We start from the raw sequence: 72089 nt of genomic DNA, 5'->3' as shown, positions 1-72089 counted from the left end.
TGAGCAGCCAATTAGTTACATGGCCAGGTTTAGAAGCCAAGTTCATCCATCCATCCATCCATCCATCCATCCATCCATCCATCCATTCAATCAATAGATATTTATTGAGTGCCTACTGCCCAGGCAATTGCTTGATGCTTAGGATACAATGGTAAACAAAACCAGACATGATTTCTGTTCTCATGAAAGAGACAAACACTAATCAAATGATTGTCCTATCTAATAAAGAGGGAATATGCTAATTGACCCTCATGGCGTCGCAAAGATGGCAGTGCCCACAGCTAATAAGGAGGGGATATGCTAGTTAACTGCCCTGCCCTCAAATATGGCAGCACTCACAGTCACAAGATGGTGGCACCCAGTCCCCTCAGCCCCCCAGCCGCCCAGGGCTGGCCCGAGGCACAGACAAGCATCAGATGTTGGCTGTCCAGCCACTCAGGGCTGGCCCAAGGCTCACATAACCAGGGCCGGCCGAGGCTTGCGCTGCTGGCAGTGGCAGCAGCAGAAGTGTGATGGGGCGTCACCTTCCCCTGATCACCAGGTTGCCTCCCACCCCTGAGGGCTCCCGGACTGTGAGAGGGGGCAGGCCGGGCTTAGGGACCCTCCCCCTCAAATGCATGAATGTTCATGTGCCGGGCCTCTAGTATTAATATATTGCCACAAAGGAGAATTACATTATGTAGTGAGAGCATATAACTGGGGCTGGCCTTCTCTGTTAGGCAGGGGTGGTAAGGAAGTTTACTTTAGGTTATAAAGTTTAAGCTAGGAACTAAAGTTTGAGCATTAACCAGGCAAAGAGGAGGAAGAATGCAGTATGGAAACCCATGTGCTGTGATAGACGTAAGAATAGCATATTTGATGAACATGAAATAGGCCAGTGGAGCTGGAGTGCAAAGAGCAAGTGAGAATATGATTCAAAATGGGGCTGAAATATAGGCAGAATCTATAGGAATAAACCATCTCTCATCCAAGCAAGTTGGTGTGAGGATGTGAGGTTTAGACTTGAGCTTCTCTTTCGCTATAATATGGGGCAAGCCAAGGGATTAATGTGAAATCCCTGAGGATGTTGCCAACACAATGGAAGGCTGAGAAGAAACTAATGAGAAACCAGGTCATTAATGGCACTGCATGGGCTGCAGGGTCAAGATTCACCTGAATGAAGAAATAATGTGGGTCCAGCTGGTGTGGCTCAGCAGTTGAATATCAACCCAGGAATCAAGAGGTCACCTCACTGGTTCGATTCCCAGTCAGGCCACATGCCCAGGTTGTGAGCTCGATCCCCAGTAGGGAGCATGCAGGAGGCAGCCAGCCAATTGATGTTTCTCTTTCATCTCATGGATGTTTCTATCTCTCCCTCCTCCTTCCCCTTTCTCTAAAAATCAATAAAAACATTTTTTAAAAGAAAGGGGAAAAAAAGAAATAATGTAGCATCCCTTAGTTGTGTTTTTTATGATTTGAGTGAGTTTAAATTGGATTTTTTTGTCACTTGTAACCAAAAACATCACCCTCAAATACAGACTCAGCCAAATAAAAATGGCAACTACGTTGTAGGTGATGTGATGTTTGTCATTTTTTAAGTAATTCATGAATAGTTGCTGAATTGAATGCTCATATTCATCACTGTGTGGATTTGTGGAATGTTTTCTATGTCTGTTTAAATCCTCCTCATCTTCAAAGCTCAGTTTAACCTCCCTTTCCGGAGGCTGAACAATTACCTTCATTCTCTTTTCAACTGCTCTGCCCTTTCTGTTGGTCCACTAATAGTGTGACTCAATCTACATGATCTTGGATTTTACTTTATTTTTAAACTAAGAACTACATCCTCTGACCCATTTTTAAAAGAATGCTCTTGTATTTTAATGACAGTGCTTCACCTGTATTTTTTTCTTTGTAACTTTTCAAATATTAGTCCTCAAATTTGGGGACACATCAGAATCACCTGTGGGCTTGTTAAAAGGTCAGATTCTCTCCTATATCATAGGCACACATGTGGAGAAACACTGTACATTAAATATTACATAACATAGGTGCTCAGTGCATAATTCAGGAGTGGAATTGAATTAAAAGTGCAGAAGGGGTTTGATTTTGAGATTATCAGAAAGGTTTCTCCTCTAAGGCTCTAAAAATGAGCCCCTCCTTCAACTTGTACCCAATGGTTTCATAACTATGCTGAATATCAAGGTCGAGATACTGCATACTTAAAAGGCAGCCACAATTTTTTATGAGCTTAGCTAAAGCTGATGAGAGAAACCAAACCTCATCCCTCAAATTCTGCATGAATGAGAGTCACAGTGGCAGGATTTCTTGACAAATAATGGGTATTTCTCCAGCCCTTCATTCAGTTTTCATTTCTGTCCAAGCGCCCTTACTTCTTTCACCTTTGAGCACTAGTCTATTTCCACTGATTTTTAGATTTTGTTTCAATGGGAAGCACCCTGATTTAATGGGAAGAAATGATGCTTCTCTCTGGGCCATAGCTTTGTCTCAGCAACAACTTGTTCATTTCTTCCTTTCTCCCTCTGGCCTGAGCTGAGCCCTGACTTATCCATCTCCACCTATCCTATACACATTAACCTCCTCAACAACCTTAACAGGCAGATATTATAATTGCTCTGTTTTTCAGATAAGGAAACTGAGGCATAGAAAAAACATGGCTAAAGTTAGTCAGTATTCCAACCCAGACAGCTTGGTGCCAATTTTTAGAACATTACAGGGGAAACATTTCTGAGAATTCCAAAGTCTCTTCCAGCTCTTCATTTTATGCTTTTACTTTGGTTCAATTCATGAAATATGCATTAATCACAATACTGTGTATAATAGTTCTCTTGAGGGAGTGTTTCACTGAAGGGACTGAGTTACATGGCATCCGTTTCCACTGGAGGCTTTGATGTTGAAAGATTCTTGGTCCCATTTTGTCCAACACTTAAAACTATATAATTAACTATGCATACTTTGTTGAATTTTGTCTCAACTGTCTGATGAGTTTGTTTTTAAATCATCCATGTGAATTACCTGCTCATAAAATATGTCTTTTAGATAAATGGTGATGGAAGGAGACTTGAGTTAGGGCAGTGGACACACAATACAATATGCAGATGATGTATTATAGAATTATACACCTGAAACTATATATAACTATAATAAAATATAATTTTATTAACCAAGTTCATCCCAATAAGTTCAATAAAAAGATAAATAAAATAAATATATCTTTTTATTTTATTTTATCTTTGTTATTGAAAGTATTATAGATGTCCCCTCCTTTTTCCCCTTTGAACCCCTTCTTCCAGCTCCTGTCCCCTCCCCAGGCTTTCACTGCACTATTGTCTGTGTCCATGGGTTATGCAAATATGCATATAAGTTCTTTGGTTAACTGTGACAATGGCTCTTCACTTAAGTCAGTAATCAATGAATCTCATGGGTAAGAACATTATTTCAGCTACCAGCCTTATACCTTTTTATCCTCAGGCAAATAGCTTGAAAGAGAGAGGCAGATGACTACAGATATTTCTGGATAAGACTGGACAGTTAGCCTTCCCGTGTTTTTGGTGCAAAAGGAAAATGGATATGAACCATGGGTTCTCTGTGAAGGAGGAAGATCCATATTTCTAGGACTTTACCCTTTTGTTTAAAAAAATTGAATCGGCTTCCATCAGCTGCATTCTCTGGGGAAAAGGAAGATTGCTAGGTAGGTTAAGATTGAGCCATAAATTTTCTAAATTTTTATTTTGTTTTTAAAATAGAGAATACATTACATAGTTTAAGATTCAAAAGGGTATTATAATAAAAGTCTCCCTCCCTCATCCTGCAGGTCCCAAGTTCCCTTTCCCAAAGGCAACCAATATTGTCAGTTTTTTGGTTATTTTTTTCAGATATGTTTTATGAATATTCAAGGCGGGTCCATATAAATATTTTCTAAGATCTTTGAAAATTCAGTGTTGAGAGTAGAAGTTGGAAAACCCATTATTAGTTTCCTAGGGCTGCTCTAACAAATTACCAGAAACTGGGTCGCTTAAAGCAACAGAAAATTATTCTTTCACAATTCTGGAGGACAGACGTCCAAAATCAAGCTGTTCATGCTTTCTTTCAAGGCCTTAGGAAAGAATCTTCCTCTTCTATTTCCTAGCTCTGGTAGTTGTCATTAGTCCTAGGTGTTCCTTGGCTTGTAGACTCATCACTCCAATATCTGCCTTTGTCATCACATAGCATTTTCCCTGTGTGTCTCTGTGTCCAAATTTCCCTCTTCTTATAAGGACACCAGCCACTGGATCAGGGTGGACCCTAATCAAGTATGACCTCCTTTTAACTTGATTATGTCCATGAAGACCTTATTGCCAAATAAAGTTACTTTCACAGGTACTGGGAGTTAGGACTTGAGCATATCTCTTTAGGGGAAATAATTCTATCCAGTTCAACCCATAATGTTATACTTTCAAAGCTTTAAGCAGGCCTTGTAGAGAACTAGAGTTCAACTCACCTTTGGGATGTGGAATGGAGTTGAGAGTTTGGCTGTTTGGGGAAAAACAAATACCCAAATAGATCTTTCTATTTTGTAAGCATGAAGCAAAGACCCACAACAGTAAATGGAGATTTCTAAACCTCCAGTGACATCAAGAAATCAAGCTGTTCTGGATGAAAATGGAGAGGTTATTTGTGTAGTGAAAAGTGTTTAAATTGGTGAGGGTTTTATTCAATATTTTTGACATACGTATTAAGAAATACGTATTTTTGAAATACATATTAATAAACACATCATGACTCTGAACATGCAAATGCTTGAATATACATATATGAATAGATGTAACAGAAACAAAGACTTATTCCATGGGACGATATGTACATTTTTAAAAATGCATTTTGATTTTTTTCTAGTCTACCCTTTTTTATTAATTTTTTTCTCAGGACCATCTGCAGTATGAATACCACTTCTTGGTATTCTTCCCTAAGTAGAGGTTTATAGATTTCAATGCCTTCATGTTATTATTATTTTCTTATTACTGCAAGCTGCTGCTTTGCATTTCACTTTGGAAATTAAGATAGGCTATCAGGGCCATGCTTTAGACAAAATGATACAAGGGAGTGATGCAGGAATACAGGGGAAATGAACCATGGAAGTGTACAGTGACTAGCAGCACGGTCATCATTGGCCTCAAGGATGGAGGGAAGGAGTGCTTCAATCCATGAGGGGACTAAGAAAGTAGCAACTGATCAAGGCAAACTCCTAGAAGGAGTAATCCTTCCCTTTGATTTGTGGAGAGGAGTCAAATAAAGATTGGACTTCTGACAATTGAGATAGAACCTAAGTTGTTATAATTTAGGGACTAGGAGAAAATTGATCTCATCTTATCTGCAAAAGCTGTTGGCATGTTAGTTTCCAACTTCTGCTCTAACAAATTACTACAAGCTAGTGACTTAATACAATTTTTTTCTTACAGTTATGAAAATCAGAAGTCCAAAATGAGTTTTCAGGACTCCATTCTTTCTAGATGCTCTAGTTGAAAATCTATTTCCTTGCCTTTTCCAGCTTGTACAGACTGGCTGCATTCCTTGGCTCATTGCTTCTTCCTCCATCTTCAAAACCAGCAGTCTAGCATCTTTTAATCTCTCTTTCTGTTCCTCTGCTTCTGTTATCATCTCTTTCCACACTCCCTCTCTATCTCTACCTCTCTCTCTCCCCCTCATGCCCCTTTTATAAGAACTCTTGTGAATACATTGGGCACACCCAGATAATTCAGAATAATCACCTCATCTCAAGATCCTTAATTTTTTAATTAACAAGGACAAAGCATTCTTTTTTTAAAAAAACTACAGTGGGAAGGCCAAGGAGGGTTGGGGGGAGGGGAGGGTAAGAGATCAACCGAAGGACTTGTATGCATGCATGTAAGCATAACCAATGGACACAAGACACTGGGGGGTATGGGAGGCTAGGGGAAAGTCAAGGGGAGAAAAAAAAGGAGACATATATAATACTCTTTGTAATACTTTAAGCAATAAAACAATTAAAATATGTTTTTATTTATTTTAGAGAGAGAAGAAGGGATAGAGAAAGAGAAACATTTATGTGAGAGAGAAACATCAATTGGTTGCCTATCAGGGACTGAACCCACAACCTGGGTATGTGCCCTGAGCAGAAATGGAACTGGTGACATATTGATACATGGTATTACGCTCATCCAATTGAAACACACCAGCCAGGGCATACCCAAATAGATCTTTAATAACATCTACAAAATCTCTTTTGCTATATAAAGTAACATATTCATAGGTTCTCGGTATTAGGTCATGGACATCTTTGGGGAGGGGCATTATTCAGCCTACCACAATAGGAGAGACTTGGACACAAAAGTTATATATGCCTTTCGACATTTGCTTCATGTTCACTGCTGAGTTCAATTTATTTTGTTCAAAGCTGTTGAATACATGTATTCAGTACATGCATTCAATGCATGTTCAATGCTGAGTTCAATCGATGTTGCTGAGTTAACTCACTCTTTTAACAGAAGAGTTAGTGTCTGTCAGGTCTTAGAGCTGGACCATTGCCTCCAGTCCCCATCAGTGGGGCCAAGGTGCCTGTGTCACACAGGACCAGAGAGTACAGGGGCTATGTGCTACAGCTGTGCCTACACCTGAACAGGGCTTTTTCCCGGGATGGTTTTATAAGGGAATCATGAGTGGTATCTCATGCTACTAGGGCTGTCAACACCAACTTTTTGACTATATCTTTTGGGGACTCACCAAAGTAAAAAAAAAAAAAAAAAGGAAAGGATGGCATGGTTATTCTTTGGCCATTAAGAGTGTCTATGTATATTTGACTGACAATTTACAGCCATTAAGGAAGCAAAGAGATTTAGAAAAAAAAATCACCATCAGTCCCACTCCAGCCTCACTCTCAATCTCTCTTCCCTAATTTATCAGGTATTATACCTTTTTATAATCTTTTAAACATCAAAATCAAGTTCAAGGCTACAGGCATAGTCTGTTGCCCATGCAAATGAATCCCAGCACTACTATTTAATAAGATGCTAAGAAATGGTGGCATATGCTTTCTTTCTCCATTAAATGAAAAGTCCTTTGTGGACAGTAACTGATGATTAGTGCCAGTCAAGGGAGGACTGGTGTCAGAGGGTGCTGCCATTTGATATCAGTAATTTTTATTTTGCATTCTTCAAATTACTGCCAAAGGTCATTGAAAGTGACGTTATCTAGGCATTATTTTGCCCAATAAAATTATCTGACTGAAAAAATTCCTGTTTTCTGTTCTTGCATTGCTGTCCTGATATGAAAGAAATAATTCCACCCCTCAGCAAGGGGTTCATGGTGTCTTCCACCTCTCATACCTTGATTTCATGATTTTGCGTCTTCCTTTTCATTAATCTCCCTTGTCTTCTCTTCTTCTCCCTCTATCCTGTTCAGGGTTTTCATCCACTATATTGCTTAAGGTCTTTATTCTACTGTTTACCTGAGCAGGAGCCTGATTATCATATGGATAGTTTGGTAAGAGCTAAAGCTAGAAAACTAGGATATTCTATTTTTAAGATATCTCAAAAAATCATCTGTGAAGGCCTTGCCATCTAATTTATAAAATCCAACAGCTATTTTCTCAGAATATTGGTTTGAGCCACATGCTGTTTATGACAATTCATTATTCCTAATATAGTGCAGAAAAAAGATATTGACTGAAGGTCACAATCATGCACATTGCCTAGTCACTTTTCACAATTCAAGATGTGGAACCATGAACTTGATGAATTCTGGGTATCATTGACATGCTTCAGGAAACCAAGTGGCTGCTTCATGGATAATTCTTCAGTCTTTAATCTTTATTGCTAGCTGACTGTGACATTTTGTACAGGGCAAGACTATTTTTTTCTTAATATTTTTCTTTCAATTCCCAAGAAAACAAATGAGTTGATGATCAGTGTTATGAAGCATACAGGATATCATATCACTCTAATATGTTTCTGAGGTTTTGAACTGTTTATTTTTCCAGCTGAATGTTTTATCAGTGTCAGGAAGAAGTCTAGCTAGATTGTAAACCATATGATATTCTTCACTTGGATATTGCTATAGAGAGGACAGAATAGAATTCAACCTGCAACCAACTTGTCAAGTCATAACAAAAAATAAAAACTTTTTCTTTTACTTCAACAAAGAACAATAATGTGCTGTTAAGGTAAATAAGCAATATTATTTTAAAATTTGACAAAGGCATGTGACAAGCATTTAAAAAGGTGTTAGGCAGAGGATTTTATGAGAAAATTAAATTGATTAAACTTTTATTTCGGACAGTAGTATGTATGAGACAAATAGATAACCCTTTCTCCACTGAGAGCCATTGGCCTAAGGGAAACATTTTTATTGACAACCTACAAATAAAAATGCAATGTTATTTATTTCCTTTTAAAAAAGATAGTAAGTATATTAGTCAATGTTTTTTTTAGATTTTAAACATTTTATTATTAAAATTTCAAGCGTGCACATAATTAGTGAAAATGGTATAATAAATTTCCATCACTCAGCATCAACAAAAATCATTTTGCCAATCTTTCAACTTCTTTCAAAATTAAGAAATACTTGAGTCATATAGTTTAGATGTACTATTCAATTTCTTGCCTAGTCATTTATGTTCCTTATGGACCTTAAGACATTTCATCTTAATTTCAATTTGAGAGCTGCCATTTTTCCTTCTCTCCACTTCAAATGCCTGGTCTGTCTCAGAATTCTGCTCTATTTCTTCCATACTCTCCTTTTATTCCTCTTGTTGCAGAAAAATAGTTTCTCCTTATGAAATTAAACCTCTACCTGAGTATTTCGTCAGAGAGATGCAAATTAAAATGACAACGAAGCATCACCTCACACCTGCCTTAATGGCTACCATCAATAAATCAACAAACAACAAGTGCTGGACAGGATGTGGAGAAAAAGGAACCCTAGTACACTGCTGGTGGGAATGTGGACTGGTGCAGACACTGTGAAAAACAGTGTGGAGTTTCCTCAAAAAATTAAAAATGGAACTGCCATTTGACCCAGTGATCCCACTGCTAGGAATATATGCTAAGAATCCCAGAACACCAATCAGAAAGAATATATGTACCCCTATGTTCATAGCAGCATTATTCACAATAGCTAAGATCTGGAAATAGCCTAAGTGCCCATCAGTAGATGAGTGGATTAAAAAACTGTGGTACATTTACACAATGGAATACTATGCAGCTTTAAAAAAGAAGGATCTCTTACCCTTTGAGATAGCATGGAGGGACCTGAAGAGTATCATGCTAAGCGATATAAGCCACTCAGGAAAAGACAAGTATCACATGATCTCACTCATATGTGGAATCTAATAAACAAAATAAACTGACAAACAAAATAGATCCAGAGACATGGAAGCATGCAACAGATGAAGCATTTTCAGAAGGAAGCAGGGGGGAGGGAAGAGATCAACCAAATAACTTATATGCATAGCACATGGACAAACAATAGTGCAGGGAAGGCCTGGAGCAGGGTGGAGGGGGGTCAATGGGATAAAAAAGGGGACATTTGTAGTATTTTCAACAATAAAGTTTTTTAAAAAGAAATTGATCACCGTTTAACTGGCTGATTTTGACTAGCCTCCCAATTTTTCTGCCCTATCTTCCATTCTGACCTTACGTAGGACTTCAGTTTTCAAAAGGAAGTGTAGGCTTAAATAGTTCCTACTTCTTCTATACCCTCTGATCTGTGTCTTAAGCAAATGGGGGTTCATTGTATTGGTTCTCCGGCAATAGATCTCAGAAATAATTAGTAATCAAAGAAAGCCTTTGAAGAATCCTTCAAGCACTGGGGTGAATTTTCTTAATATAAAAATGTTATAGCATTCATTTTTCAACATCAATCAAATTTGGCACTCAAGTGCATAGCAGTGACATTATTCATAATGGCATATACAGCCAATTGTTTTTGTCCTTTAATGACTAGTAATAGGTATGTTTTCCATGGAAATGGTTAATTACATTTGAAGTTGTTATTTCAGAACTCAAGAGGTCTGATCCTCATTTCTGTATTTGATGATGCACTCTCAATGTTTTTGAAGAATAATAAGGCTGCAAAAGGGAAGTGAATATTTTCTCCTTACATCAGTGTAGCTCATAATTAATTGATCATCATCTCCTATTAGTGTAATATCTTTGATCCTGCTAATTGAAAATGAAACTGTTTTCCTAACCACAGAAAGAAAAGGCAATATTAAACTGTTTAGTCTTTGTTCGCTTAAGGGCCAAACTATTAGCCAAGTCAGTTTATAGGAACAGTTAATCAAAAAGTTTAAACAACTGATTTTTTAAATGATTTTCTGCCCACACTGGTTGAGAAAACTTATTACTTAGCAGAGTATGTTTGGCTTTCCCAATAGCAGAGAAGTGATTTTAGTGAGGTTGAGAGAGTATAAGGTAAGGGGAACACAAGATAGAGTAAAATATATTGTCATTATCATAACACAAGCATGATGCTTTCACATAGTTATTACTACTTCATAGAGGTCCTGTGAGGTGTAATTTTCATTACCATGTTACAGATAAGGACATCAAGTCTACACGATGTTAGGAAATTCATTTAGTGTAAGTGGTATAGCCACTATTTAAATGCAAACTTTTGGACTCTACATCTTAATGTGGGTCCAGCACTCTTTTGCTATGTCATTTGGCCTCACAATTTGATTAATGATAAAAGAAAATATGAGCAATGCTAAAATATGAAAAAGTGAGTAGACATATGCCAAGAATCAGTATAACTTGCCATTACAATTCTGGATATGATTGTTACACTTATACTTATATTGCAAAGACAATATAACTTGTAGAATTGATAGATAAATATTCTTTGAGTGACTGGATATTGTGATACTTAGTGAATAGTTATTGTTTTGGACTCTACAAATTTCCTCTAAGAGTGGAATACAAAGTACACAGGTATTTTTAAATCTTTATTGTCGAGAGTATTACAGATGTCCCCTTCTTCCCCCGCCCCTCGATTGCTCCCCTCTACCCAGGTCTTGCCCTGCCCTGCCCCAGGCCTTCACCACTCTATCATCTGTGTCCATAGGTAATGCATATGTGCATATAAGATCTTTGGTTAATCACTTCCCACCCACCCCCCCTTCCCCTTGAGATTCACCAGACTGTTCCATGTTTGCATGCTTTTGGTTCTATTTTATTCATCACTTTATTTTGTTCATTAGATTCTTTGTTCATTTATTTTGATTTTTATATACAATTATTGATAGATATGTATTTATTGACATTTTCTTCTTCTCCTTTTCCTTCTTTTTCTCCCCCCCTCCCCCTTATTAAAGAATATCCTTCAACATTTCATCAATACTGGTTTGGTGGCAACAAACTCCTTTAGCTTTTTCTTGTCTGTGAAGCTTTTTATCTGACCTTCAATTCTAGATGATAGCCTTGATGGGTAGAGTAATCTTGGTTGAAGGTCCTTGCTATTCATCACTTGGAATATTTTCTTGCCACTCCTTTCTGGCCTGCAAAGTTTCTATTGAGAAATCAGCTGACAGTAGTATGGGTGCTCCCTTGTAGGTGACTAACTGCTTTTCTCTTGTTGCTTTTAATATTCTCTCTTTGTCTTTAACCCTTGGCATTTTAACTATGATGTATCTTGGTGTGGGCATCTTAAGGTTCCTCTTGTTTGGGACTCTCTGTGCTTCCTGGACTTGTAAGTCTATTTCTTTCACCAGGTAGGGGAAGTTTTCTGTCGTTATTTCTTCAAATAGGTTTTCAATATCTTGCTCTCTCTCTTCTCCTTCTGGCACCCCCATAATGGGAATGTTGGTACACTTGAAGTTGTCCCAAAGGCTTCTTACACTATTTTCATATTTTTAAATTCTTTTTTCTATTGCCTTCTGATTGGGTGTTTTTTGCTTCCTCATATTCCAAATCATTGATTTGATTCTTGGAATCCTCTACTCTACTGTTGAATCCCTGTAAATTATTCTTCATTTCAGTTAGTGTATCCTTCTTTTCTGAATAGGCCTTTTTCAATTCTTGGAAATTCTCACTAAGATCCTTGAGAGAGTCACTAAGTCCCTTGAAGCACTTAATAAGATCCTTGAGCAACCTTATAACCATTGTTTGCTTGCTGTCCTCCATTTCATTTAGGTATTTTTCTGGAGATTTCTTCTGTTCTTTCATTTACAACATATTTCTTTGTCTCTGCATTTTAGCTGCTTCCCTGTGTTTGCTTCTATGTATTAGGCAGAGCTTCTATGTCTCCTGGAATTGGTAAAGTGGCCTTGTATAGTAGGTATCCTGTAGGATCCAGTGACTCAGCCTCCCCAGTCACCTGAGCTGGATACTCTAGGTGCACCATTTTGTGGGCTGTGTTCACAGTCTTGTTGTAGTTGAGCCATGATTGCTGTTAGCGTCTCTGGGAAGAATTGACCTCCAGGCCAATTGGATGCGAGGACCAGCTGCAACTACAATAGAAGAGCTGGTGTGCAGGAGACACTCCTATGGAGCAGCACTTGCTTCAGTGGGGCTTTGGTGTTCACTGAGTCTGGCCCTTGAGTGTATCGCCTATGGATGTGTAGAATTGTAATCTGGTATGGTCTGAAGCTATCCAAAGTAGACAGTTTTAGAAACAAGGAATGCACTGTTTTCCTCCGATTATTTCTACTACAATGCTACATTCCTACTGCAATGCTACATGTCTATTCTGTTTAACAACAGCAAAAAGTATTATGCAAGAGCACATTTGTTATGATGTCAGAGAGATACGATCTAGTGTGTAAAGGATACTTCTGGGCCTTGTCTTTTAAAAAACTTACAGTCTAGACTTCAACATACAGGCAAGAGAATGAAAACTCCTAAAGTATGGGTTGACAAGCTTTTTCTATAAAGGGTCAGATAGTAAATATTTTAGGCTTTGCAAGTCATATGGTCTTTTTTGCAGCTTCTCAACACTGCAGTTATAGGGCTAAAGTAGTCATAGACAATACAGAAACAAATGAACATGGCTGTGTTCCAATAAAACTTTATTTATGGACATAAGAATTCAAATTTATGCTCATTTTTATGTTTCATGAAATATTATTCTTCTTTTGAATTTTTTTCATTAAAAATGTAAGAAAAAAATTCTTCACTCACAGGTTGTACAAAAACATGCAGCAGGCTGGATTTGGCCTGTGGGTCACAATTGGCAGTCTTGGAGTGATTAGTACAGAATGGCTATAAAGGATGAAGGAGATAAGGGTGTGATTGGGAACGGGGAGAGGACATTAGGATGAAAACGTATCTGAATTCAGGTTTAAAAGAGGACAGAGGAGAAAGCTCTTATTCAGAGTAGACAGGCACCTCTTCCCTACTACAGTGATGATAGATGTCTGCTGCCTTGAGGAATTGTTCTGAACAGATTCACTCAAAATGACTCATTGGTTTGAACAAAGCTGGAGAAGATTTTCTGTCTTTTATTCCAAGGAAGTAATTGGCCCACCTGCTTCTCTTAAATTAAAATTTCCAGAGCTCAGGCCTTTAAGCCTCTTAACATGATTTACTTCTTATACCTTTTATCAGCATAGAATAGCTGCTTTTCTCATCTTTTCTTGTAAAACCCTGTCCCAAATGTACAAGGTACTTTATCCACATGATGTTTCATGGCTATTTCCAGGCCTATGATCACGGAAACACAATAAGCTATAGAAAATTTAAATGGCGCCTTGTTAAGTGTTGTGGGAAGCATTTGACAAGACATAGATAATCTGGAGATTCAGAGATGTGATTTGAATATCTTGTCTTCCTTCTTCCCTGCCTTTAAATATTTTTTTACCAAGGAATAAATTATACATAGAAAAACTCATTGTTTTTGGTATATAGGTCTATGGAATCTGACAAATGCATGTAACCACCATGAGGTATTACATCTAATAGTTACGTAACTCCATGACACACAAGGTATAGAACATTCCCATTAACCCAGAAAGTTTCCTGCTGCCCTTTTGTAATTATACTGCCCCCTAAGCTCAGCCCGTGGTAAACACTGATCTATTTTCTGTCCCTATAGTTTTGCCTTTTCCAGAATGTCATGTCAATGGAATCATACAGGATGTAGCCTTTTGAGTCTGTCTTCTTTCAGCTAACATAATGCATTTGATATTCATCTATGTTGTTGCATGTGTTAGTAGTTTGTTCCATATTACTGCTAAGTAGATTTCATTGTATGAGTATACCAGCTTGTTTATATATTCTCAGTGAAGGACATTTGGGTTGTTTCCAGTTTTTAGTGATTATGATAAGGCCACTCTAAACATTCATGTAAGATTTTTGTATGAACATAAGCTTGTATTGCTCTTGGGAAAATTCCTAGAAGTGGAATTGCTGAATTATGTGTTAAGTACTGTATATGTTTAACTTTATGAGAAACTTCCGAATTGTTTTTCATGCCATTTTACATCCCTTCCAGCAGAGTATGAGAGTTCTAGTTGCTTTGCGTTCTTGCAGTGCTTGATACTATCAGTTTTTGTCTTTTAATCCTGGCCGGTTAATAGTTGATAGGTGTGTAGTAGTATCTCATTGCGGCTTAATTTGTATGTTCAAATGATTAACAATGTTGAGAATCTTTTCATATGCTTATTTGCCAGCCATGTATCTTCTTTGGTGAAGTATCTGTTCAAATTATTTGTGTTGTAAATGTTTCCCTCCATATCCTGCGTGGTTCAGGGTTCGGGATCTGGAAGAGGAGCCACACACAAATGAAAGAGAAAAGACACGAGATAATTTGGGAATATTGGGGGCCAGGCGGGTAAGTCCAACTCAGGAGGAAGGACTTCCACCAGTGCTCAGGCCTACCAACCTTTTATAGTCAGAGGTAAACAGGGCAGTGGTCACCATAGTTACACAGTTCTTGTGAGTTTCACTTGTTTTGACCATAGTTGCACTTCCTGCACTTCCCTCAGCCCATTAGCTTCCCAGATAAGATCTAGGGAGTGTTATAAGGTCAAACCTAATTATGCTAAGAGGACTGTGCCCTCTAAGCTGGGACTTGTTTGTGACTTTGCCACCAGGTCAGTCTGAGGCTTAACCCTATATCAGTTCCCCACATATTTGCCCATTTTTATTTGGATCGGTTTCTTTCTTACTATTGAGTTTTTTTCAATACTCTGGGAACAAATCCTTTAACAGGTATGTGTTTTAGAAATATTTCTTCCCAATCTGTAGCATGTCTTTTCATGTGTGTGAGCGAGAATTTTAGAAATTGAAATATAATTGACATACAACATTATATTATATTAATTCTGGTACACAGAATAATGGTTTGACATTTGTATACTTCACAAAATGATCACCACAATTAGTCTAGTTACCATCAGCCCCTACTCAAAGTTACAAAGTTTTTGTTGTTGTTAAAAACTTTGAAGATTTACTTGTTTGGCAAATTAAAAATTTGCAATATATTAGTATAGTCACCATGCTGTACATTGCATTCTCTTAACTTATTTATTTTCTATCTGGAAGTTTATATCTCTTGATCCCCTTCTCCTCCTTACTCATCCCCTCAACACTCCTCCCCTCTAGCAACAGCCAATCTGTTCTCTATATATATGAATTTTGTTTTGTTTTGTTTTTAGATTCCATATATAAATGAAATCATATGGTACTTGCCTTTCTTTGTCTCACTTATTTCATTTAGCATAATAACCTCTAGATCCATCTATGTTGTCACTAATGGTGAGCAGTATTCCATTGTATATATATGCCACAACTTCTTTGTCCATTCACCCATCAATGGACATTTAGGTTGTGATCATATATTGGCTACTGTAAATAATGCTGCAGTGAACATCATTTTTTTGAATTAGTGTTTTGAATTTTTTTTTGAATTCGTGTTTCTGTTTCCGTTGGACAACACCCAGAAGTTGGATCGTATGGTAGTTCTATTCTTAACTTTTGAGGAAACTCCATACTGTTTTCCATAGTGGCTGCACCAATTTACATTCCCACTAATGGTGCATGAGAGTCCTTTTTCTTCACATCCTCACAGCACTTGTTATTTCTTGTCCTTTTTGATAATAGCCATTCTGACAGGTGTGAGGTGGTATCTCACTGGTTTTGAATTGCATTTCTCTGATTATTAATGATGTTGAGCATCTTTTCCTATGCCTGTTGGCCATCTGTATGTCTTCTTTTGTTAAATGTCTGTTCATATCCTATGCCCATTTTTAAATTAGATTGTATTCTTGTTACTGAGCTGTAGGAGATTTTTATATATTTTGGATATTAAATCCTTATTAGATATATGATTTGCAAATATATTCTCCCATTCAATAGATTGGCTTTTTATTTTATTGATGGTTTCTTTTGCAGTGCAGAAGCTTTTTAGTTGATGTAGTCCCAATTATTTACTTTCACTTTTGTTGCCATTGCCATTGGAGTCAGATAAAAAAATATATATATCGCCAAGAGTGATGTCAAGAAGCTTACTGCCTATGTTTTGCTCTAGGAGTTTTATGGATTCTGGTATTATAATCAAGTCATTAATCAATTTTGAGTTAATTTTTGTGTATGGTGTAAGATAATGATCTAGTTTCATTCTTTTGCTGGTGGCTGTCAAGTTCTCTCAACACCATTTATTGAAGAGACTGTTCTTTCCCCATTGTATATTCTTGCCTCCTTTGTTGTAAATTAATTGACCATATATGTGTGGGTTTATTTCTGGGTTTTCTTTTCTGTTTCTTTTATCTATGTGTCTGTTTTTATGTCAATACCATACTGTTTTGATTACTGTAGCTTTGTAATAAGTTTGAACCCAGTGAGTATGATGCCACCAGCTTTGCTCTTCTTTCTCAAGATTGCTTGGGCTATTCGGGATCTTTTTATGATTCCATACAAATTTTAGGATTGTTTGTTCTGTTTCTGTGAAAAATGCCACTGGAAATTTGATAGAGATTTCATTAGTCTGTAGATTGCTTTGGGTAACATGGACATTTTTACAATATTAATTTTTCTAATTCATGAGCATGGGATATCTTTTCATTTATTTGTGTGTTTTTCTCTCTTTTATCAATATCTTATAGTTTCCAGAGTATAGGTTTTTCACTTCCTTGGTTAAATTTATTCCTGGGTATTTTATTCTTTTTTATGTAATTATAAATAGGCTTGTTTTCTTCATTTCTTTTTCTAATAGTTTGTTGTTAGTGTATAAAATACAACAGATTTTTGTATAGTGATTTTGGACCCTGCAACTTTACTGAATGTGTTTATTAGTGCTAACAGTTTTGTGTGTGTTTTTGGTAAAGTCTTTAGTGTTTTCTATATATAAAAGCATGTTGCTCATAAATAGTAACAGTTTTACTTCTTAGTTTCTAATTTGGATGCCTTTTTTCTCTAATGGCTAAGACTTCCAATACTATGTTGAATAGAAGTGGCAACACTGGGCATCCTTGTCTTGCTCCTGATCTTAAGAGAAAAGATTTCAGCTTTCACCACTGAATATGATATTAGCTGTGGGCTTGTTATATATGGCCTTCATTATTTTGAGGTATGTTCTGTCTATGGCCATTTTTTTTTAAAACAAAAATGGATATTGAATTTTGTAAAATGTTTTTCTGCATCTATTGAGATAATCGCATGATTTTTACCTTTCATTTTGTTAATGTGGTGTATGATTTTTTCAATTTCTTAACAGTATCTTTCACAGAGCAAAAGAATTAATTTTGATGGAGTTCAATGACACCACAGTAGCAAGGATCATACATAATGTACAAACCTTGGTTTTAAAATACCATTGTCCAATAAAAGGAACCAGGAACCATCAGAAAAATAACTGATTCCAGGATTGAGGCAGGGAAAATACAGGAAAGACTAAAACATCTTGTGGTGTCAGAATTAAAAATGCTAAAAATAACCATGGGGATTTGTTGAAAGGACATAGGAGTCAACTTGAAGGAGCTATTAATGGTCAAATTTGGTAAAATATAAGCAATAAAACAAATAATGATAATAATGGATTATAACTAAACAATAAGGTAAATATCCATGAATCCATACTGGTATAGGTACATAATTGAGTAAAATAATAATTGTAGGAGAAGGAAAAGTTATTTTTTTGATAGCCCTTCAATAATAAATACAGAAAGAATGATGGAAATAAAAGTCATCATTTGGCAAATGCTACACAAATAATTTTTAGGCAAGAATTATTAATGGATCGTAAAAGTAGTGGATGAAAATCTAAGAAGAAATAACATATTTGCATAGCTTAAAGGTATCATCCACCAAACATTTAGTAATTACCAAGGGAAAAATAGTAACTTTACAGTGAAGAAATCTAGAAGATACCACCTAGACCAGGTTAATCTCATTGGTAAAGTTAATTGACATTCTGTGCCTCCTGATATGATGAGCTGAGAAGGTCACACCATCACTTCAATGGTTTTCTTACCAAAAATGCATAACCTAAATTTACCTATGAAGAAACATCTCTCAAACTCAAATTAAGGAACATTATGTGACTGGCCAGTCCTTTTCAAAGGTGTTAATATCATAAGAGACAAAGATAAACAAACCATCTCAGATTGAAGAACACTAAGGAGTCCTGACAACTAAATATAATGCAAGATCCTGGATGGGATCCTGGCCCAGAGAAAGGATAGTGGTGGGAAAACAACAATATAGTGAAATCTGTATTTCAGTTAATAGTATTTTAGTTAAAAGTATTGTACCAATGTTGATGTCTTATTTTTGACAAGTCTACCATTGTTAAGTAAGATGTAACATTAGGGAAAGCTTAATGAAAGATATACAGGAACTCTCTGTATTATTATTGCAATTTTATGTAAATCTGTAATTATTTTAAAATAAAAAGTAAAAATGGGAGAAAAGTAAGTTTTCACTCCCCGTGGGTTGGTGTAGACAAAACCTCTTCCCAATAGCAGATAAAATGATGGTGACAACAAAGCTTCTGCCTCAAATTTTAAAAATAGCCAGACATAAAGAAAGGAGGAATCCAGGTAAAGGATATAGAGATAGAATTTGGGCTTTTTGACATACCATGCTTTGCAGATTTTACTTTGGAATCATGTAGATACTTTACATAACTCTAAACAAAATTAAATTTTAAAAACAATTTCCTAAAAATAAAAGACACAATAAAACAAACAAATCTAAAGTTATAGTTAATGGCAAAAATACAGACAGAAGAAATACTTAAAATAATTTTAAACCACAGTAATTTGACTATATGCTTTGGACAAAAAAATGCTAAAAAAAATTCAATTGTATCTTATAGGCCAGATCTGAGCATATAGCAACCCAAAACTGCCAGGGAATATGGGAAAACATTTAACTTTCCACTCTCTGTAGAGTGAGACAGCAAGGGATAATGGGGTTGGAAATGGTTCTGGGACAGCCAATCAACTGGGCCAGTCATTGGTATCTACTGGGGACACCTCTTCTCAGTTTCTACTCCCCTTGGATTGGCATAGACAAAACTTTTTCCCAATATATAAAATGATGGTGACAGCAAAGCTTCTGCCTCAAATATTCTGCCAACTTACTGAGGTTAGGGTTGCTGCCATGACAGAGTTGGGCACCAAATCTGGAACCATCTCTTTTCTGATTAATGGAGGAGAGATTCCAAGTTTGTTATCAGTGGTTACTATCTCTCATCTCCAGGCTAGCAGTTGAACTTTCTGTGTGCTAAAGCAAATGGTAATTATGCTTAGAGACTCTTAGATTTCATAACAAGACTTGTGCTTAAAAACTCCAAGAGTAATGGAAACCTAAAATCTGGAAAGATGCATCATGTGTAAATCCAGTCATCATTATGCAAATACATATGCACATAATAAATGTAGACATGGCTGAGTATATTTTAGAAATATTATAGGCCAATTGTTTTGACATCCTACAGGAGGTAGATAAATTGTGATGTATGCGTTATAGTATACTGAGTAGCTTGTTAACATGAAGTCTTTTGCTGGAAAATATTTTAGCAGAAAAACCATCTATCAGCACATTTGCTGCTTTGTTCTCCTCCTTTGACTTCACAGGCACGTTTAGTAGCACACACACAAAAATTCTTATTTGATACTTATAATAGTGAACTACTGGGACCATAGCTCATTTTTCCATTTTATAGATTAGCAAACTGAGGCTCTTAAAATTTCAATAATTTGCTTAAGATCAGCTTGGAGGCAAATCTGAATTAGAACCATATATCTGATTAGTATCTTTTGCACTGTGACACTTTTGCCCTTCTTTCACTCTCTTCACTTTTCAGATTGAGATTACTTGAGATAATTTGGCACCCTCAGATGAGTGACCAGGCCATAGATGTCTTCCTAGACATATGGGCCTCATCTGCAGAGTTTAAAGACTGACAAGAGAATTCTCAACTCCCATTAGCAATTGCAGAGTGTAGAAAAGCTGAATTGATGAAGGTAATAGCCTTGCTGGGAATTTTAAATGATGCACTTAGTGCTTTCTCCTTTGGCCTCTTAGAAATATCATGGGTGGTTTTATAAGAGCAAGGAATGACATGGTGAAATCTGTTATCTAAGGACACAGCTGGGTGTGGATAGGACAACAATACTCTGGCAGACATGGTAGCCTGATGGCAGTGGTTCTAAATTCTGGCCACATATAAGAACCACTTGGGGGACTTCTAAAGACTATTTGTAATTGAGTTTTGAAACAAACAAATAAATAAATAAATACAGGCAGAGAACAAAAACCTTAAGTGTACAACATATCGAATTTTTCCAAATGTTTCCACTTCTGTTACCATTACCCAGGTCAAGATTTAGAAATTCCCAGAACCTCAGAAGAACATCTCCCATTCAGCACCTTCTTCCAAGGGTTACCATTCTTCTGTCTTCTATCACTATAGATGAGTCCTGACTGTTTTTGAACTTTTCAACATATGAGAATCATCCACGCTGTTGTATGTATCAAAGGGTTGCTCTCTTCCATTGCTGTGTAGTATTCCATGGCAGGAATCTACTACATTTTATTTTCCAGTTCTAGTATGCACAGACATTTAGGTTGTTTCCAATTTTTGTGTTACTATGAATGAAACTGCTATGAACATTCTTGTGCATATCTCCATTGGCACTCATTTCAGTTGAGTGTATACCCAGGAGTGGATTATCTGTACCATAGGGCAGAAGTATGTTTACTCTATAAAAATTGCCAAACAGGTCTCCAAAGTGGTTTTATCATGACCAATTAACTCAGAATCTCTGAGAGTGGCGCCCTATCTGAATGATAGGTGTCATTGAGAATCTGACACAGTGAGAATGAGAGCCTCTGTGTCCCAACCTTAATGCCCAGGCGTGTATCTTTGTTATTATCTCAGCCTCAAAGAGATAATTCATTTATTGTTCAAAACAAGGAAATCATTCCTTGTTCATAGACCTGACAAGGAGCTGGGATTCGTCCTCCTGGATTTGCCTCCTAGTTCTCCCTTTCTTTTATATTCACTGGAGATCAAAATAATGCCTTACTCCTCCTCAAATCCCTGAACACAGGAATGGAAGGCTTTGTCAAATACCAATGGGATTTCATGCATCAGGAAATATGATGTGTGTGTGGGGGGGGGGTAGGGCAGAGAGCTCTTTCAGGGTTCCTGACAGCATCTTACCACATGAGCAACCTCAATCATGTTTCTAACTGCAGAAATTCACCTCCTTCTAGTGTCTTTCTACCTAATTATACCAAGGGACTGTCATTCTTTTTTTCCATCTGTCAATGTTTTGACTCAACTTTGCTTAAAATAAATTTTACAAGCAATATGGCCCATTTATTTATGATTCATCTGGATTAACAAGAATAGCTAAGAACAGCTAATTTTTATTTAGCTGTTACTATAGACAAGGCACCCTGCTATGTGCTAGGCATGCATTCTACCTCAAAACAAGCTCATGAGCTGTTATTAAGCCCATTTTATGGATGAGTAAACTGAGATTTTGAGAGCTTAAATTCACCTGCTTATGTAATGTAGAGCTGGGATTCAAACCCTTGCATTCTGACTTCAGAGATGGAACTCTTAATCACTAATCATATCACCTCTGTTGACAATCAGAAGTTTTGAGAGTTTTTTATGGTGTGATACATAAAAAAACAGACTATAGCTCCCTCTGAATTATGGAGCTCCTGGAATGAAAAAGCAGCTAATGGTAGTGTGTTAAATAATGGGGCACCATGGAATGGCTGAAGGGTACCACGCCATACATTTAGTGGCACTTCTCTTCTGTGGTCTTTAATCTAGAACAATTATAGAGGATTACTGCAAGGTTGGGAGGATAAAGTAGATGGCTAGACTTTACTGAAAGGCCCTGCCTGGAGATGACAAATGGGAAGTCTGATAGATATATCAATTCTTCAGCTAGTCTCAGAGTAGTATTTAAAAATTAAATTAGTTGCCAATATTTAAACATTGAGAAAATTACTGTGGATATCAGAAATTTATTTACCTCCATTGGAGAATAGGAAAGTGCATATTTACTTCCTCAAGTGGCACTAGCATGTGCTGATTCTGGATCCCCTTAGATGGGGCTCCCACAGCCCCCACCTGGCCTGCTTCATGCAGGTATCTTACCTGCCTGCCCTTAAGCTGCCATGTTGCATCTAAACCCCTGCATCAGTCTAGAGCCCTTAGTGCCGGAAGACTTCATCTCTGCCTGGCTGCCAGCCCATGCCACTAAGCCTTTGCCACCCACCCACATTATGGGGAGTATAGACAGACCAGAGCCAGAGCCCACATCTTCTACTTTTTGAAGTGTTATGTGTCTCCCTCCTGACAGGGGTGAACTTTCTGGCCCTGTTAAGGAGACACTCTGCTTTTGTTTCTCTTAATGTCACCATGAGACTAATTTGAGACTGTAGGGAAAGTGCATTTATTCTGTCACCTCAGCCCAGGTGTGTATACCCACACAGGATAACTTGACTAATTCTTCCAGAACTGTCTGGGACTCATGAAGACATTTTGTTATGATTACAAATGACAGTATCATAGTCGGTATGGATTGCTATAACAAGATACCATAGACTCAGTGGCTTAGACAACAAACATTATTTCTCACTGTCTGGAGGCTGGAAATCTGAGATCAGCATGCCAGCATGGTTGGGTCCTTGGTGAGAGCCCTGTTCCTGGTTTACAGATGGCTGCCTTCTTGCTGTATCCTCACATGATGGAGAAAGAGAGAGCTCTGGTCTCTTCATCTCCCCATAAGGGCATCAATCTCATCATGACCTCATCTAAATCTAATTTCCTCCCAAAGGCCCCACCTCCAAATACTATCACACTGGAAATTAGGACTTCAACAGATGAATTTGGAGGGAGACATAGTCAGTCTATAGCACACAGCATCAATATTTCTAGCAGCTCTTAGTGCCCACCAGCTATGTATCCTTAAGTGATGTTTCCTGGGTCAAATTCCTTCTGCTTTTCTGGGTTCTAGATCCTTAACTCCTAGAATAATTCTAATGCTGCATTCTGCTTGGTAGCAGTTCTTCTGCTCACCTTTTGCTCTGGGATATGAATGTGGCTGAGGCACCCCTCCTCCCCAGTTTCACAGCTTGAGCAAATATTGGACTCTTTCCACTGAGTTCTCAGTTTTGGGCTAGATTTCCACAGGGTTCCCTCAACCTGCATTGCTGAATTCATATTCGTCATCTTGATTCTTCCCTGAACTTACCAGAGTTCAAGGCTCCTCTGCCAGTTTTTTTAAAAAATAACATCTATGTAGGCTGATTAGCTTGGAGATTTAATGCAGTTTTGGGACTCTCATAGAGAACCTAAAACTGCCTCCTGAAAAAGTCTTCATTGTGTCAGCAGCTAGATGACTCCCCCACCGACCCCTTCTCTCTCTGCCTCTCTCTGTCTCTCTCTCTCTCTCTCTGTCTCTCTCTCTCTCTCCCTCTCTCTCTCTCTCATATTTGGCCACCTTCTAAATTCTCTAACAAGGAGCAGGCTTTCTGGGCATTCCTACCATTTGCAGCTTCCCCGGGAAGGAAGATTTTCTCCATCTTGTCCCATGTACTGAAAGACAAACAGAATGGAAAGCGACATTACCTTTCAGCTCAGATATCATGTTTTTCTGAGAATCACTGACTTGTACCAAACCACAGATTTCATCAGTTCCAAAGCATACATTTCCCTCCTGCCACATTTTAACATCTGTGAAATGGAGGTGTGTATCATGCCTGATAGTGGATCATGATTTAATTGTCAGCATGTTTTTCTTTCTTAGTGATATGTGAAAATTTTGTGTTAGAGTTAATGACATCTTTAGGCTTGCTGAACTATAGGAATATGAACATCTTGCTTAGAAAATGTTTCTTGAAACAGAAACAAAAGAGTTGATGCCTAAGGCTATGTAGGGATGAATTGTGGGAATGGGCTGGGAGTCTAGGGAGAGGCAATAATATTTGCAAGGCACCTGGACTGAGAAGGGAATGGCCTATCTGAGAAACCAAAAGTGGTTTTGGGAGGTAGGAGTATAGAGAGCAAAGAGGATAATGAGTCACTTTAAATGGATGTGAGAGTTACAAAGAAATATTTATGGAAAGTGCTTGGGACTTACAGGCACTCTTTAAATGGTACTTTGCTTTGGTTTGTTTTTTGGACAAATGAATGAGAACATTTGTGGTATTTCATCAGTTCTCGTCTTATTTTTTTTTTTTAGCATTTTAAAACCTCTGAAATTGGGATGCATCTTATAGGCTAGAGCAATGGTTCTCAACCTTCCTAATGCTGCGACCCTTTAATACAGTTCCTCATGTTGTGGTGACCCCCAATTTCATTGTTACAAATTGAACATAATGAAAGCATAGTGATTAATCACAAAAACAATATGTAATTATATATGTGTTTTCCAATGGTCTTAGGCGACCCCTGTGAAAGGGTCGTTCGACCCCCAAAGGGGTCTCGACCCACAGGTTGAGAACCGCTGGGCTAGAGTGTTTTATTATTTATTTGACAACTTTAGAGTTGATGAAACATGGTATATCAAATCAATTGCTAAATTGACACACCATCCCTTTGTTCCTGTGTCCTTAATCTGAATTCCTGATCTCTTACAGATTCTAATCTGTCCACTTGAAACTTTTGTCCTGCTTTTCCTAATCCAGGCTTAGATTGTGGGTCACATGGTCTGATCCATTTGTGCCTAGACCCTTGATGTCAACATGGTCTTGTAGGACTGACCTGAATGTCACTTTGGGCTTCTACAAACTTGTGTAAAAAGGAACAGATGGGCATTTGAGGGAATGAACTTTATTTCTGTATGTCACTTTCCTTTGTAAAAAAAAAAATCTTTGATAGATTTCATATTCATATTGTCTTTAGAATCAAGTTCAAACTTTTCAGCCTGTCATTCAAAGCCTGCTGAAGTCTGGATTTAATTTACTGATTCACTTTTTCCGTTCAATGTCTCCTGAAGTCCTTTTTGGAAAGCCTTCACCTCAACCAAACTGGCCCTACTAGCTGTTCTTGTTATATTTCATGTTTAGGCTCAAAGAGCTTTTAATAGCAACAGCTCTATTGTTTGAGCTCTAGGTTGAAATTATACATGATAGTTTTAGAACAATCCTTCAAGAAAAGTATTATGACTCCTACTTCACTCATAAGGAAACTGAGACATCTAAGAGCATTGAAGTAACTCACTCAATTCACACATCTAGGTAACATTTTCAAACCTAGATCTGTCTGGCCTCATGTTCTTTCTACCATATCTCACTACCAGCTTCTAATGTTCTGTTTCCTTGGAATCTATCTCTCAGAAGTTTCTCACTGTAGTCATGTTCTATCCTCCTACAAGGCCGTGTCCTCTATGAGACCCTCTCTATCTTGCCCAGCATTTGAGGATGATGTCCTCCTCTATACTCACTCTGTACTGATGCTTTGTGCCTCCTGTTTAATACTTGACTTATAATTTGTGCTCCCAGAACAGTACCTTGTATAGAATATCCTCAAATGTCTGTGGCTGGGGTTGGTTGAAAGGGAATCTTAGGAACTTTGGCTGCAATTGAAAAGCTAACTTAGATCAAGAAGGAATAGTGAGAGATGGCTCTATACTCTTTCTTATTCTCAGGTTTCTCTTGGGAAATGGCAAAGAATCAAAACTTATCAGAAGGCTAAAATGGGTGCTGGGAGGATTTAAAACCAGAAATTCCTAGTGCTAAGGTCTGCAAATGTTTGAAGGAATATACCAGTAAGCAATCATGAAAGTCTATTCCAGGGACCTATATGGGTTCTTAACTCCTTGGGCTGGTCAATGTTAAAAGGTCAAGGTCTTATACATTATTTATTGGAGGACTAATGAGCTTTGCTCTGGTCCCTGAATTCTCTGTTTTCATGAAAACTGACCAGGCTTGGTTATTTAACTTGGGCTAGCTATTTTGTACCACACACTGAGGTCCTGGACATAATGGGGAGTGGATGGGTGATGGGTGAATTACACTGACCCCTCTTTCCTAGGCAGTTAACAAAGCATGGCTTATAACTGGTAGCTACTAGGGCAGAAGGATTACTTTGACCAGGAAGGAGAGCCAAAGCAGACCAAATATTAGACCTGGAAAATGGCTGAATTGCTTTTCTCATAGGATGACTCTTTTTGATTGGCTTAGAAGCATGTCATTAGGTGGGAGGCAGGGGCAGGCTGTGGATATAGGGCAACATGTGGTCATGGCAGAAGATTTTCTCTCTACCGTGAATGTAAAATTCAATTGTGTTATTCCAGCAGGCAGCAAAAGGCTTCTAAACACTGGTCCTTTTAATTCCTTCATATGAAATTTGAATTTTTGAGTTGATCACTTGGTTTGAGACTCTAGGTGGTAGGAGTACAGGTAGGACAGAGGAAGGGACAGTAAATTCCATTTTCTCCCCACAGAGTATGAACTTGAGGATGCTTCTCAGGGCCAGCTTGTCAGCAACCACTCTAAACTGACTGTAATTTTGTCCTTGCCTCCCTTTGTAAAGGTTTCTTTTTCAAAATTTTCAGCCAGCAGCTTCCAAACTGTCATTTACAATTTACAGAAGGACAGCAAGTAGAATAGTTATCAGCAGGCAGTATAATTATGTGCCAGGAAATGACATAGCAAATAGTCTAGCTTGGCAAGTGCTAGATGGCTCTTTCCCTATCTTCTAGCTTCAGGTAGAAGAACTACAATATCTGCTGATCTTTTTGTGACTTACTTTACATTTTAAGTGCAGATTATTAAGGAGTAATTTGTCTGGAGATCAGAACTTGGGCAGATATTTATGTTTTAAAAAGCAATGGTTAAATAGAACTTGGAAAGTAGAATTTTATATTACAGTACGTTACATTATGTAGTGCTGTGTTATGTATACTATGCTATGTTATACTAAACTAGAGGACTGGTGCATGAAATTCATGCACTGTGCGCGTGGGGGGGTAGGCGGGGTGGTCCTCAGCCCGGCCTGCGCCCACTCACAGTCCAGGACCCCTCTCTCCTTACTGCTGGCCTGCTCGCTGCTCCTTAGTGCTGCTGTGGAGGCGGGGGAGGCTCCCGCCACCGCTGCTGTGATCGCCAGCTGTGAGCCTGGCTTCTGACTGAGTAGTGCTCCCACTGTAGAAGTGCACTGACCACCAGGGAGCAGCTCCTGCATTGAGTGTCTTCCCCCTGGTGGTCAGTGTGCATCATAGTGACCAGTCGTTCTGGTATTCCGCCGTAACTGTTGCTTTTATTATATAGATTACATGTTATTCTGTTCTGAAATGTTATTGTGTAACCCAGTGGTTCTTAATTTTTATTAAATTTATTGGGGTGATATTGGTCAACATGAACATATAGGTTTCAGGTGTGGGCTTCTATGATGTGTGGCCACTGATGCAGCAGCAGCTGTATCATTTGGGCATTGGTTAGAAATGCAATTCCTTTGAGCCATCCAAAACCTACTGAATTAGAAACTCTGGAGCAGAAGCCCTGCAATCTGAAATTTTTAATGTCTTCCAGGTGATTCTGATCTATGCTCTGGTTTGAGAAACATGAGTATGTAATAGATGGCAAGTAAATCCTACCTTGTTTTACTTGTTTATTACTTATGAATAAAATTAGCTACAAAAAACACCCCCCCCAAACCTAGAAAGTCTAGCAAGTAGGGGTGTATAAGTAAGAATTTTATTATTGTCACAAAACAAGAAATACCGAGGTAGGCCATCCAGGTTGTTATCCAGGGCTCAAGGATAATGTCTAGGGTTCCAGGCTCTTTCTAGCTTCCTATTCTCCTACTCTTAGGATGTGGCTTTTGTCACCAGATTTGCAAGATGGTTGTGGTGCATCCAGGCATTACTTTTATGTTCCAGACAGGGAGAAAAGGGAAGGACAAAGGGCTTCTCTCATTTTTATTCAGGTAGAGTAACTGCTCAGGGATTTCTGCCTGAATCTCATGGCCAGAACCATGTCATATGACCATCACCAACAACACTAGAGGTTAAATTAACTTTAGCTTTTTAGTCTTTATGATAGAGAAAGTCAAGAGAAAAGGGACGGAGGAGAGAATAGTTTTGGGGAAGACCAATCCATATATTTCGTTCAACTTACAACTTGCAGCTTATCCTGGTGCTTTCTGTTATTTTGGTTGAAATTCTTGGGGTAGGTCAGTATGGAAAAAGTCATCACCTTAATGTTTATTAGGAAAATAGACTCAACAAAATGTTTTACACTTACACTTTAATTTTGAAATCCAATTTATTCAGGAAAACTCATGTTTTATTGTCCGAATAATTGCTTTACAATAAGTTAAAGGTTTGGCTGAGTTTGTCTTCTTGAAATTTAAAGGAAGATATATGAAGTGATGTAAAATAAGGCAAAATAAGAAATAATGTGAAATACTTTGCAACTACACATATTTGAGCTATAGTGGAAAGTCTGAACCAATTTTCCATTAGCAAGCCTCTAGTGAGCCACTAGAAAAACTGTAACAAGTGTTTTATTAGAGTCCATTGCCTTCATGTTTCTCTATGATTCACTTCTGCCACTTCAGACAGAAAGTTGTCCCCTTAACCAGGCAGGTATACAGAAGAGTTTAATGGTGGATATGTATCTCCAACTTTGTTGTTACCAGCAAAATTAATTATTTACTGCTGTAATTTTTCTCTAAAGGGAGAAAAATATTAAAAACTAACATATTTCAAGTTAAAGTAGTTAAAATGGCAAGCCATTTTATTAACAGAAGTTTTCTCACTAGTACTTCTAATGTTTTGTAAACTTTATAAGTCACAATATGGGATTTAGAAACAAATGTAGGTTGGGGAGTTCTTTTTCCAAACTCAACATGGCAAATTAATCCTAAAGATTCATAGCAAAAATTTACCATTTACTGCAAACACCTAGAGGATGTCATTTTACCTTGATATAATACTTTCAAATCATAATTGGGATAACATTCTAATTGTTATTTGAGATTTTTAAAAAATAGTCTTTATTTTTTAGAGTAGTTTTAGGCTCCCAGCAAAATTGAGGGGAAGGTACAGAGATTTCCAAAATACCCTTTGCTCTTTTCCAGTCCTCATTATCAACATTCCTCATCAGAGTGGTACATTTGTTACACCTACATTGACACATCATTATGAACCATAGTTTACATTATGGTTCACTCTTGGTGTTGTACATTTTTGGGGTTTGGACAAATGTATAATGACATGTATCCACTGTTATAGTATCACACAGAATAGTTTTACTCCCTTAAAAATCCTCTGTGCTCCCCTTATTTATTGAGGCTGTGTTTTATATTTAATACTAGGAGCCCAGTGCGAGAAATTGCGCAGCCCGCCCACCCACCTGCCGCCCTGCCTTGACACCCTAACCCAGTGGTCGACAAACTGTGGCTCGCGAGCCACATGCGGCTCTTTGGCCCCTTGAGTGTGGCCATGAAGTTTCAATCGCACTTATGTGCATGCCCGCACGTGGTATTTTGTGGAAGAGCCACACTCAAGGGGGCGCAGTTTGCCAACCACTGCCCTAACCTCTCCACGCAGAGCTCCAGCGTGCCTGGCCCAGCCCCCCAACCCCTCTGGCCTTCTCTGGCCATTTCAAGCCCCGCCCTCAGTCCCTCGAGTTGCCTCGGGCTGGTACCACCTTCTCTGGGCACCTCCCTGCTTCCACCCCATCTCCAGAGGAGCAATGTGACAGGTCTGCTCCATCATGGCACCAGAGGAGAGCGTGGAAACCTCCTGCCTGCTGCGCTGTGCTCCTTCCCCAGACAGGTGAGTGGTGGGGTGCTCTGAGAGTGAGCGATGGGTGGCGAAGGACTGGTAAGGGGGGCACTATGGGCTCTCACCCCCACCTCCCAGGCATGGGCCTCCTCCAGGCCCCTCCCCACTTCCACCCCATCTCCGGGAGCAATGCTCTGCCACGCATGCACAGGCAGCCTCCTCCTTAGCGGACATGACTGTGACACTGTTAGGACCAATTAGCATATTACCTCTTTATATATATAGATTTTTTTATTGGCTACAGAGCCATGCTTATATTAGGGGTTTGAAATTCTACGCGTGGATTTACCTGTTTTACAGAGTCTCTTCTGATTGAATTCATGATAATCAGAGAAAATGAAACATTTTTGGCATTTCCAAATACTAAATCTTCAATGATAATGCTGCTGTTACCACCAGCAAGTACCCTAAATCTTTTCCAGGCAATTTTCAGAATATGGTATTTCTTGCATAAACAGAAAATAAACCTTTTCAATTTTGTCTCCTAGAACTGGGAGTGTTTAGCCCAGTTGTATGGAAAACCTCACACTAACATGTTATTTGTAATGATAAAATAATGTGAATGTTCTGTGAAGGATTATCAAATATCTTTTCTTTCAGTTTGTGATTATTATTAAGAGGACTTCCACAAGCTGGAGCCCTATATGACAACCATCAAAGATCCTTGCACAGGAAGAACATCACTGATTTTTAAAAATATATTTTTATTGATTTCAGAGAGAACGGAGAGGGAGAGAAAGATAGAAACATCAAGGATGAGAAAGAATCATTGATTCGCTGCCTCCTGCATGCCCCACCTGGGGATCAAATCTGCAACCCAGGCATGTGCCCTGCCCTGGAATCAAACGGTGACCTCTTGTTTCATATGCCAATGCTCAACCACTGAGCTGGTGTGGCAGAACATCACTGATTTTAACAAAAGATTTCTATAACATTTATAGACCTAAACTATACTAAAACCCTCTGTATTAGTTTTCTATTATGCATAATAAATTATTCTAAAACATAGTGGCTTAAAACAAGAAACATTTATTATCTTATAGTTACTGTGTCTTGAGAATTTCAAAAATATTTTAAATTTATTTTTTCATTACAGTTGATATATAATTTTATATTAGTTTCAGGTGTGCAATATAATGATTAGACATTTATATGACCTATGAAATGAATAGCCTGATAAGTGTAGTGCCCATCTGACACCGTACATAATTATTATAACTACTAGACTCTAGTGACTTGAGGCCTGGTGCAAGAATTCATGCACAGGTGGGTTCCCTAGGGGGTTGCGGGGGAGGGGGGCGGTCTAGGACACAATCAGCCCTCTGGCAGGTGGTGGGATGCCCTTGCCGGCCTGGGATCTGGATCCGACCCACTGACATTTGTGCCAGTTGTCGGGAACCACCTGGTGGCCACATTTATATTGTTTCTTCCTTGTGGAGTGTCTAGGGAGGGGAAGTGACTGCAGTGCCTGAGTCCTACTTCCAGGAGGCTGGCAGTGCTGGTCTGTTGGTGACGGGCCTGTTCTCCGGAGATTGAACCTGCAAGGAGTGGCTGCTGCTGGGCTGGTGGGCCACTGGGACGGGTCAGTCAGCTGAGCAGCGCTTCCACTGTGGGAGTGCACTGACCACCAGGGGGCTGCTCCTGTGTTGAGCATCTGCCCCCTGGTGGTCAGTGCACGTCATAGTGACTGGTCAACTGGTTGTTCAGTTGTACCGGTTGCTTAGACTTTTATATATATATAGATAGATTATTGACTATAGACCCTATGCCATGACTGTTTTTATAACTGGCAATATGTACTTCTTAATTCCTTCACCTTTTTCATCCAGTCCCTCAACCCCCCTCCCATCTAGCAGCCATCAGTTTGTTCTCTATCTATGAGTTTGTTTTATGGTGTTTGCCTTTCTCTGACTTGTTTCATTTAGCATCATATACTCTAGGCCCATCTACATTGTTGTAAATGGCAAGATTTAATTCTTTTTTATGGCTGCACACTATTCTCTCTCTCTCTCTCTAACACACACACACACACACACACACACACACACACACACAATCTTCTTTGTCCACTCATCTCTTGATGGACACTAAGGTTTCTTCCATATCTTGGCTATTGTAAATAATGCTTCAATTAAAGAACATCTTAGCTGTGTAGTTCTAGCTCAGGGCCTCTCATAAGGATCAGTTAAGATGTCTGATGGAGCTTTACTAAGCCTGAAGCTCCTGAAAGTAATGAAAGCTAGTGAAATTTAGAGATCTGTCTACTCTTTTTGTGTACAAATATTGAGGATTTAGTGGTCAGCCTGGCATATATATATATATATATATATATATATATATATCCTATCTAATAAAAGAGAAACATGGTAATTGGCGTACAACTGCTACCCTTCCCATTGGCTAATCAGGGCAATATGCAAATTAACTGCCAGCCAAGATGGCGGCCGGCAGCCAGGCAGCTTGAAACTAACATGAGGCTTGCTTGCTTCAGTGACGGAGGACTCCAACATTCCCCGCCTGCTGCTGCAGGCCTCTGAGCTGCAACTCTAAGCAACTATGTAACAAATATAGAAGCTAAACAAAAACCCAGAAACCTTCTTTAGTCCGCCGGGCTTCAGTGAGCAGGATCGCAACATTGTAAGCAAAGGCCAGAAACCTACTTTCAGCAGCGGAGGCCGAAGAGCTGGAGCCAAGCCTCAAAGCTAAAGCTGGCCCAGAATAAAAAAAGAAAAAAAGGAGCGGTTGGGAGTTTCAGTCACCCCCAGCCTGAAAACAGCCCTCAGCCCCTCACCCAGACTGGCCAGGCACCCCAGTGGGGACCCCTACCCTGAAGGGTGTGTGACCAGCTGCAAACAGCCATCATCCCCTCACCCAGGCTGGCCAGGCACCCCAGTGGGGACCCCCACCCTGATCCAGGACACCCTTCAGGGTAAACCAGCCAGCACCCACCCGTGCACCAGGCCTCTACCCTATATAGTAAAAGGGTAATATGCCTCCCAGCACCGGGATCAGTGGAGCCGCAAGGCCTCCTGGCACCGGGATCAGCGTGACAGGGGGCAGCGCCCAAACCCCCGATTGCCCTGCGGCTCTGTGTGTGACAGGGGGTGGGGCCACAACCTCCCTATCCACCTTGCTCTGTTCCTGACAGGGGAAGGCGCCCCAACCCCCTGATCAGCCCTGCTCTGTGCCTGATAGCGGGGAGCTTCCCAACCCCCTGATCGCCCTGCGGCTCTGTGTGTGACAGGGTGCGGCACCCCAACCCTTCCCCCCCGCACGGGCCCTGCCCTGAGTGTGAGAGTGGCGGCGCCCCAATCCCCTGATCGGCCCTGCTTTGTGCGTGACAGGGAGGAGCTTCCCAACCCCCTGATCGACCCTGCTCTGTGAGTGACAGGGGGCAGTGCCCCAACCCCCTGATTGGCCCTGCTCTGTGCATGACAGGGGGTGGCGCCGCAACCTCCCCATCGACCCTGCCTTGAGTGTGACAGGGGACGGTGCCCCAACCCCCCAATCGGCCCTACCCTGAGCATGACTGAGGGTGGCATCACAACCTCCCGATCCGCCCTGCTCTGTGCATGACAAGGGGCGGCGCCCCAACTCCCCAATCGGCCCTGCTCTGAGCCCGACCAGGGGCTGCACCTAGGGATTGGGCCTGCCCTCTGCCACCCGGGAGCAGGCCTAAGCCAGCAGGTCGTTATCTCCTGAGGGGTCCCAGACTGCGAGAGGGCACAGGCCGGGCTGAGAGACCCCCTCTCCCTCCGAGTGCACAAATTTTTGTGCACCAGGCCTCTAATATATATATATATATATATGGTGTGTATCACTTAAAATGAAAACTATCTCCAGTCCTTACAATAATTATCTTCATTTCATATGTGACTTTCCCTAAATTCAGGCATTATCATTTTTGTCAAAATTTTGGCTGTTTCAATGCAATTCACGCCACATTAAGCACCAGGAAAATGTTTCACTTTTTTAACTTCTCATCATCTTCTGATCTGAAATTTTCCTGACGTTCAATGAAATTAGTGGCTTTAACATTTTCCATCCATACTAGAATGATAATACAAAGTGATTTTATAATATTTTAAAGGAATGATATATGAAAACCTGCCTGTAATTGGTAAGTGGAGATTTCAGAGAATCAAATTCCTCATCCTTTTCCAAAGGGCTGCTTCCATGGGGCAATATAACTTTGAAAAGGGAATGCAATTTTGTGAAATTGGTGGCTTATGATGCATTAAAATCTAGAAAGTCTGCATTTCATTTCAAATTGAGGTCTTAAAAATAATGCAACTTACTTATAGCTACAATATTTTTTTAAAACTTCAGGAATAATTATATGCGTAACCCATAGACACAGGTAATAGTGCACTGAAGTCCTGGGGAGGGGGCATGAGCATGGTAGAGGGCATCAATGGGGGAGGGAAAGTGGACATCTGTAATACTTTTAAAAATAAAGATAATTTTTTTAAAGGGGGAATAGTTATTTTAAAAACACCGTCTTATGTTTAAATGAAAATCGCACAAACTTGGTTTAGAACTTTAGAACTTAAAGTATGAAAGTTGCCAGAGTCTACTTAATATAATCTTTAAAGAGATTTGAATTAAATAAATAGCTGTCACCACCACCAAACCTCACTCCAGATAATCTTGTGTGGGTCCCCTGTCTCTTAACCTGGGAGAACTACAAGTCCCTGGAGGTCTGCATGTGACCATTTTTACTTAGTCTGAAATCTTCATGGTTCCCCACTCCTCTGGGTTAGAGAACAAGGGACAGACATAGATTTCAGAAAGTTATAGTCATTTTCACCTTTTCTATCTCAGATGTTCCCCAAGTCTCACCAGTGTGCGAGTTCATCCCTAGACTCCTGAATTGGAACTGCCAATTGCCAGAGCTTTAGGATTTTCTTATACTTCCCTAATAGCAGGCTGGTGGATAAAGTGTACCTCACACAGGAAATGAGAGAAGATGCCTTTGAACTTGCTATCTTTCTAGCTGCCGTGTTCTTTTCTTTCTGACCCAAAACTAAGCTGCTCTGCTGGGACCCATTGAGGAAATCCAGAGAGATGGGTTATTGTCCAGGGCATGGGGACCACAGGTAACCATGGCCTGGTGATCCCCATTACCTTCCTTGGGATTTTGGCTGGCCTATTTCAAATGCATACCTCTCTGTGATGGTAGGGCAAAGCAGGCAGAATTTCATCTCAGAGCTATTGGTGGTCATCTTTGTTACCACTAGAGGAGAACTTTCAGAAAATAAAATCCACACAGAAGAAGAAAGGGCCAGGAAATCAAAAAGACTATTTTCTGGGCTCCTGCCAAGGTGACTCTTGGATTTGTCAATGACATAAGCCAAAAAACTCCCCCGTCTTCTGCTTAAGTAAATTGGAACTGGGTTTCGATCATTTGAATTCAAAATGAATCCTTATTACAGCAGCAATTATGAGATGAAAGTACTGTTTGTAAAAACAAACGTTTTTCAACCAATAGTGAAGAAAGCATTTGACTGTGTTTTTCATTGAGCAGTGGCTGAGAAAACCTATAGATTTCCACATAAAAATTGGAAAAATACTGACAGTGGCGTAAGCAAGGACTAATGGTAACATAAAGAGGGTTGGATTGGCTCAATAGCTAAATTAAGATGTAGGGGAAAGCTAGTGAATTTAGTCTACAAATGCTTTGGGGCAAGACTGAATATGAGAGATACTTTCTTCCTGTTAAGGGAATCTCAAGAGAGCCAACTAGAAAAATGAGAGCAGTGGATAAAATAAGGACCTGTTGTGTACCTGGGTCAGTTTTAGGATGTGAATTGCAGAGTGGGGATTGGGAAAGATGAACAGTATTTGTCCTATGGCTTTGTCCTATGTCCTATTATCCTAGGACTTTAGACACCAAGTCTCAAGAGTCCAGGGGTCCTCAAACTTTTTAAACAGGGGGCCAGTTCCCTGTCCCTCAGACCGTTGGAGGGCTGGACTATAGTTTTAAAAAAAACTATGAACAAATTCCTATGCACACTGCACATATCTTTTGAAGTAAAAAAACAAAACGGGAATAAATACAATATTTGTATTTGCATGTGGCCCGCGGGCCGTAGTTTGAGGACCCCTGCTCAAGACTATGAGTGACCAGCCCAGATAGATATTTAAGAACCAGATTAAAGTAAAAGGAAAAATTTAATTCTGAGCCTGATTTTTGCTTTTGTCTCATGGAGCACCATCTCCTTATTTATGGTCTCACATGCTAGAGCCAGTAATGTGGGGAAGCCCTTGGTTCAAACAGGAAAAGCATTCGTGTGTGCACTCATGGGGGGGGGGGGTAGGGTGTTATATTTTATCAGGGCACAAGAACTGTCTACTTTATTTTTTCCTTGGTCTGTTGGCGGGCGCTTTTGTGAGTTGAAAGAGGGAAAGAGAAAGAGAGAAGCTGACTTCTGGGCTCATGCTGTAGACACTGGGCAGTATTTTGTAGAAGCAGGATAGAGAAAATAAGGATGCGGCTTCAACGCCTACATGATGAAATACTCAAAGTTCCAATTTAGAGAATCCACAAATGATACTCACCCCACCCATCCTTCACATCTTAAGCAAACACTAACAAGTGTCTCACCCCAGTTCCATTTCTATCTATAAAATAGCCCTTCCTGTGACTTTCCCCCCTTCAAAGCTACCCTGATTCTTAAGTAGGAGAGGGGAGATCAAAGGAAAGATGAAGAAGATAAAATTCAAGACACTTTTCCTCCTGGCCCTGGAAGGAACTGAAGATACTTCTGCAAGGTTTTCAAATAATAGAAGCTTTGATGACTAATTTGGACAAAACAGGAAGTAGGATGGTCTCTAAGAAAAAAGAAGGGGAAACTGAATCATGAAGCCTAAGTGCATTTCAAAGCACCCAATGCTATTTGAGAGTCAGTGTCAGGCAGGGCTTCAAATTTTCTGGTTAGCACATTTTTTAGCCTCTTTTCTCACTCTTCAACCATGTTTCCTAACATCTAAATTATTCCGGGTCCCATTTAGTGCTATAATGTGAATTAGAGCAGTATATAACTGGGATTATTTATGATCCCCAGCCTAAAACTTTTGCTTTTATGTCTGAGAGAACCAGCAGATTCATGGAACAGAATATATTTACATACAGACACATTTATCAGTGTTTGTGTTCCACCTCAATATATAACTTGAATTGCACTGGAAAATCGTGTATTTAAAAATGTGTCTAATAACTCCAGTGTCATTCAGGGAAACAAGACCTGTTATTAGGCTGAGGCACTGTTGGTTGTTCATTTTCCTGGTCAAGACCTCGAGCCGTGGCAATTTGAGGTTTAGCTTTGAAACAAGCAGCCCACTCGCCTTGGAAACCTTTTTTCCCCTTCTCTTGCTAGGTCCTCCAGCCCTTTTCAAGCAACTGTGCATAATAGCTTCTTGTGAGGAAATGACATTTGGAGGTCCCTCGACCTGCAGCATCATACTAACATTTAAAAAATCATGTTATGTTAGTGAAGCCCTCTCTTTCCTTAAGTCTTAATTTCTCTGCTTCCAAAATTGAAAACATGTTCAAGGAACAATTTAAAATTAACACTGGCATTTGTGAAATTATTTTTAACAGCATTAATTTTCTATGTTGAAAATGGCTTCTTTAATGAGCAAAATATAACACTAAAAAATAACTCTGAGAATGGCTCTCTTGTCATACCTCATTTCCCCCAAAGCATCCCTTTCCAAGTAGGTTACTGTGGGTAGAAGTAGATAAGTACTGAGTGGACTGTTCTGCATTTTCACTTTCTTTCAAGTGCCTGGCACATAGTAAATATTCAATCAATAATTGTTAAATGTTTGAATGAATTCATGAGTTCCTGATGAATCAGACCGAATTATTTTATATTGAGCTCCAGATCAATATACAAGTATTGTACTATTTGGGAATTTTTTTATCTTGAAAGGATGTCAACATTACTATGTATATATTTTTAACTTTAAATATTGTTTTACTGTGAAAAATGTTAAATATAATGCAAAGTGAAAAAAATTTATGCTGAATATTTTATACCATCACCTAAATCTTACCATTTATATTTTACTGTACTTGCTTTATCATCTATATCAACTCATCTTATTTTGTGATTTATTTCAAAGTAAATGGAAGAGGCAACCGATTGATGTTTCTCTCTTACATCATTTTTTCTCTCTTTCTTCCTCTCTCTAAAAATCAATAAAAACATATTATTGGGTGAGGATTTAAAAATAAATAAATAAAGTTGCCATAAAAATTTGTGTACAAGTCTTTCTGTGAACATATAGCTTCATTTGTCTTTGGTAATATCTAGGAGGAATTGCTCAATAGCATAGGTATATGTTCAGTTTTATAAGAAACTGTTAGACCATTTGCCAGATGGGTTGAACACTTTTACAGTCATACCAACAACACATGAGAGTTCTAATTGTCCCAAATACTTGCCAACATTTGGTGGTGTCAGCCTTTTAAATTTTAGCTATACTCATGGATGTGTATTAATTCATTGTTTTTGTTCACTAAGTAGTAGTTTTTTAATTAGAAAACATTCTATGATTCTTATACAGTAAATAAAACACTACATAAGGAAACTAACCTATTTGAAAACACGACTGTATCAGTAGAGATTTTTTTATTTCTGTTTTATACATGTGGCAGGATTACAAAAAGTGGAAACATTAGTTGCTCAGAGGCAGTAGATCATCAGGTTTTTAATTTGCATTTCCATAATGACTAATGATGTCAAGTACTTTTTCATCTGCTTTTTTTAGCCATTAGTATATATTCTTTTGTGAAGTGCCTATTCAAATATTTTGCCTGTTTTTAAAATATTTTAGTTCTTTATTATTAAATTTTAGGAGTTCTTTTCACATCCTGATACCAGTCCTCTGAATTTTAGAGCAACTTTTATGTTTAGGTCCAGGATATATCGCAAATTAATTTTTGTGAAGTAGGGAGCTGATGTGATTTTTTCTTCTTTTCCAGATGGCTATGCAATTATTATAGCAGTGTCTGTTTAAAAGACTGTTCTTGTCCTTTTGGATTCCTTTGGTAATATTATAAAAAAATCAGATGACCATATAACTGGGAATAAATTTCAGGGTTTTATTCAGTTCTATTATCTAATTGTCAATCATTATGTCAGTACTACATTTTCTTGATAGTTTTAGCGTTATAGTAAGTCATGAAGTCCGATAGTGTAAGTCCTTAACCTGTTTTATTTTTTTCAAAGTTGTTTTGGCTATTCTGTGTTATGTGATTTTTCATGTAACTCTAGACTTAGCTTGTCAATTTCTTTTTTATATATATTTTTATTGACTTCAGAGAGGAAAGGAGAGGGAGAGAGAGAGATAGAAACATCAATGAGAAAGAATCAATGATTGGCTGCCTTCTGCACACCCCCTACTGGGGATCGAGCCCGCAACCCTGGGCATGTGCCCTTGACCAGAATCTATGGAATCTAACCTGGGACTCTTCAGTCCGCAGGCTGACGCTCTATCCACTGAGCCAAACCGGCTAGGGCAGCTTGTCAATTTCTACAAAAATCTCTGCTGAGAGTTTGATTGGAATTGCTTTGTATCTATAGATTAATTTGGGGAAAACTGATATCTTAATAATATTGCATCTTCCAATCTGTGATACATGTCAACACTTATTTAGATCTAAAATTTTTTTCTCAACAATGTTTTATACTTTTTTTTTGAACATGCAGTTTTTTTAAAAATATATATTTTATTGATTTTTTACAGAGAGGAAGGGAGAGGGATAGAGAGTTAGAAACATCGATGAGAGAGAAACATCAATCAGCTGCCTCCTGCACACCCCCTACTGGGGATGTGCCCACAACCAAGGTACATGCTTTTGACCGGAATCGAACCCGGGACCTTTTAGTCCACAGGCCGATGCTCTATCCACTGAGCCAAACCGGTTACGGCAATATTTTATACTTTTAAATGCAAAGATCTTAGGAGTCTTTTGTTAGATTTATTGTTACATTTTATGTTATAACATAATATTATTAGAATTATTCCATGATTTTAATGCTATACATAGAATTAATTTTAAATTACATTTTCCAATTTTTGGTGAAATGACTTGATTTTTAGAATTAATATTGTATCTTGTGACTTTGCCATATTCACTTCTAGCTTTAGCATTTATATTGTGATTCTTTAGGTTTTTGTATATAGTTATGTCAATAGCAAATATAGACAATTTTACCTATTCAAATTATCATATAGTTTTTCTCCTTTATTCTGTTAATATGGTGAATTATCTTGATTCATCTTTAAATATTAAGCAGCCTTGCATCCCTGAGATAAACCCTACTTGCTCATTATGTATTATCCTTTTGATATATTGTTGGATTCCATTTGCTAATATTTTATTAAGAATATTTTTGTATCTATGTTCATGAATGTTATTAATCTATAAACTTCTTTTTTGGACTGGCTTTATTAGGTTTTAGAATTAGGGTGATGCTGACCACACAAAATGAATTGGACAGTGTCCTCTCATTCTTTATTTTTTGAAAATGTTTTGGTAAGATCGTTGTGATTTCTTACATAAACATGTGATAGCAGTTACAAGTGAAACCATCTGAGTATGGAGTTTCCTTTACAGAAAGCTTTTTAACTATGAATTTAATTTTTCTAATAAACATAGGGCTATTTTATTTCACACCCTAAATCAAATCTATCAAGTCCTATTAGCTTGACCTTCAGAATATATCCAGAATCTCACTTTTTCTTATCACTTCCTTGGCTACCATTTTGGACCAAGTGCCCACAGTCTCTGGATTATTGTACTAACTGCCTTACAGTATTTTTTGCTTTTACCCTTGCTCCTTATATTCTGTTTTCACTAGAGTAGCTACTATGCCACTTAAAGTAAATCAGATTGTGTCAGTCCACAAACCCTCACCCAGTGCAAAAATCAAAAACCCTTGCAGAGGCTCATAAAGTTCTATATGGCCTGGCACTATACTACTACCCCTATCTCCTCTTGTTCTCCTACTCTCCCTCTACTGCTCTGCACACTGGCTCCTTGCTGTTCTTTGAGCAGGCCAAGCATACTTTTCCCGAGGGCTTTTGTACATTCTTCTCCTCCCCTGCTCAGCACACTTTCCCCCAAATATTCACAAGTCTTGCTTCTCATTTCCTTGAAGTCTTTGTGCAAGTGTCATCTTCTACATGGAGCCATTCGTGATCACCTAATTTAAAATTCCCAATGCCCTCTGTGCTTCTTTCTTTTTTACTGTCCTCTATATACTTATAACTTTAAAAAAATTTTTTAATTGATTTCAGAGACAAAGGGAGAGAGAGATAGAAACATCAATGATGAGAGAATCATTGATATGCTGCCTGTTGCACGTCCCCTACTGGGGATCGAACCTGCAACCCAAACATGTGCCCATTACTGGAATCGAGCCCGGACCTTTCAGTCCACAGGCCAATACTCTATTCACTGAGCTAAACCAGCTAGGGATATATTTATAACTTTTTTCCTGTTCATCAGATTTTTTTATTAGTTTGATTTTTTAGATTCAATTGTTGATAGATGTGTATTTGTTGCCACTTTGTTGTTCATATTTTATCTTTACCTTTTTCTTCTTCTTCCTCTTCTTAAAGAATACCCTCAGCATTTCATATAATACTGGTTTGATGGTGATGAACTCCTTTAGGTTTTTCTTGTCTGTGGAGCTCTTTATCTGATCTTCAATTCTAAATGATAGCTTTGCTGGGTAGAGTAATCTTGGTTGTAGGTTCTTGCTATTCACCACTTTGAATATTTCTTGCCACTCCCTTCTGGCCTGCATAGTTTCTGTTGAGAAATCAGCTGACAGTTGTATGGGCACTCCCTTGTAGGTACCTAACTCCTTTTATCTTACTGCTTTTAGGGCCCAGTGGGCTGGATTCCCATTCCCCTGAGCTGGGTGCTCTAGGTGCACCACTCTGTGGGCTGTGAGCACAGTCTTGTTGTAGTTGAGACTTGATTGCTCTTGGTGTCAGTGGGAGGAATTGACCTCCAGGCTAATTGGCTGTGAGAACCAGCTGCTGTGACTACAGTGGGAGAGCTGCTATGCAGGAGACACTCTCTGGAGCAGGACTTGCTTTAATAGGGCTTTGGTGCTCACTGAGTCTGCCCTTTGAGTGTGTCACTTATAGATGTGTAAAGTTGTAATCTGGTATGGTCTGACACTGACCACTGGGTACACTGGCTCTTGGGTCTCCAGGGAGGTGCAAAGTCAGCCACTGCCTGGGGCCACCCAGCAGGAGCTGCAGAGAGACCTGCAGATTCCTCTTCTTTGTATTGAGTTGGAAGTGCCCAGATGAGGCCCAGCTGTGAAGCAAGGCAGGCTGGTGCTGGGTGTTGGGCCTTTTATTGACAGGGTTGGTGCTCCCTGACCCAGCTTCACCTTGTTTGACAGGTTTTTAGCCTGAGAAAGGATAGGCCATTCATATGCAAAAACTGCTGCCCACAGCTTGGGTGGGGTTGTAAATTGGTGGGGTGGGGTCTTAGGGAATCACCAGGGCGGAGCAAACAAATGGCTGCCAGTCAGCCCGGCAACCAGGGAGGTCCCAGGACAGGAACAATGACTGCTGCGAGCACCTCAGTCTGGAAGAAAGCCACCCCCTGGGTTCCTGCCCCTACGATGCCAGACAGTCCAGTTCCTCCTCTCCTTCTCATATATGTCTGGGTCCCCCAGAGCCTCGCCTGACACTAGAGCTCAGAGGAAGCAGAAGCTTGTAAGTGCAGTTTGTGGTGCCGGCCTTTTAAGAGAAGCTGTTGGGTCTCTGCAGCCTGTGTGTCACTCAGCCCCAATTTGCACTGGTTTTTACAGTACATAGTTCTTACTGCCCGAAGGGACTTCTTCTCCCAGCTCTGGGACCCTGGGCTGGGCATCTGGTGTGGGGCTGGGACCCCTTGGTCCTTTGGACGGCCTTGACAGAGGCCATCTCCCTTCCAATTAAAAAAGCGGCACATGTGGGTGACGGACCAGGCTGTTCCACTCCTCCGCCCCTCCTCCCAGTCTCAGTGTGCTTTCTTCTTTACTTCTCTTGTTGTAAGACTTCCATTCAGCCAGCTTTCCAGAGGTTCTGGATGATGGTTGTTCCGTATTTTAGTTGTAATTTTGATGTGGTTGTAGGAGGCAGCGAGTACAGGCATTTGCCTATGCCGCCATCTTGATTCTCCCACTTAGTTCTTATATACATAACTTTTTAATGTACTATGCCATTTTCTTATTTTATGTATTGTTTGTCTCTCCTTTCTGTAAGCTCTATGAGAGTATAGATTTTTGTTCATTTTATACACCATTGTATCTGAGAATTTAAAACAATGCCTGGTAAATAGAAGCTACTCAGCAAACACTTGTGTAAAGAATGACCTGTGGCCCTAGCTGGTTTTGCTCAATGGATAGAGCATCAGCCTTTGGACTGAAGGGTCCCAGGTTCTAGTCCAGTCAAGGGCACATGCCTAGGTTGTGGGCTCGATCCCCAATAGGGGGCGTGCAGGAGGCAGCTAATCAATGATTCTCTCTCATCGTTGATGTTTCTATCTCTCTCCCTTTCCCTTCCTCTCTGAAATCAATAAAAAATATATTTAAAAAACAAGAATGACCTGTGAAGGAGGTGGGGAGGTAGGAGAGTATATGGGGGGATAAATGGTGATGTACACCTGAGACCTATATAATTTTATTAACCAATAAATTCAATAAAAAAGAAAAAAATACAATTTAGAAAAGAGTAAACTGTGCTCCCAGATTCATAACCTTATCTAAATCATACAGTATTTTCAAGAGAGGAAAACTAATATGTAAAAGGTTTTCAAAATCTGCTTTAATGACAGTCCCTTTTCCTTAATATTTTTAGCTTTCATCTGGATATTGTTATAAATAAATGATACTTTCTTTTTAAAAAGTAAAGGAAATAAATGATATCCTAAGACACTTATTTCATTTCTTTGTTCAGCAAGCCTCACAGGGTTTATCCTCAGGAGCAATGCATTATTTTACAACAGTCCACAGAATTGAGAGGTGAGATTACTAAATAATTTTTTTTATCAATCTCACAATCCCTTTTCCATACTATAGTATTTTTTTTCAATAGAGAATACCTCAACATGAGTCTTCCTATGCTTGTCATTTAATTTAAAATATATGTATAAGATAAGAGAGACGTCCTACTGTGAGCTTATGATGATTTAAATAAATGAAATTTGCAAGCACCAATATTTTAAACTATCCCTTTGTTTGGTGCTCCTGCAGTTTTCATACTCTGGGGCAAGGCATGATAATAGTACTTGGAAATTCAAAGAAATATGCCTTCCTTTAAAACATGAGATAGGATGCTTGTGAAAGGAGAGATAGGAAAGAAGACCAGATCACTTTTAGGAGAGAAGTTGAGTTGAATTTGATTTCCTCAAAGCTATTCATGCCTATATATGCCTTGGAAAGTCTTTATATAACCCCACTTTGAGGACTACTGCTTTAGGCTTAACTGCCATCTTCTACAGCTTTGGTCCTTTTAAATAATTTTGGTAAACATAGATTTAGTGAAGGAACAGCCTATTTATGATACAGGATTTAATACGGTATCTGTAGGCTTGACCAAGATTTTCTTTAAACCTGAAATGATGAATCTCAGCCTGAGTTTAAGGATGCTTATGAAGTGTTCCCACATGTGTGACCAGTCTCCACCTAGAAAGCTGCTTCATTGTTTCTCATAGTGTCTTCTGTGGGCAACAGAGCCTTCATTGTGACTGATAAAAAAATTTGCAGTTTCTTCTGTGTCATCATTCAGAATATATAGAAGCTTTAAGATAATTTTATTTTAAGCTTCTAAATCAAAGCTCCTGTTTCTTTTTTTAAAATATATTTTTATTGATTTCAGAGAGGAAGGGAGAAGGAGATATAGGAACAACAATGATGAGAGAGAATCACTGATTGGCTGCCTCCTGCATGCCCCCTACTGGGGATTGAGCCCTCAACCTGGGCATGTGTCCTTGACCAGAATCGAACCTGGGACCCTTCAGGCTGATGCTCTATCCACTGAGCCAAACCGGCTAGGGTAAAGCTCTCATTTCTTTCTAAATTTATTTGGAAGCTTTCCATGTATACTTAAAAGGAGAATCATATTGTACTTGTCCTTGGAGCTGAATTTTCCCAGTTAGGCCAGAGAACTAGCTACCTATTTCTACATAACAATCACCCCAAAACATATTGACCTAAAACAACAAACATTTATTACTTCTCAATTTCTGTGGGTCAGAAATTCAGGAGTGGTTTAGCTGGATGGGTTTGGCTCCAGTTCTCTCATGAGGTTGCAATTAAGACATGGGCTGCAGTATCTGAAGGCTTGACTTGGGTAGGATGAGCCAATTCCAAGGTCAGGCAATGACTATAGGAAGAAGGCCTCATTTCCTTGTTGGTTGTTGGCACAGGGTCCCAGTTTCTTGCAATGAAGGCTTCTTCATGGGGCTGCTTGAGTGTCTACACAACTCTACCCAGAGTACATAATCAAAGGAAGAGAGCAAGGAGGAAGTACAATGCCTTTTTATCCTAATCTCAGATGTCATAGACTGCCACTTCTACAATTCTATTCATTGGATGTGATTCACTAAATATAGCCCAATTTAAGGGGAGAGGAATTAGGTTCTATTTTTTGAAGGGAGGAGTGTCAAATAATTCGTGGACATATTTCTACACCACCACAGCCATTATCAAAAGTAGGTTGCTCTTTTTCTTTGACTTAGGATTTCCACATTAAGTAAAGCCAAGCTAGAAATATTATCTCTGTTTTCCAGAGGAGGCTCAGATGCAATGAATGTAGAAAAATGATTAGCTTGGGTCTTCTGACTGCAATAACTCCCTCTACTGTTTCATAATGGTTTTGACCCAATTTTGTCAATAAACACTTGCAAACAGGTACTCACCAGTACATGACTGAAAATGACCGTGCAACAATATAATGTATATTCCTTGTACTTACTTGAGCCCCATTAAAAAATTTCATTGGGAGCCCTAACCAGTTTGGATCAGTGGTTAGAACATCTTCCCATGGACTGAAAGGTCCCGGGTTCGACTCCGGTCAAGGGCACATACCTTGGTTGCAGACTCCATCCCCGGTGGTATTGTAGGAGGCAACCAATCGATCTGTCTCTCTCACATCGAAGTTTCTCTCTGTGTGTCTCTCCCCCAATCTTCCACTCTCTGAAAAAAAAGTCAATGGAAAAAATATCCTCGGGTAAGGATTTAAAGAAAAATAAATTAATTGGTATAATATCTCCATGAACCAAAGAAGAAACAGATTCCTGTGAAAGGAATCATTTTCAATTGTTCAGAGTATCTTTCAAAATATTTGATGTGTTCATTGAAAATGGTTCATAGGAAAATAAGTTTTTGTTTCCTTTTAGTGACTTGAACTTTTTTGATTAATTCTATAGAGATTTTTTAATTAATAAGCTTGTAACTATGAGTTGACAGGATGACAACATGTGTGCTCTTTACTGTCTTTAGAACATCAGTACACTATCTTAAAAAGTCACGGGTTGTAAGAAGTGCTGATAATTTGGGTCCTTGTTAAAGCAATGACAGGAAAATAACTGAAGTCATTATTTCTTAACTGTTCACAAAATAGTTGAAATTAGACTTCAGAGATTCAATATTATAGTAGATTTTTTGTTTGTTTGTTAACAGTGGCTTAAGTTAGCCCTGGAAAATACCATGCAATTTTTGAGTAGATAATACTTCTTATATAACACTAGCAAATTTTCTGAATCAGTCCCTTTAAAAATAATGGCCTGGTGAGAATGTCATAAAACCACTCAATGCATGCTTTGTTATAATGGCTCAAAAAGGGGACTTATTATATTTGGTCAGGCCATTGGTTCTTCATCCTAGACATATGATTACAAGCAAGTCCCCCAAATTATAACATTCTCAGCCAATTTTCAAACATGAAAAATCCCTTTGCTAATGACAAGGCACTTTATTAAGCTTTCAGGCCATAAAGTACATGTATTTTTATGCATATTGGTTTCTCCCCCTAGTTATTTATCCTATTAGTAAACTCATAGTGTGCTATAAAATGAGCATAAGTGCTCATCAACTACATTTATATTAAAATATTACAATATGAGGATATTTTCTATTGATTTTAGAGAGAAAGGAAGGGAGGGGGAAGGAAAAAAGAGAGGGAGGGATTAAGGGAGGGAGAGAGGGAGAGAGAAAGAAACATGGATTGGTTGCCTCCTGTATATGCCCTGAACCCACAACCTTTGGTGCATGGATGACACTTCACCCAACTGAGCACCCGGCCAGGGCTATATAGCTTCTATTCTTAGGAAAAGGATGTAAGTTTTTCTTAGTTAGATACTTTGGAAGTAGATCCTGAAATGTGGATCCCCCCCCAAAATACCTTATAGAGGAAATGTTCTTCTCAGGAGAAGGTTGAGGGGAGTGGGTCAGGACAAGGGAAGGAGTCAGTAAGGATGTGATCTGAGCTGGAGACTGTTTCAGCCTGATCTGTGGCAGGCTGAGCATAAATTGCACTACAGAGCTGGTTCCATCTGTAGACAAATATGGGAATGGGAGGGCTTTTATATATTCTTGTCACTAATTTAATGGAAATAAGCCACCTCTTGCAGGGAATGACCTCCTCAGTGACACAGCTCCCAATCAGACCAGGACAATTTTCTAGAGAAGAAGGCACTTGAAGGCCTTTAACAGCTAACACTCACAGCATCTGGGGATGAATGTATGGACCGAGTAAAGGGATCTGAGTAGCACAATATCCCCTCTTTTGCTTTATGAGTCTTTAAATGCTTTGTACTCCGTAGGCATTCCATATGTTACTGCCTTAAAATATAGAATTACAGCAATACCACATTTTTAAGGAATAACTTATTTCATATTGGTAAATGTTCTAGCTACTGAAGATTGCAGTTTTTAAAGCTTTTTGTTATGAATATTTCTAAAATGTATCATATATTTTCCTTCTATCACACAGGAGATAATGAGATCAAACTGGTCTTTCCTTGATGCCACAGAGTGATAATTTAGGAGCCTTAATCACTTTGCTGAAGTACAAGTCAGTAGGATTTTTCTTTTCAAACTTTTAGGCCAATATTAGGAACCACTTATACAAGGCAGCAGGCTGGGCTGTCAGGTATAAACTGATACTGCTCTTAATAGTACACTGGGTTCTCGGAAGTTTCTTCAACTTCAAATCTCTGAGGTCGGAGAAGTCCGATGATCAAAGATGTCAGGTTTGTGAGAAAATAAGCTGTGAGTAATGTCCTGAGGGCCTCTCCAAGAATGGATTAAAGGGCTTTCGTGCTTTGGCAATTGACAGGTGATGTATCAGGTGCTACATCATGCTTGTGCATAGCTCTCATTTGTGGCCTGCCTCTGCATCCTGGGGTGCTCTCAACTGCAGCGTCTATGGGAAGAGTGTATTCAGAGTCCATCCATTATTAAACTGATGATTGATTTTTCAGAGACGAGAAAGAGTTGATTTGATAAATTTCATCCTTATGAACATTAAGGAACTGAAGAAAAAGACAAAATTGCTTTTACTAATTTTCTGGCTTACGTGCTTTAGAAGTCATTTGTCGTTTTTAAGATCTGAGATTAGAGAAATTTTTAAAGTAGTGAATAATTAGAATGGAGTGTAAGAAAGGGATATTAAGTCTTCATTTCAGTATTTCATGGCCTCCAAAACGTTTTTTTCCAAAAGTGGTAATCAATTTCGTGGTACATTTTGTGTGATAAACAAGGGCTTAAGTTGCCTTACATTGAATCTGCCTCAAATTAAAGCTGAAAATAGAAAGTGTTCTGGTACCTGGAATTGTTTTTCTTCATGATGTTCTTACTGCTCAGGTACTGAGTGTGAGCTGAGGGTTGAGCATTGAGATCCAATGGGTTTGACATCTATGATTTTTTTATTCCATATATAAATGAGATTATATGGTATTTGTCTTTCTATGTCTAACTTATTTCATTTAGCATAATGCCATCAAGATCCATCCATGTTGACATAATGGCAAGATTTCATTCTTTTTATGTTCATTTTGTGTGTGTGTGTGTGTGTGTGTGTATGTACACACACCCCACATTTTCTTTTTTTAAATTTATTTTCCCTTTATTGATTAAGATATTACAAATGTGACTGCCCACATTTTCTTTAGCTAGCTATTCATCTATTGATGAACATTTAGGTTTTTATCCATGTCTTGTTATCATGTAACGCTGTAGTGAACATGGGGGTGCATATATCTTTTGAATAAGTGTTTTCATTTTCTTCAGATACTAATAAATACCCAGAAGTGGAATTACTGGACCATATATAGTTCTATTTTTAATATTTTGAGGCAATTCCATACTGTTTTCCATAGTGGCTACACCAATTTACATTTTTACCAACAGTGAACAAGGATTCCCATCTCTCCATATCCTGGCCAATACTTGTTATTTCTTGTCTTTTTAATAATAGCCATTCTGACAAGTGTGAGTTGACATCTCATTGTGGTTTTGATTTGCATTTCCTTGATGAATTGTGATGTTGAGCATCTTTTCATGTACCTATTGGCCCTCTCTATGTGTTCTTTGGAGAAATGCCTATTTGTATCTTATGTCCATTTTTCAATTGGTTTGTTTGTTTTTTGTTTGGGGCTTTTTGAGGTTTTTGTTTTGTCGTGTTTTTGCTATTGAGCTGTATGAGTTCTTTATATATTTTGGACATTAGTCCCTTATCAGATATATGATTTGCAAATATCTTCTCCCATTCCACAGGTTGCCTTTTCATTTGGTTGATGGATTCCTTTGCTATGCAGAAGCTTTTCAGTTTGATGTAGTCCCATTTGTTTATTTTTGCTTTTGTTGTTTAAGGTGACCACTTAGACAAAGAAAATAAATTAGACTCAGATGAACTTAGAGTCATCAAATTGCTAAAATGTTTGTGTCAGGAGAGATAATATCAGCAAATCGATACCCTTTATTTATTTTTTTAACAAAAAGGAATCTGAAGCTCATAAATAAGTAGAAAGCATCGTGCCTAGGTCATATATTGCATAAAGAGCAGGATTTGGATTAGAAACAGATCTCCTGACTTTTTGACCTGAGAGTTACAAAAAAATCATTTAAATAATATATATTATTATTATTCATATGAAGGTAATATTCCAAAATTGAAAAATATAATAAGAAATATTTTAGCAATTATGTTAATATTTAATGTATACAATTAATAATTTAATGCCTAGTTTATTCTGGCAACTGATAGTATTATCCCATTTAACACCTACTACAATCATGTGCATTATAATCCTCATTTTACTGAAAAGAATCAAGGATCAGAGAGCTTATGTAATGTATGTTGAGTTCACACAGCTGGTGGATAGCAGAAGCAAGGAAGCAGAAAGTCCTTCTGTTTTGAAGGCCAACTCTTCCTTATATGCCAGATTGTCTTTATAAGCATGACATTAACAGACTGTGATTGTACCACAATGAGGGACACATTTATTTACTTCAAAAATGCTTTGGAAAATTTGTTTTTAAACCCAAACACAAAAATGAAACTTTTCTCTTAACTATAGTGCTTCTTTCTACAGCATTATCCCTCATCTCCTCAAAGAGATCTGTACAGGAAAACAGCCTTCCATTTATACCAGTTAGCTTCATGCCTCTGCAGTGATCCCTTGAGCTTGCAAGATTCCTGCTGCTTCACATTGGATTGATCCTGCTGGGAAAATTTACTGATCAAGCCTTGATTTTTCCACTGATAACACACCATCTATCAATTCGGCTAATGTGCATCTTTTTCTTTTATGTGGTTAGCTGGAGGGAAATTTGGCACAGCTTCTGTTTGCCTTTTAAGAAAGTGAGTTTTCTTTTTTGTTAAATTGTGTCCACAAATATATTCTTGTGTGTGTGTGTGTGTGTGTGTGTGTGTGTGTGTGTGCGCGCGCTTGTGCTCAGTACCCTAGTTTGTAAAAGAAATTCTTTTTTGAAGCAAAAATAATTCTTCATGCATGCAATGTAACCTTAAACTCTCATAGAATATATGAACACTTTCTGGAAGCTGAGAAATACACTTCCTTGAGCTAGTTGATTAATTTTTGATTTGGGATATTTTCTTAAAAGCTAAAACATTGTGCATTTTTTAAAATGAGGTAATAGTTTTAGAATGTGTTCCCAGATTGCATTGCCAATTGAAGTCTGGCAATAGTTCAAGTAGGCTGTAATATACAGATGAAAAGACTTGGAAGTGTATGTTCCTGTCAAGAGCATGGGCTGGAAGGTCTATAACTGAAGAATGTTTCAGAACAACTGTATGTCTGGAAGTAAAATCATGGAATCCAAGGTGAAATACCAGCTAGACTTGCTCATGTGATGCTGTATTGAATAAACACAGGCACTCATGTTTTGGGGAGGGTGAGTGCAGCTACATTCATCTTTAACCTGAGAACACTCCTTCTCTCTGGTAAGGTTGTCTTGGTAGGCTCAACATGCAGCTAAAGTGAACAGTTCATATCTTTGAGATGACCAGGAGAATTATGCAATAACTGAAGAGTCAGACAGATGGTCTCCTTATTCAATTACTCTTCTAGCTATCTATAGCTGGATATCAAACCACTCCAGAATGGGGACTTAAAAAATAACAATTACTTGTTTTGCTCACCAATATAGGAGTTGACTGGAGCTCATCCAGGCAGTTTCCTTTGAGATCTTTCAGATGATTTCAGTTATAGTGGCTGAGGTTGAGGCCATTTGAAAGTCTTCTTCACTCTTGTAACTGGTGCCTATACTGGGAAAATTTAAACATCTGGGGACTGAAACAGAAAGGGATCCCCAGCCATCTCTGTCTCCATGTGGACTCTCCAACATAGTAGCTACAGGTAGTTGAACTTATTATATGGTGGATAGAGGCCCCCAAAACAGTGTTCCAAGAGACAATATTTAAAAGGCGGCAGACACAAAGTAGAATGCCTAAATGGTAAATATTATGTTTGTCCAAAGGTATTTTGAATATAGAATTCCAAACGAGCAGATCACAGCTAAAATACATTACTCTTTTTATAGTGGAGTAATAAGGCTGACCTGTGGTATTGGAGAATGTGAGGTGTGTATATGTGTTCTCTGTGTGTTTGGGGGCACATAAACAATCTTATGAATCCTAGAATTCCACTTGCTCCTGGCTAGAGAAAAGAGGAATCCACAATATCCTGTCCCTCTGTACCTCCAGCTTTTTCTTCGTAATCTGAGGATTTTGTGTGGCTCTGTATCACATTCAGTCTTCCATGAAGGAACATGTCTAGCTACCAAGGTGCACAGCAATAATTAGGCATATCATAGATGAGGCTATGTGTTTTACTTGGTTCTAACCAGGCTTAAGTGGCTCAGCCTTTAAAACTAATGAATTTAGTTCAATTCAAACAGAGGAAGGTATCTTGATTATTGCTAGCTGGCTATAAAATATTACTACTGTAAAAGTAAAACCATGTTGGGAATCAAGCAAGAACTCCTTGTTCTAAATGTATTTCATTTGGAGAATGGGGGAGTTTTTTTTTCAAGAAGTGTAAGAAGGTAGACATTTTGCTAGGAAAATTGCATCTTGAGAGACCTGAGTTTAAATATATTATGTAATGTCTAGTTTCTAATTGCTTTCATCCAGTTGTGTGAATTCTCCCCCATTTTTTATTTTTCATAATAGTAATGAGGCACAAATTTCTTGTAGAGAGTAGTTGACTTTATAAGAGCATGTTTAATCCTATTTGACCAAGGTAATGTTCTGGGAAATTTATTTGCATAAATCCCTTGGTTTATTTCATCCTCTAGGCCAGAAGTCTTCTTCTTGTTCCTCTTTATCTCTATGAGGACTATACACCCTTGAAGATTCTACTTAGGCCCTAAAGGACATCTCCACTCTTCAAGTTGGATTAGTTGCCTTGTCTCAGTAAGCATAGGCCTGCAATGCATACATTCTTTTATGGTTCCTATCAGTTGCAATGAAAGCAAGTAATTACCTGTTTAGATGTCTATTGCCCCACTAGTTTTCTGAGGATGGAAACCTTCTTATTCAAAGTATACCTCCATACTCAAAGAAAATTAGATATACTAGAGAGAAATTGTGCCCCAAACTCAGGGCACACAGTATGTATCCAATAAATGCTTGTGGAATGAATGTGTACAAATATCCTGGCTTTTTAAATGTTGCTTTTCAAAAACCCAAATCCAATGCAAAATTAACTTGACAAAGTGGAGTGTGAGCCATTTTGTGGAATGAAAAACACAGTTTTGAATCCTAGAGAATAATTTTCTGGTACACATTACAAATCAATTATTATGCTTAATAATAAATCAAACTGTGCATTTTGCTATTTTGAGGTTTTATTATCTGTGAACACTAACGGATTGATAACATATTAGTTATCTATGGCTATGTAATAAATTACCCAAAACTTAGTGGCTTCCAACACACATTTATGATCTCACAGTTTCTGTGGGTCAGGAATCTGCCTGTGGCTTAGCAGTATCCACTGCTTCAGGGTCTCTCACAGGCTGCAGTCATCTGAAGGCCCCAAGTGGGCAAGGTCCACTTTCAAGCTCACACTCATGTAATTATTGGCAGGATTTAGTTCCTTGAGAGTTGTTGGACTGAGGCCCCAGTTCCTCATGAACCGTTGGCAGGAGGCCTCCCTCAGTTCCTTGCTATGTGCGCTTCTGCACAGATCATCTCACAACTTGTCTGCTGGCTTCTTCAGGGAGAGCAAATGAGAAAGAAGAAGAGAGGGGCACCAAGCAAGACACAAGTAACAATGTTCTGTAACCTAATCTTGGAAGTGGATGTCATCACTTTTACTGTATTCCATTGGTTACTAGTTCCAACCTACACTCAAAGGGAAGGGATTACACAAGAGTATGAATACAAGGAAGTGGGAATTATTGGGAACTGTATCAGAAGCAGCCTAACCACAAATAATAAATAAATAAGAATTTAAGAAAATGAAAAAATGTATAACAATATCAGGGGGTACAAAAACATAACGTACTACTGTGATTGAACTACTAAAAATGGAAATATAGGAGAGACAAGAAAATTTAAACCCAAATTCTTTAATCCTTAATTCTTTAATCCATAAGCATTCATTGACTGTTTATTTGGTGCCAAGTATCACAATACACTCATGGCATACCAGAGAGAAATAAAACTGTATTAATGACTGAAGGAACTTAAAGATTAGGGAAGGAAATAAGAATGGAGAAAACAATCATTGTGAAAATTTTCATGATATAAATACTTTAATAGTATATAGTGCTGCGAGTTGCTGAAAGTTGTTCAGGGAAGTGAGCAATGAGGCAGAATCCACTAAACAAAGAGTGGTGAGAGAAGGAAGAGCTTGTGCAAGGAAAGAAATGTTGCTTATTTAGAATTAATGAATTTATGATTTTGCTGATCAAATAAATGCATAGAAAAAATTATTAAGGGGCTAGAAGTTATTTCAACTGTCCCCCAAGTCTCAATCTCAATGCCAAGGAAAGCAGAGGCAGTTCAATTCCCTGAATGAATAGCGATGTCTTAGTAGAAATAATCTTTAGAAACTGCTCTTATCTCCTTAAAGATTAGTTGGGCTGTATTTATCTGAATTTATGACTTGTCCCTGATGAAACTTTGAAACATGTGTACTTTGTCATTAGGAACATAGTTGAAGCGCCTCTCCTCCTCTGTGGCATTTCTCTAACCCTAGGAACTCAGTCAGTTCCAGGTGGCTTCTGGCCACCTGAGGCTCCACCAAGCCAACCTTGATGGGCAGTGTTTCCACAAGACTCCCCTGGAGATGTTTCCCTCCTCATACTCATCCAAGCCTACTTAACGTGTTTTCTCTCCAGAGGGGAGTATGGGAGGAGACTGGGGGTCAGCATCTGGACTGGCAGAGAAATTGAAACCTGTACCACCTAATTTTAAAGCCAGCATCTAAGGTAGATGCAGAAATTATCCATAGTGATGTAGGAGAGAGGTACGCTAGACTGTAGATTATAATTACACTATTTTGCTTTTAATTATCTTGTTTTTTGCTTTTGCTGTCACCCCAATTACATTTTCACAAATATACCTCCTTTCTTGTGACAGGAGCATATATTTATTTCTGACTTTAATTGTTTTGGGCATTTTTCAGTTTCACATTCTTCAAAATAATGACTATGGGATGCCATTATCTAATGATTTATGAGTTTTCTACTCTGCCAAGTCATTGTCTCCTATTTAAAATGTTAGGCTGTATAAAAAATTCTGTATGCTAGGGAGAAACTGTAGTTCCCAGAGGGTGACAGTCGATATATGAACCCAAAGCCTGTGTTGTCTCTACCAAACCAAGCAAAAGATCCAGTAGATAAAAATATTGTCTGGAACCTTTGAGAAATCTGCAATGTCAGGAAAGCTTGCAGGAAGTGATAGCTGGGTAAATGGTCTTTCTCTTTTCCAATAAAGAGGAGCATTCTTCAAGCTATAGGTTGATAAGCTTGCTATGAATCCTTAGAGTGAATAGATGAGTAAGATGAGCTAGGAAAACTTACATAAGGTAGTAATATTGACTTTCTGATCCTCTCCACTCCCATAGCTATCAACACTACTTTCTGTATGTAGCTTTTTGAATTTTCCTATTTATGACATAAGTTCAGCATCCCCTTGTCTACTTGAGGGTCATAAAGACCCTCTTTCTTGTTGACCACAAGCCAATTCTCAGAAGGCATCTTACTTCCTATTTGAATATAAAAGAAATCTTTTAATTTTAGTGTTTTCAGGAACTAGGAGGGGTTATCAGCAGGCTCACATTGATGAAGACTTTCCTTTCATTTTTCCTGCAATGCATTTTTTCTAAGTGACATAGTTTGATTTTTAAATTCTGAGCCACAAAAGCTACACATTTTAAATTACACTATAATTATATGCTTATATATCTGCCTCTTCTACTAAATTGGGAACTCCCTGAAGGTTGAAGTTCTGTGTCATTCATTTATGTATTGAAATGCATATAACAGTACCTGGTACCTAGCAAATTGTAACAAATGATTGTCCAAATAAAGTCATTCATTCATTATTTAATCTCCGTGAACTTTACTGATTTCTTAGGATAATAGTAAAACAAAGTACCCAGCAAAATGTCAGATACATAGTGGATGCTCAATAAATAATGTGATATTCCTTCCTTGCACTAAGAGATGCTATCCACTGAACCTAAAGAGGTAAGTATTAGATTAGAGCAGTTAAGTGTTCTGGGACCACATTCTCATAGTCTGTTCTAAACTCATCCATGTCAGTTTCAAATTTACCAGCCTATACTCTCTCATTGGCAGGAAAACGGAGGGAAAGGTTTCCTTGGCATCCTGCTTTCTCTCTCTCATGAATGTGATTTGTGTACAGGCTGTGATCCCTGTTACTCTTGCTGGCTGAGCACAGCTGTAAATAACGCCTAACTGTCCAGATGTGATTTGTTCTAGTCCAGGCCTCTTTTTATTCATCCTTGGTTAAACATCTGCATTCTAATTTTTGTATGTGACCTTTTTTTGTGTATCTGGATTCATCACATGACTTTATCATTTATTTTCCACTTTGATCAGGAGAGCTCAGAAATGTTTAATGCTTACAAAATGAAAACGATAAAATATCACATGCCACCAATATAGTCAAATTAGTACATGTGATTTGAAATCTTATCAGTTCATTAAAGAACTTCATTTTGACCCTGTCTATTTTTACAAGAGGCCAAATTTATTAACAAAAGTTCTGAGAAAAGTTTTTTTTAATTGTTCTGCTTATCAGGATGAGAGCCTAATCACAAACTTGATTAAAGAGGTTTAGGTCTGTAGTTCCCTATCTGAAGTTCTGAAATCCCCAAACTCTGACAAGCTAAAAAATTGGTTGGTAACTTATTTGGTGACAAAATTTGAGTTGGACTGAAGAGAGGTCATTTATAGTCTCTAACTTATGTTGTATAAATATTCATGGCAAAAATATCGATGTTTGCTTACTACAAGCTGCCCTAGGCCCCACTGGAAATGTTCTATAATATATAGTTTATGTTCTCTATGACCTCCTTAAAATATGAAAAGTCAGGGTTTTGAAATATGTTCAGGCCCAAGTGTTTCTTTGGGGGAAGGGATTATGGGCCTGTAGTTATCAAGCTTGATTCCTAGGGTGTTGGTATACATATTTAAACACTTATGTGTAATTAAGTTCCATCATCTTTAATTATAATGGTTTCAAAGAATATTACAAATAGTTTCTAGTTGCCAAAATATTTATGGATGAAATAATGTAATGTCTTGGATTTGTTCAAAATGGGAGAGAGGAAGTGGGTGTCGAGCACTTAGAAAAGTCTTAGATTTTACCCTACTTGCATACTCATAAGTTAGTCTGCCATAATTTCATGGATGTTGGCAGAAGACATAAAACTCTTGAGTCAGACAAAAAGGACTTCATTATTCACCAAACAGCAAGCAGTATTAATTTTATGTTCACAACAGATCCCTCTGCCTTCCAAGTCCTATGGGGCAATGTCAAGTGGCCCAGGTGGATGTTGTGCAAGCAGTGAGTTTGCATCACAGCTGGGGACCCCTGAGTTTATCAAACCTGAATATTTTATATGAGCAGTAAGCCAACCTGCCTGACCTTGCCCTGGAGGGAGCCATTATCTTTGTTATACTGGTCAGTAAACAGATCTGCCCTCTGCTCTGAAGAGTGACACTATCTTTATTATCCAAGATTGTCCGCTGTACAAAAATCCATGAAAAGACAATCCATAATAAGGCAGCCCGTGTATCTGCTCACAAAATATGCAGAAACACAAGAGACCAACAGAGAATTGCTGCCCATCAGTGGTGGTGGTAGTTGTAGTGGAGATGAAACAAAAGTAACTTAGTTGATAATTATGAAAATTAGGTGATGAATACATTGAGGTACAGCCTATTTTTGTATATATTTTTAAATTTCTATAAAGAACAAGTAAAAAATAGCAGCTACTATAAGTAACATGCTACATAAATCACAATAGAAAAGACCCATAGATAACTGTTAACTCTTCACTGTCTCACATCTGTACTTCCCTGAGCAAATGTCTAAAGTCTATTCAGTAAAGATTCTTTGGGGCTAATTAGATTATTGTTTGCTAGAGTATTGACAAGTGTATATGATTAACTCAAACCAATACTGGTTAAATAACCAACTGTGAAAGCTGAGATTATTGGGAAAATGTAGAAAATTACATTTCAGTTTTTAATTTGGGGGGAGCATAATATACATATCACATTCATAAATATATATATGTATATATATCACAATATACATATGACTTGTACATATCATATGTACTGTACTAGTATATCAGTGAGATGGAGCCAAAGGAGACTTCATTTATCTGCAAGGCCTTTTATTCATATGAATAGTAATCAGACTGTCAAAAAAAAGAATCTTGAAAATAATGCTAATGTAGGTGCTTTTAGCAAATCTCTGTTCTTAAAATATACATATTTTAGTAAAATATAAATACATTCCTGTTCTAAAAACAGAGGTGTCTAGACTAAAAAGTGAATGTCTTATTCCCCACAGACCAAGCACCAACTTTCCAATTTCCTATTTGCCTCCAGGAAGGTAATTACTATTAACAGTTTGGTGTGTATTCTTCCCAGCTAGTTTCTATAAATTTACATACATTAATATGTAAAAGCACAAGTACAGTTTTAAAAAAACAAAAATGAGATTATACTGTGCATACTTTTATATATCCTGTTTTTTTTCACTTAGGGTTTCTTGGAGATATTTCTATTTCATTATATATAAAACTATTTCTATTTTAAAAATTGTTGCATAGCAACACTGGATGGCTTGACTCCATCGGTTGAGAGTCATGCCATGCACCAAAAGGTCTCTGGTTGATTCCTGGTCAGCACACATGCCGAGGTTTCAGTCTCAATCCCCAGTAGCGGTGAGGGGTAGGGGGGTGCAGGAGGCAGCCAATGGATGTTTCTCTCTCCCTCTCCCTTCTTCTCTCTCTAAAAACATCAATAAAAACATTTTTAAAAACTGTTGTATAGCATTACATAGGATAGATGCATCATATTTGAAATATCCAAGCTCATCTTTCACTGCTACAAAGAATTTTTTATATTTGTTATGAGCACAAGTCACCATTGCATTCTGTATGAAGTAAGCTTCATGGACCAGTTCCTGCCTAGCTGGATCTATAATCTAAGACAACCTCAACATAAGCATGTAGCAAAAAAAGCAAAACAATCTCTGTACGTGTCAAGAGTTTTGAGATATTTATTTTAGAAATTGTGAAACATTTTTATTTCTCTTGCTGAGTTGAGGAGGAAGGGAGCTTAATGAGGAATAGTATATTTACATAGTCTCAAAGTATCACCTCATTAATTACTTACAATTTACAAAAGGAAAATCCATACAGTGAAAGAAGCAGACTTTAACCAATTGACCAAAATCAACATCACCTGTAAGGCCAAATGAGCATCCTGTGCCTCCAGATATGAGACCCAGAGAAAGACATATCATTTATTTAGTATTCCAGCCAGATATGCATTACTTTAATCGAATCATGAGAAAACATTAGACAAACTCATATCAAGAGGCAGTCTATAAAATAACTGGTCCACACTCTTTAAAAGTAATGATGAAAAACAAAAAATAAAAATAGAAGGTTCAGGAACTGTTCCAGTTTGAAGAAGACAAAATATACACGACAACTAAATGCAACCTGGTATCCTGGATTTGATCCTCTACTAGAGAAAAAAATTCCATAAAATTCATTGTTGGAACAAGCAATAAAATTGGAACATGGACTATAGATTAGATTTTTTTTAAAAAAAAAAACCAGCATCAATGCTAAATTTTCCAATTTCAACAGCTGTATTATAGTTATGTAAGATATGTTAAAAATATGTTAGGATATATAGGCAATACATACTGAAGGATGGTTAAGTGTAAATGTGCATGTATCTGCAAAAGGTTCAGAAAAAAGTGTGTGTGTATGTGTGGCGAGAGAGATTGGGAATATGATAAAATAAGTGTGACAAATTATTAAAAATTAGTGACCATTGATATGGTTGATGGGTACATGAATTTTTTTTATTTTTGCAACTTTTCACTACATTTGAAATTATTTCAAACTAAAACTTGAAGAACATGTCTTGATTTCAAGAGCATGTGGAGACCTGGAATGGATGAATCATGCATACATGTGATGGTCATGTTTCCTGGTCAACTGTCTTCTGCTTGGAGTGAGCTCTGGTTATAAGATTTTAGGGAAGGGTTCTTTTTCAATAGATTTTCCAGAGATATTTCATGTATCTCACAATTAGGAACTGCCAAAACACTTCAGTTTCAGAAAGACAAATAGCTGACTAACTGTTGGTTTTCAGAGGCAGGAGAGGAACTTGTATTTTAAAGGGCAAGTTGCTTTAATAAACCATTGTATTGCATCAATCTGTTGTAATAAGTCTCCTTTGATTGGTGTCTTTCACTAAGCTATGTCTAACCAGATAAACTTGCTTTCACTTTCAATCCTTTTCTTTTGATAATACTGATTGAGTTAGGGAACAATGGGTCATGGCTTTAAGTTTAGAAATGCATAAAAACATAGAACCTGCCCTGACCGGTTTGGCTCAGTGGATGGAGGGTCGGCCTGCGGACTTGGGGGTCCCGGGTTCGATTCCGGTGAAGGGCATGTGCCTTGGTTGCGGGCACATGCCTGGTGGGGAGTGTGCAGGAGGCGGCTGGTTGGTGGTTCTCTCTCATCATTGATGTTTCTATCTCTCTCTCCATCCACTCCTCTCTGAAATCAATAAAAATATATCTTTAAAAAAACACAAACAAACAAAAAACACACAAAAAAACATAGAACCTGACAGGCTTGTTTTGGTGATTGAGCATGAACCTATGAACTAGGTTTGATTTCTGGTCAGGCACATGCCCAGGTTGAGGGCTCAATTTCCAGTAGGGGGCGTGCAGGAGGCAGCGGATCAATGATTCTCTCTCATCACTGATGTTTCTCTCTCTCTCTCCCTCTCCTTTCCTCTCTGAAATCAATAAAATATTTTTTTAAAAAACATAGAAATTATTCTAACAGATCAATAATCCCTCTTGCTTATCTGTCTCTGAATTGCTCCAAGGACCTGGCAATAGCAATTATTTAATTTATTTTTCTCAGTAGCTTTATTGAGATACAATTTACATACATACATTTTACTCATTTTAAATGTACAATTCAATAGATTTTAATATATCTACAGGGGTGCAACCACCACCACAGTCTAATTTTAGAACATCTTCATCAACCCAGAAAGAAACTCCATGCTCATTAGCAGTCACTCCCCATTCCCCCTTCTCTCTCAGTCCCTGGGAACCACTAATTCATTATCTGTGTCTCTGGATTTGTCTATTCTGGACATTTCATATAAATGAAATCATACAAATATGTGGTCCTTTGTGGCTGGCTTCTTTTTCTTAGCATACTGTTTACAAGATTCATCCATGTTATAGCATGACTCAGTGCTTCACTTCTTTTTATTGCTGAATAATATTCTGTAATATGGGTATATCCATTCATCAGATGATGGGCATTAGGGTTGTTTCTACTTTTTAGCAATTATAAATAATGCTGCTATGAACATTTGTGTGAATGTATGTTTTAATTTCTCTTGAGTATATATGTATGTAGGAGTGGAATTGCTGGGTCATGTGGTAACTCTATGTGTAACATTTTGTGGAACTGCCCGACTGTTTTCTAAAGTGGCTGCACCATTTTATATTCCCACCAGTAACATGTGAGGGTTCTAATTTCTCCACTTGTTATTGTCTGTGTTTTTTATTATAACCATCCTAATGGCTGTGAAGTGGAATCTCATGGTAATTTGGATTCGCATTTCCTTTATGACTAATGATGTTGATCACATTTTCATGTGCTTAATGACCATTTTTATATTTTCCTAGAAGAAATGTATATTTAGAACCTTTGCCAATTTTTTAATTGAGTTATTCATCTTTTCATAAATGATTTTCCAGACTTCTTTGTATATTCCAAATACAAGTTTCTTATTGGATATATAATTGGCAATAATAATTTACACAGATTGGCTATCAGTTGGCTGCTTTTTGTACTTAAAAAATCTCTTGGATATATTTTAATTTCAATATGTATGAGCAAATCTCAATTTCTTTAAGAAAATGTTGAATGGCATTCCATATTTGAAATATCCCCTAACAATTGCCATCTGAATGAGGTCTTCCATCTGTATTCTTACAGGGCACATTCTGAACCACACTCTTCTATCCTATATTTTGGGGGTATTAGTCAAATCCACTCTACTAGATTTATGCTAAGATTGAGAAACATGTATTCTGCATCTTTTTTTTTTTTTTTTTTGCGGGGAAAGGGGGAGGGGTGTTCTCACACAGCATTTAGCGTATACCACTCTGCTGGTTGGTAAGTTTAGAGAAGATCCCCACTGGCTCATTGTAAACTCTCAGAGGAGAAGATATTTACCCTTTGGGTCTTGTTTATGATGCTGCAGACTACATAATCTTAGAGTTGGAAAAGACCCAATGGGTCCTGTAGTCCAGTGGAACTCACAGTGCTATTCAAAGATCGGTACTAGTCCACAATCTCTTACTGGACTATGATGATTGAACGCAGAAAGGAGAGTGTTTAGAAATTGTTCATGTATTTGATATTGCTGTGAGAGCCAAGCACGTGGTATTGTATTATACAAAATATCAGGCCACAATTGATAGGAAATTTTAAAAATGCCTTCACCAAAGACAATTGAGAAATACTTCTGTAGTCCAATCTGTCACCCACAGCAAAAATTCCTTCAGTAACCAATCAAATGGAATTTACTTAGTTGGTTTAGTTTATTAGTTCAAGAAAGATTTATTCACCCTCTACAACATGTTGTGAACTGGTTAAGCTACAGGCCCTATCCTGATTTTTCACTCGCTAGGTGTGTGAACGTGGGGAGGGTTCTTAATCTCTCAGTTTCCCAATTTCTACCTCTGTAAAATGGGGTAAATAAGAGGACCTATTATCAAAGGGTTATTTTGAGGAATAGTTGAATATATATATATATATATATATATATATATATATATATATATATATATAGAGAGAGAGAGAGAGAGAGAGAGAGAACAGTTTATATATATTACATATATATAAATAGCTTTATGTTACATATTATGTATAATTAGATGTATAATTTTGTATATATGATCAGATATATAATTAGAACAATCCCTGGTACATGATAATCATTCAATAAATGTTAGTGAAGTTAATGATGATGCTGATGCTGGGGATAGTGATGCCGAATATTGTGGATACATTACGTAGAAGGCATAGCCCTTACTATCTGGTAGCTAATGAGGGAGTATGGGCAAAGAGACAATTTCAGTGCAGCAAGTGCTGAGACAGGATGAGTACACAGGATATCCAATCTTGTCCAAGAAGGTATATTAATGTAAAGCTAAGCTTCTGGAACAAAGAAAGCTCAAATTCAGTGACTTAAAGACCACAGAAGTATATTTCTATTTCACTTAATAGTTCTGAAGTGGATAGCTGTGTTAGTGATGTAGGCTGACTCCTATAACAAATGATTCCCAAATTCAAAGGACTGTTAACAGTAAAATGCTTATTTCTTGCTTACATCATCCAACCATTTAGAGACCCAGACTCTCTAACTCTGTTTGAATGACCATGTGTGCATAAAGTGGGGAAAACTGAATGGATTTGGGGGATGACTGCTGCAACAGGGATCACTAGTGATATATACTAGTAGCTACAAACAAGAACATGGGGGAAGAAGATGACAAAAGATAAGGCTGAGAGGCAAGAAAAGGCCAGACCATAGAGGGCCCTAAATGCCAGGTTAAGGAGGCTGGACATATGAATATTATAGAGAAGTTGAGATAGGAACATAATATTATTTTTTAAAACTTTAAAGAACACTGTGGCCCTAACTGGTTTGGCTCGGTGGATAGAGCGTCGGCCTGCAGACTGAAGGGTCCCAGGTTCAATTCCGGTCAAGGGCATGTACCTTGGTTGCAGGCACATCCCCAGTAGGGGGTGTGCAGGAGGCAGCTGATCGATGTTTCTAACTCTCTAACTCTCTCCCCTCTTCTCTGTAAAAAATCAATAAAGTATATTTTTTTTAAAAGAACACTGTGGCTGTAATATAGAGCGAATTTATGAAGGAAGCAAAAGGATGCCATTTAGAATCAAATTTATTACAATAATCCAAGCAGAGGTTGATGGTTTGAATCAAGGCAGTATCAATGGGAAGGAAGAAAATTAGATGAATCTGGAGAGTGTCTTCAGGATTTGCAGACTGATGGACTAGGAAGAACTGGCAAGAATGAGGCTAAGGACCAGGATGATATCCTGCCAACTATTCTCTGAAATGAGGAATTTGAAGGAGGAGGCTTTGAGGGGTGGGCCAAGGTGGGAGACTATGAATTCAAGTTTGGTTACATTGAGTTTCAGGTGACTCGGGTTTTCCAATAACACCCTCCAATTGGTCTTTGGAGATAGAGTCACGAATTTCAGAAGCGCGAGAGAGCTACACTGGAAGTAAGGTTTTATACTGTGTAAATGGCAGTCAGAGCCATTGGAGTCACTAAAACGGCAAAGAATATCATGTAGAATGAGAAAAGAGTGGACCCAGGACAGGAGTCTCAGTGAGCCTCAGTGAACATCAGAAGTGAGCGAGGCCACAAAGGAGGCTTAGAAGAGTGGCCAGAGGCCCTAGCCAGTTTGGCTCAGTGGATAGAGTGTCGGCCTACAGGCCAAAGAGTCCCGAGTTCAATTCTAGTCAAGGGCACTTACCTTGGTTGCAGGCTCTTCCCCTGCCCAGGCCCTGGTCAGGGCGTGTGCAGGAGGCAACCAATCAATGTGTTTCTCTTGCTTAGATGTTTCTCTCTGTCTTTCCCTCTCTCTTATACTCTCCCTAAAAATCAATGGGAAAATATCCGCGGGTGAGGATTAACAAACAAAGCAAAACACACACACACACACACACACACACACACACACACACACAAGAGTGGCCAGAGGAGTCAGACAGGTGGCAAGAGAGTGCAATGTCAGAGAAATCACAGAAACAAAGAGAAGATTTCAAAAAGGAGGATGTGGTCAACGGTGTCATGTAAGAGAAATTGCAAAGAACATTTACCGACAGTGACATTACAAAGATGGGTTTGGGCTGTGGGGGCAGAAGCCAGACTGAATGGACTGACAGAGGAGTGAAGGCTATGAAGGGCAGATCACATGTGCATGCCACTCTCAGAAAGTCAGACTTCAAAGAGGATGGGAGAAAGAGGCAGTAACTTGATGGAATGTGAAGCTGGGGAAGTTTGCTGTATGTAAGTGATGAGAGAAAGCTATGCATGGTCACCAATGAGAAGCTGAGGTTGGGTAAAAGCAAAGGTGAGAAAGGACATAATTGATGGAGTTGGGGAAAGAATTTAGACTGGATTAGCCTTCAATATGAATCCCCTTCCCCATAAGTAATTTCCTTTGTGTACAACTCTAAATATTAGAACTATGCAGGGTTGGCGAAAAGTAGCTTTAGAGTTGTGAATATGTGAAACACAGAATTTATTCTTGTATTATTATTTATTAACTAGAGGCCTGGTGCACAACATTCGTGCACGGGGGGGTGGGGGGTGGGGAGACGGGGCCTCAGCCTGGCCTGCGCCCTCTCGCAGTCTGGGACCCCTTGGGGGATGTCCACCTGCCGGAGGTGGGGAAAGCTCCCACCACTGAAGCTGCGCTCACCAGCCATGAGCCCAGCTTCTGGCTGAGGCTCCCCTTGTGGGAGAACACTGACCACCAGGGGCAGCTCCTGCATTGAGCGTCTTCCCCCTGGTGGTCAGTGTGTGTCATAGTGACCGGTCATTCTGCTGTTCAGTTGATTTGCATATTAGGGTTTTATTATATAGGATAATTGTATTATTTTCCGTATGAACAACTGTAAATCTACTTTTGCTCCACCTGTATTTCTTATACTGAAGGGAAATATGTTTCCTTGTAACTCTTATCTGAGTCTTATTTCTGCTTCCTCAACTCTTACACAGCTGCAATCTTACTTCCTTTTCAGTTTCTTTTATAAACAACTATAGTTCCTTCAAGCATTTTCCATATGAGTTGATTTCAAGGTTTCATCTGAACAATGTTCAGCTTAAAATGTCAAACACTGAACTGCTAAAAAAAATGTTCTAGATATGTTTTGGCACATACGGTACCAAGCCCACTGTTTATGTTTTCTTTCTTGATCTGAACACGATATATTTATGCATTGAATTTTGAGCATTTAAAAAATTGCATTATATAAGCATTAGTTATTGTGCTTATAAACAATTAAAAGTCCCACTTTTTCCCAGGAACTGCTTTTAAGCCAGCTCTCCTATGTTAAAAGCTAAATATAGGTCTCAACTTTATTTTTGCTACTTTTAAATTATTATCCCAAGCTGTCATCCTCTTGGATAGGATATGGATTCTGACATCAAATGTATTTACTCTTTCCCAGTCAGTGTTGTCAGTTTCAACATTCACAAAGTTATTGTGGGAGGTAGAATTCAAAGATGATTCTCACCCCCTGGAGTCCATACCTTGATGTAATCCTCTCCTCTTGTGTGTAGGTAGAACCTGTGACTTGCTTCTAACCCATAAAATATTGCAAAGGCGAGGGATTTTGCAGCTGTAATTAATGTGCCTAAGCAGTTATCTTTAAGTTCTTCAAAAGAGAGCACATCCAGGTGGGCTTGACCTTACCAGGGGAGCCTTATAAAAGAGGGTCCAGACCTGTCCTGAAAGAAAAGGCTTGACACAGGAAAGACTCTCCTGCTAGCCTTAAAGAAACAGTCATATCAGGAACAATCTATGGGAAAGGGTGGCTTCTAGGAGTTGAGAACCTCAGTCCTGAATGCTTCCAGCAACCTAAATGAGCTTGGAAGAAGTTCTTGAGTCTCAGATGAGACCACTGTCCCCACTAACTCCTTTATTGCAGAAAACACAGCTAAGGACCCATGAACACCGAAATAATAAATGTATGTTGTTCTAAGATGCTAAGTTTGTGGTAATTTGTTATGCATCATAGAAAATGGATATGCTTGTCGTCAGCATTACTATTCATGTCTTGGGCATAAGAGAGTTGGACTGTACAGGGAGAGGGCACCATCCTTTAAAATTCTCTCCTCTGCTTTTCACCTGTGGCTTCCATAGCATCCCTGATGCTCCTTGCCCATACAGGTTAATGAACTTTGATTGGTGAGAGGTAGAAAACATCACCACAGTGGACCACATATCAGCTTCTGAGCCAGAATAAACTGCCTCCTTGAAAACAGACACATTGAAAACCAGTACTGTTTGTGTTGTGCATTACTGCAATACTTATTAACCGCTCTGCTGATTCATTCTATGACAAAGCATCTGAATCAGGCATTAGTGGATCGTCTCTGTTATTGTCAGAGAGCCATTTGCCTCAGGATAAAGAATGTCTGTTAATATTCTGGGCACGCTTGAGACTCTCGACTAAGAGGCCAACACTGCCCTCTCATTAGTACTTTGTGGGTGTTAAGACCTTCATTAAGATTCCACTTCCTTTAATGTGGTCACCTTGGCATGTTTTCTGAATGACCTTAGTGACTTAGGAAGGATTGTTTTTTCCAAATAATAGGCAAGAATGCAGAAAGTAATTGGATTTGGCATACCTCGTAACATCTCATTGGATTGCTTTTAGAAGAACTCTTAAAGAAAGGCTTTATTTAAAACAGAACAAAGAGGAAGATTTGGCTGGACACTGATGAGCTTCTCTATGAGATTCAATGACTAATGCTGCATGTCAACACCAGGCATCCATGTATATGGATATTATGACACCAATGTGTATAGACTTCTTAATACTGAGGGAGGAGCGGAAAGCAGTTTCCCCTTCCACCCCATTGCAGAAAGTTAGTAGGAATATACTGTAGTGAGAATCCAGGAGGCTGCATGGATTCTACATTAGTTGATGGACAAGTGAGCAGAAAACTTCAGTTTCTGGGATGATTTTGGATTTTTAGAGATGCCCTCAGGCAACAGCACTGGACCTGACCTAAAACAGGCTTTCTTAACCCCAGCACTATTGACTTATTGACATTTGGGGCAGAAAAATTCGGCATGTATGTGAGAGAGAGAGAGAGAGAGAGAGAGAGAGAGAGAGAGAGAGAGATATTGAAGAGTACTGTCCTCTGCATTATAAGATGTTCAGCAGCAGCCCTGGCCTGTCCCCAGTAGATGCTCTATTCCAGGACCCCCACAAGTTTGACAACCAAAAATGTCTCCAGATGTTTGCCAGATGTTGGGCAAAATCACAGTTGAGAACCACTGCTCTAAAATAAGCACTTAGTTTTCTGCCCAATGTCTGTTTCTTGTGATGCTTTAATTTTCTCAACTCAGTTTAACCAAAGTGGTTAACAACAGACATGGGGGTGGGGAAGGGGCAGGGAGGGGGTGGAGTGAATGGAACGTTTGTTTTTCTTTGTCTATGCAGATACATACAGCGGCTATGATATGTAAAAATTGGGTCTTAAAGGGTTTCCAGGGCTGTGTGTCTGCTCCTGAGGTTTGTTTTAAGTATATGTGTCCTTTGCCTGTATTTTGTATTAAAAATTAGAAAAACAACACGTTTTTTTTCTTTTGTTTTCTTTCTAAAATATATTTTATTGATCTTTTACAGAGAGGAAGGGAGAGGGATAGAGAGTTAGAAACATCGATCAGCTGCCTCCTGCACACCCCCTACTGGGGATGTGCCCACAACCAAGGCACATGACCTTGACCGGAATCGAACCTGGGACCCTTGAGTCCGCAGGCCGACGCTCTATCCACTGAGCCAAACCGGTCAGGGCGACAACACGTTTTTTGAGTATGTTAGCATTGTCCCTTTATTTTTTTATTTTTAAGCAAGTTCTTTTTCTGAATCTATAGGCTGTTCCAAAAAATCTATACACACTTTAACAGCTGATAGCTCAATTGATGTTTCTTTCTTTTCATATTTAACCCATTGGAATTAATAATTATTCAAAGAGTATATACATTTTTTGGGACACCCTGTATTTTTCTTTCATAAACTTCTTTTGGTTTTGCTTAAAAGTGGCTTTATTAAGGGCTTATATACCGTCCTAAAACCAGAGTATTTGTTTGCTTATTTCAGAGCAGTGGTTCTCAACTGTTATTCAGGTTTTAGGGATTTTTTGCATCCTTATTTTAATATTGGTTTGTATAATGACCTGGGAGTTCATATCTATTACTACCAAAAAATTAATAAAGTTATGTTGAAAATCCAGAAGTAATTGGGCAAGTCTGGTTTCCTGTTCTGATATTTTTCTGTCTCTTTTCTAAAACCCACACTCCTATGGGGACCATCCTTACAATGTTCAATCTAATTCTAACCTTTGTATAGAAGAAACGTGATCAAGAGCATCATTGCTTGAGTTGCCACTGCACAAAAAAACAGGGGATTGAATTGTCATTGAACCAATTAGTTTCTGCCAATAATTGGAAAGAGCATCAATTATCAACAAATAAAATGCTTAAGTACTAGTAGAGAGGAGACTTAAAAACTGAAAAGCAAGATCTGAAATTTCATCAATTTGCCCATGGATATTCAGCTAATTATTTGCTATGAGAGGTAATTCTCAATTCTTCAAAGCACTGTAAATGATCAAAAGGATAGTGCTCTGGAGGAGGGTGAAGCACCATGTGCTAAATGAAGAAACCAGCCTGGCTAGGCTAGCAAATGAAAGTAAAAGGTCGAATCCATTTACAGAACTTAGTTTCCTGCTGTTCATTCTATGTTACCCAAGCTTCCTGATAGCAATGAAATTATCTTTAAGTGAAAGACCAACACTTGGGAGAGAAATTGAGCACGGAAAATCAATACTAAGTTTCAGTGGTTCCTGACCAGAACATTAAACTCCTTTTTATAGGAGAGAGAGAGAGAGAGAGAGAGAGAGAGAGAGAGAGAGAGATCTCCAAGTGACTCAGTCCTGTCTCCCTGGTTAGTGGGTAACTTCACAGACAATATTAGATTTTGGTTTCTTTAAAAACTATAAAGATCATATAACTGAGAGGCTAGCTTTTTTTCAATGGTGTCAATACTGATTTGAGAATTGGCATTTTTATTAGCTACTAACTTGTTCTATGAAAATAAAGATAAAAAGAATTATTTGGGCTGCAGCCTTTTGGAAACAGAACACTTGTCAATAATGCCAGAAAACACTAGCAGAGAAGGACAGAAATGACCCCCTGATCTTTTCTCATGAGGTGTGCTTTGAATCTGTTATTAAATATGAGAGAAATGAATCTAGTATAGTTTGGAAAGGGTTTTAGTTTATTCAATCTTGTAAGAATGTGATCGTGATCTTTTTTTCTTCCTCAAAATTGCTGAAGATCAGTTTTATAACTTGTACATATACATATATTATTTACATGTATATATTTGTATGCATGTATATATCTGTATGTATATGACTCTATAGCAAAGGTTGGCAAACTATGGTCTGAGAGTCAAATACAGTCTGATGCCTGTTTTTGTAAATACATTTTTATTGAAATAGCCATATATTTTTATGCGTTCATGTATTGTCTGTGGTTTTTTCATGCTACAATGACAGAGTTGAGTAAGTTTGACAGACTTTTTGGCCCTTTACAGAAAAGCATCCACTGATCCTTGTTCTAGAGCCAGACCTTTCTACTTGGCACATGCTAGAATAATAAAGAAGAAATATTTGCTTTTTTAAAGCTTTGTAATGTTTTAAATATTTCAATTATGTAACATTTTATATATTTGAGGGTAGGTTATTATACTTTCTTCTAATTTTTGAAGTTGGATGCTTTGGCTATTTTGCTTAGTTATTTATTTATGTACTTATTTAATTACAGCTGAAGTTCAATATTATATTAGTTTCAGGTATACAACATAGTGATTAAACATTTATATAACTTATGAAGTGATCACCCCAATAAGTCTAGTACCTACCTGTGCTGTACTTTACATCCCCATAACTATTTTTATAACTGGTAGTTTGTATTTCTTAATCCCCTTCATCTTTTTCCCCGTCCTTCCTCCCCCATCCTTTCTGGCAGCTATCAGTTTGTTCTCAGTAATGAGTTTGTTTCTGTTTTGTTTTGTTTGTTCAGTTATTGCACGTTTTAGATTCCACATGTAAGTGAAATCATGCTGTATTTTTCATTCTCTGTCTGACTTATTTTACTTAGCATGATACCCTCTAAGTCCATCCATGTTGTTGCAAATGGCAAGATTTCATTCTTGTTTTTATTGCTGCGTAATTTGTATCCATTCATCTATGGATGGACACTTACAATATCCTGGGTATTGTAGATAACTGCAATGAACATAGGAGTGCATATATCTTTTCGAATTAGTGCTTTTGTTGTCTTCAGAAAAGTACCCAAAAGTGGAATTGCTGTGTCATATGGTAGCTCTATTTTTAATTTTCTGAGGAACCTCCATACTGCATCATTTTACAATCCCACCAACAGTGCACAAGGATTCCCTTTTCTCCACATTCTCGCCAACATTTTTTATTTGTTGACTTTTAGATAATAACCTTTCTAATAAGTGTGAAGTGATAGCTCTGTGGTTTTGATTTGCATTTCCCTGATTATTAGTGATGTTTAGCATCTTTTCATATGTCTGTTGGCCATCTATATAGCTTCTTTGGAGAAATATCTATTCAGGTCCTCTGCCCATTTTTTAACCAGATTTTTTTTATGTGGTGTTACATGAGTTCT

Source organism: Myotis daubentonii, chromosome X (genome assembly GCF_963259705.1).
Source record: "Myotis daubentonii chromosome X, mMyoDau2.1, whole genome shotgun sequence".
Classification (NCBI taxonomy): Eukaryota; Metazoa; Chordata; class Mammalia; order Chiroptera; family Vespertilionidae; genus Myotis; species Myotis daubentonii.
The sequence above is the reverse complement of the archived record's forward strand: the minus strand, read 5'-3'. Positions refer to the sequence as shown.